The sequence below is a fragment of the Castor canadensis genome, chromosome 7, assembly GCF_047511655.1.
Source record: "Castor canadensis chromosome 7, mCasCan1.hap1v2, whole genome shotgun sequence".
Lineage (NCBI taxonomy): Eukaryota > Metazoa > Chordata > Mammalia > Rodentia > Castoridae > Castor > Castor canadensis.
In genome coordinates this window covers 157,505,220-157,566,167 of record NC_133392.1, presented here as the reverse complement: position 1 = coordinate 157,566,167, position 60,948 = coordinate 157,505,220, and the positions used below count along the sequence as shown (strand labels likewise).

General features: G+C 43.4%; 1 protein-coding gene across 1 annotated transcript; it reads right to left on the bottom strand.

The window, feature by feature from the left end:
* Positions 1–12,933: 12,933 nt before the first annotated feature.
* Positions 12,934–27,263, bottom strand: Errfi1 (ERBB receptor feedback inhibitor 1). Its single transcript, XM_020186608.2, has 4 exons — positions 27,088–27,263; positions 16,662–16,855; positions 16,493–16,569; positions 12,934–15,600 (listed from the first exon to the last, which is right to left on the bottom strand). Exons 2-4 carry the CDS (start codon positions 16,781–16,783, stop codon positions 14,417–14,419), a joined length of 1,383 nt encoding a protein of 460 aa, XP_020042197.1. The 5' UTR covers positions 16,784–16,855; positions 27,088–27,263; the 3' UTR covers positions 12,934–14,416.
* Between the last annotated feature and the right edge of the window lie 33,685 nt (positions 27,264–60,948).

The following is a 60,948-nucleotide window of genomic DNA, read 5'->3' as shown; positions in this document are numbered from 1 at the left end:
GGGGTGACTTTTTGAGGTCTGTGCCTACAGTAGAAGGAGAATAAAAACGTTCTTTCTTCATGCAAAAATCTCCCAAAGATTTGAGCTAAAGAAAACAGATGCAAAATTGTATTATTTTATGATTCCATTTCTATAAAGTTTCAAAGCAGGCAAAATTAATCTAGATCACTGACGTCAGGATGGTGGTTACCTTTCGCGTGGATTTGCTGGGGTGGGACATGAAGAAAGAGGGGATCTGGGGTTCTGTAAGGTTCTTTCTTGATCCAAGTCCTGGTTATAGTCTGTTCGTTTTGTGAAAATTCATCAAGTCATGAAAGTTTGATTCGTGTACTATTCACTATGTATGCTATAGTTCAATAAAAAGCTTTTTAAACAAAAGAATGTGTATTCTTTAATTGCTGGGTGTGACGTGTATTTATTCATTAAATCAAGCTTGTTAATTCTGCTGGCCCAATCATGACTTATTCTACTCTTCTTTCTTTTGGCAGTACTGGGGTTTGAACTCAGGGCCTCATGCTTGGTAGGCAGGCACTCTACCATTTGAACCACGCCTCCAGTCCTGTCCTTGTTTATTTCTTATAAACTGATTTATGGATACTAAACCAGGTGTGCTCAACTTTACTATAACGATGGATTTGTCAGTTTCTTCTCACAGGTCTGTAAATATTTGCTGAATATATTTTAGGCTATATTGCTCTACGCGTACCAATTCGAAAATAATTAGTCTTCGTGGAGATTTTTTTTCCTTTTTCCTGTGCTGAGTGAGGAGCCTGAACTCAGGGTCTCACGTATGACAGGCAAGTAACCTACTGCCGACCCCAGCCCCTGAATGTTTTTAAAAAATCATTTTGTAGTTCTCTTTAATTCGAGTAATGATGTTTGCTTTAATGTGTGTTTAATCTGGCGTTTGTTAAGCTGTCACTTGGCTGTTCCTTTTCAGGCTTTCGGTTTTTTCTGATTTTACGATCTGGAAGCGCTTCTTGTGAATAGCAAGCATTTCCCTGAGTTCCTGTGAAATCTGGCCTGCCAGGGTTTTCACTTAACACCATCTTTCTTCTGCTTCTCATGGAGCAGCTGAGAATTTAGTGGTCCCACTACCATTCCTTTGTAGGATTCCTTTCATTTCTAAAATTTTCCTTTTTCTTTGGTGTTTTGCAGTCTCACTGCAAATCCACAATTTATGGATCTATTTTCTTCCCTCCTGCCTTTCTTTCTTTCTTTTTTTTTTTTCTCTTCCTTTTACTATATTGAGATTCATTAGGGTTTCTGGTGCTGAGTCTTGGTGTGTTTCAACAGCTCCAGAAGATTCTTTCCCTCTAGTCTCTCCTTCCTGAGAAGGTAACTCCCATCTTTTCACCCTGTCGTTCAGATCTCTTGACTTCTTTTTTATACTTCTCATTCCCTGTCTCTTTGTGCTGTGTTCTGTGTCATTTCTTCAGACCTGTCATCTCGTTCATAATTTGTTACCTGTGACCCATCAGGTGCCTGGGCACCCATAGATAAGATAATTTTAATGATACATTACATTTTATTGTGAGAAGTTTTATTCTTTTCAAATCCATTTGATCTATGTGTGTTTAATCATAGTGCATTTCTTTAACATTTGATCTCTGGTAATTCTAAAAGCTGAAGTCTGCCGTGCGGTCACCACGTCTGGTTCTTACTCTTCATATTTATGGTGCTTTGCTTCCTTGTGGGGTTGTGAATTTTGCTTGGGAAGTGCTAGTTTCCTTTCCTTTAGTGTTCATTCTATAGGAATCCTTTGAGGCCTGGACAGAAGCTGAGGTCCTCTAGGGAGGGCTTGCATTTGCCTCTGAAAGTCACCAAGGGCCCTGTCATCCTAAGCCTCCAGAGTGTGGTGGGGGGCGGGTGGTGGACCTGCATTCGTTTCAGAATTCCGTGCAGGAAATAGAAACCACTCAGCGTACCTTAGGCCGAGAGGGGTTTAATACAGGGAGTGAGACCCTTCTACAATCATCAGAGAAACTGGAGGAAGGGGACCTGGGAGGCCTCCCCAGATCTACAGAGTTCAAATGTCCACGCCACAGCCTTGCTTCAGGCCTAAGAGTGAGTCTTGGGAGCTGCTGCTGCTGTTGCAGCAGGAACTGGAATGCTGAGTCTAACCACTGCCACTACTGTCCCTTACACCCACGTCACTTTGGCCTTGGTTGGCAAGAGGAAGCCAGCATCCACCTCCATTTCATGGAACATATCTTGTGCAGGTCATGCAACTGGCTGAACCCAAGTCACACCTGGAATCTTAGCTGCAAAAAATCCTTTTTATTTTACATCCTTTGCTAAGCAGGACGTGGAAATGGGTGCTGAGCGCCACTGATCACGGCCATCCCCAGTCAACAGGGGCCTCACTGCTCTGTGGCTGCACTCTGCTTGCTGGCCGGTCTGCATCCTGGTGGATCTTCTCCAGATTTTCAAAGGTGGGAGACGCTGCTCACCACCTACTGAGCACTCCTTTCCATCCCTTCTTTCTTGTCTATTTGTACTGTAAGTGTCAGGGGTGACCATCTTCTCTTGGCATATGACACAATTTGGTTAATGACATAAAACTCCAATCTATTGAGAGCCATGCGGACTTTATTGCTTTTCCTGAAAAAGGTGGCAATGTGACCAGTGTTGCTTCTTTCCTCCCTTGCCTGCCATGTGCATGCAATGCCTGGAGCCTTGGCAGCCATTCTTTGACCATGAAGAAATAGTCAAGAGAACGGCTGAGATACTATTCAACATCGACAGCTGTATACTCTCAATCCTTTTTATCTATTCTTTGTTCAGCACCAGGGCTTGAACTCAGGGCCTTCATCTTAAGCCACTCCACCAGCCCTTTTTGTGTTGGGTATTTTCGAGATAGGGTCTCACGAACTATTTGCCTAGGCTGGCTTTGAACCGTGATCCTTCTGATCTCTGCCTCCTGAGTAGCTGGGATTACAGACATGAGCTACAGGCACCCAGCTCCATTTTTTTTCTTTTTCAAGACAAGGAATCACTCTGTAGCCCAGGCTGGGCTTGAACTCATGATCCTCCTACCTTAGCCTCCTGAGTGCTGAGATTACAGACCTGAACCACCATGCTTGATACACACTTCTTATGCAAGAAAAATAAATGAGCCGGGTGGTGCACACCTGTAATTCCAGCACTTGAGAGGCTGAGGCAGGAAGATCATAGACTCAAGGCCTGCCTAAGCCACATAGTGAAAACTTGTCTCAAAAAAACTAAAACTAATTAAAAAGATAAGTGCACTTTGTTAGGCCATCAATAGCTGTTTTGCTATTATCGTACTCAGAAGTAGTCCCAACCAAAATACAATTTTCTGGTGATACTGGGGTTTGAACTCAGGGCTAGGCAGGTGCTTTAGTACTTGAGTCACTCCACCGGTCCCCCTTTTGTAATTATTGGTGTTTTGAATTGTTCCTGCTTTCTTATGTGTTCTTCTCATGTTGCTGGACTGATCAGTTTAAAGTTATTTTTTACTCTGATAGTTCAGAGGTTACATACCCAATTCCAGTTGTCCCGACAGACACTTTCCTGTCTCATTTTTGTGCTGTTTTATGTTCTGTCCTGTTTGTGTTAGCCTTCCTTCCTTCCTTTCTTCCTTCCAGACTGGGGTTTGAACTCAAGATTTTGCTCTTGCAAAGCAGGTACTCTACCACTTGAGCCACACCTCCAGTTCATTTTGCTGTGGTTATTTTTATATGGGGGAACTATTTGCTCAGGCTGGCCTTGAAACTTGACCCTCCCAATCTCAGCCTCCCAAGCAGCTAGGATCACAGGTGTGAGCCACCAGCACCTGGCTCTTTGGCAGTGTCTAATGTGTTGTCAAGCCCAGAAGACAATTTTTTTTTCCAATTTTGCGTTTTTTTCAGTTCTAAGATTTTCATTTGGCTCTTTCTTTAGAGTTTTTCTCCTGAAGCTACAACACTCCTGAAAATGCTGTGTTCACACATATTTTATAAAATTGTCAGTGTAGTAATAAGACTTGTTTTGGATTCTTCGGTAATGGAGTTTCCGGAGTATCTGTGGGTCAGTTGCTACTGGCTGCCTTTCCTTCTTGATTATGGGATGCATCGTGTGGCTTCCTAGCTGCCTTGTAAATGCTGGTTATAAAGTGACCACTTTGGGTGACACACTGTACAGTGGCTTTTGCAGTGGCTCAGCTCCAGGCTGAGCTGGGGCAGTTTCTTTCTGCTTTGCTCTCAGATTGGAATGTGGCTCTCAATCCTAACACATGGCTGTTCTGGGATTTTCATAGGAAGCTGAAGATGTTTGCAGAGCACCTCTGACGTGCTGACCTGAGTTCCAACTCTGGCTGTCCAGCCAGCAGCTGCTGAGATGTCTGTCCTCTGGATTCTCTCTCCTAGCGTCTTTGCACTCCGACCTTTGGAGCCTTGACCTCGGTGTGCACAGTTCCAGATTCGGCCAGGCATTTCAGAGCATTTGTCCACAGATTCTGGGGTTCCTGCCTTCCCAGGAGAGCCTCCCTCCATTTCTAGCCCCTCTGCAGTCCTGAAAGGCAGCGTCTACACTCCCAGCCAAAGAAGCCTGCTGTTCTGTTTGAGCTGGAAGTCCCAGCTAGGTGTGGGTCTCCTCATATTTTTTTTTCTTGAATGGCACTGGTTTCTCTCCAGAGCCTTCAGATAGTTGTTGTGTGTTTTGGTTTTTGGTGGAACTGGGGTTTGAACTCAGGGATTTACGCTTGCAAATCATGCTCTACTGCTTGAGCCACACCGCTAGCCCATTTTGCTCTGGTTATTTTTTTGGAGATGGGGTCTCACAAACTATTTATCTGGCTGGGCTTGAACTGTGATCCTCCTGATCTCAGTCTCCCAAGTATCTAGGATTACAGGTGTGAGCCTGTGGTTTTTAAAAATATTTTGTCCTGAGTTTACAATGGTCAGAGACAGGGTCCTTAATCTGACGACGTTTCTGACTATTACTTGTAGAAGAACCTGAATTTTTAATGTATATGTAGCAGTGTCAACAATGTCAAGAGTAAGCAATCCTGACCTCTGTTCAAAGGGACAAGTCTGCTCTCACTTAGCTTTTCATCTTTCTCCCTGAACCGCCCGAGGATCCTGGTTCTCTGCCGTTAATCATTTCTAGTTTGGCATATAAATTACCAGACTGTAAATTACGATCGCTGCCTTGCTCAGCAACATCCCCCCCCACCCCCTAATCTTCCTACGTCTTGGGTTCTTTTCGTTTGCCTTGCTGGGTTGCAATCTGTGTTAGCCTTTCATTACTGTGACACATATGCAAGGTAAATCATCTCACAAACATGCAAGGTTTATTTCGGTTCAGTCTTTGAGGTTTCCGTTCATGGTGGATGGGCCCTGTTGCCTTGTGCCTGTGGGAGCACACTGAGGAGCAGAAAGCCACTGACCTCATGGCTAGAAGCTGGGGGTCCCACAACCCTCTTCAAGAGCACACCCCCAATGACCAGAAGGCCTCCTGCCATGCCCCACCTCTCAAGTCTATGAAGCTGGGGAGCGAGCTTTTAACATACGAGCTTTGGGGGACATTCCAGACCAACTAGGAGCACGATCCTTGAGAGCAAACCTGCGGGTGACGAACTTTAAGGCTTTGTATGCCTCTAAGTCCACCTGAGCACTCATGAGGCCGAGCACAGGACTTTGGGTTCAAAATCGCCTTGTTCTCAGAACCTTGATGATACTGGTCTCTGCCTCCTTCTAGTGTCCTGTGACACTAGGCACATGTAATCCTCATTTGTAGGTACATTTTTGCCTTCATTTTTTTTCTTTCTAACTTTGAAAGGTTTATTCTCTTTATCATTTAATGAAGTTTTAGAAAATGGGTCTGGATAAAGTTCTTTTATCTTTGGAACTGGGAAATTTCTTTTCTATTATGTTTTAATTATTCTGTGTCACTCTAGTCCTTTCTTCTCAGATTCTAAATACTTTTTGTTCTTTGGTCTTTTATGTAACAGCCTGTTCTTGTTTCATGGATGTAATGTTCTGTCTAATCTCTGAGGACTGTTTTAACATCCATTTGTTTTGTGAAATGAGTTTTTTTTTTGAGCGATGGGGATTATGAATCCGAGGGCCTCATGAATGCTAGGTCTGCAATCTCTCTCCAGCCCAGTCTTTGCTTATTGAGTTTTGTGCTTCTTTTGACAGTGACTTTCCTTAAATGCTTGGTGATTTTAATTTTGTACTTGTGTTTTGTCTGAAAACTCCTATTTGCCTATCTGTGGATCAAAGTTCTGCTTACCAGAATTGACCTGTGTAACCATAGCAGAGCAGGGACTGTGCTTCTGCACTGCATGTGGAGGATGAAGGACACTGGAGGCCACCTGGGAATTCCAGGTTTGTTGCTACTCAGTGCCTCTGTCACCAATACCTAGGACACACTGAGTACAAGAGAAGTGGAGGAGGGGCATGCTGGCTGGTTGACATTCTGAAAGTGTCCCCAGATAGTCACCCTGACTGCTGTAGTTCGTTTTGTTGCATGCAGAGCTTTCTTGGGCTCAGAGCTGTCCTCACAGAAGTCACCTCCTGTAGACGTGCCGCCTTCCTTTCCCTTGAGTCTTACTTCTCTCTTTCTTGAGTTCCTGAAGCCTTCCGGTATGCCAGTCAACATAGTCACTGTTCAGTTGTGGATTTGTTCTCACTTTCAGATTTTTCAAATGTCCAGCTGGAGTGGGGCCCATGTGCCAGGGGGTGGGCGAACTCTCCATTGCCCTGTTACATTACACTCACAGCCATGAACTAGAAAACAGTTGCTGTGTACCACTGAAAACACCGTGTACCTTGTCCTGGTTGAAGTTCACCCTCACAGGAAAAGCCCTGTGGACACCAGGATTTATCTTAGGAGGAGCTGCACATGTCTCCTCAAAATTAGGCTACTGAAATGTAGAAGAAAACTTTCCTGTTCAATTCCCAGCTAGACCCGATTATGGAGAGGTGAGCTGATAAACAATTGCAGAAAATAGCAATGAACTTATAAGTCAGCCACGACTTGTTTCAGTCAATACTCGTGTATACATAATACAGCAAAGTTTTATGTGCAGCTGAGGGTGTGGCTTTTATGTATGATTCAGAAAGAATAATATGAGTTTGTGTAGATGGAACTGGGCATGGGGTGGGGACTGAGCAAGGGCGGGGTTGGAATGCATGCGGGTGGGGGGTGGGACCTCTTCCTGCCTCTGCCAAAGCTGTTCACAGAGAACTCTGCATCCACAGAAGTCGTTTTTATGACTGTGGAATACACAGAATGGTTAAGTGTACAACTTCAGGGAAAGAATCACAGCTTCAGAGGGAGAATATTTAAATGAACATTTCAGTTGGGCAAATCAGTTTCTTTATGAAGTTCTTCTCCGTCTTGTCTTGTGAAAGCCTCTGGCTTCTTACAAAAGGAATGAGTGAAGTGATTCAGCATCAACTAGGGATAGAAGGAAAAAGTAGGACTCTGAAACAAAAACAGATCTCGGGCTGTTGTCCTCAAAATCCTCGTACACTTCTGACATTCCTGACAGGATCAACAGACAGTGTTTCCTGGCCCACAGGGTCACCAGCAGTTTTGATGCTAGAGATGGTGACGTTCTTGCTCCATTCTCAGCACACAGTGTCCTCCCCATGCAACCCTGTACCGGGGACTGAATTCAGAGCCTGGTGAGGTGCACCCCCAAACCCCTGTCCTCCCTTTTCAAGGAGGACCCTTGGCTCCTGGCACCATCACGCAGTATTTCAGAGCGTCCAGCGTAGTGCCTGGCAAGCAGCAAGCTCCTGACGACTGGGAGCTGTTTGCCCCGCGACAGACATCTGCCAGCGAGTCACGCCGGCCAGCTCCCCCGCAGGGGACACCTCCCGAGACAAAGCTACATTGTGTGGAGGCAAACATGCCACCCCGTGCCAGGCTGGTTTCTGCCTGTCCTCACAGGGGCCAATGGAAAGCTGGGATGTAAAAATGGCAGAGCCAGGGCTTGAAACATCTACAAAATGGCTACAAAATCGTGGCAGGAGTTTTGAAAAAAGGAGAAGTGCCTGGTTAACCAGACTCGTGTTCTCTGGGGAATGTGGGCAACACAGCTGGGCTGCAGTGGTGCGCTGAGCTCGAGGCGCCTTGGGCTGCCGGTGGAAACTGTCTCCCCGGCCGGTCCTCCCTCCGCTGGCAGGGTGAGCGCGGGCCACCTGGGCTCCTGCAAACAGCAGGCGGTAATTAGAGGCTCCTGGGCCGGATGAGGCTGTGCGCAGGCAAGTCTTGTCCTGCGTCCTGCTGCTGTGGGTGCCGAGTTGCCTCCACGGCCTGCAGCTGGCGTTCCAGCTCCCACTACTCGCCCGGCTGCAGGAACTGTCAACTGGTCTGCTTGGCCAAGAACTCTGATCAGTTACGGAGCAGAAACACTGTGTACAAGGACACAGTTCATCCAAGAACATGAGGACAGCCAGGAATTCAAAACATACAAAGGACGGCTTCCTGCGTGCTGTGCCCGAGGCGGCTCCGGGACTCAGCCAAGGAAGGCTTGGCACTCAGGCCAGAAAGACACGACTCATTCCGATGTACACAAGGGGAGGGACAAGTCTTGCAGTCCCAGGGAAGGCACTGGCCTCAGCCGTCACGACTGGGAAATGAAATAGGTGCACGACATGTGATTCCGGTGTTTACTGATGTGGATCCACAGTGATTCCCATGAACGAAGGCTTTGCCTGGACTGTGGACTGAGGACATTCCTGAGCTCGTTCACTCCTGGATGATGACAGCTGTTCCATTTGGGGTAGGGGAGATCCCCAGGGAAGTCGTGTTAGTGAACTCACTACAGGTGGACTTGCTTGGGGTTTCCCGGTAGGCATCTGGATTCAGGGTGAGGGCTGACAGCAGGAGAGGCACGAGAAGCCAATAGCCTTTCTTTCTAAGACAGGTAGACAGGTGCTGACTAGTGCTGGGAACAGATTCCTTCCTGTCTGCTCCCAACCCCCAACTCCACACCAAAACCCCACCTGGTGCCATGGGGCAGGGACACTGAGACAAATGTACAGGGCTGCTGATGGCTGAGATTTTCTCAGGTACAGAAGAACATACACAAGACATTTGCTACTCTGGGCAGGTAACATGTAAGCAGAGTGGAGCATGTTTAAGCATGCCAGAGTAAGCAGCAGATTCCTAGCGGCTCAGGTTCAAGCATCTTGACACTCAAGCATGCAGCTCAAAAGCCAAGTCGCAGGAGACAATGCCTACATCACATCGTTACGAGGAGTGAAAAGCGAGGCCAGCCAAGTGTGGACAGGTGGGAACTTTTTACCAAATTCACCTCTTCTTTACCCAAATAAAGCCCCCAAACTTCTCTTAAAAGTTGAATGATTCACAGAAAAAGAGCTAAGGGGCCAGACCACTAGGTCGATGACCTTGTCTGCAAAGAAAACAAGTCTTGGAGTGCATTTTAGTCTGAACTTTTTTTTTTTTTTTTCCAGCACTGGGGCTTGAACTCAGGGCCTCCACCTTGAGCCACTCCACCAGCCCTTTTTTGCGAAGGGTTTTTTGAGAGAGGGTCTCAAGAACTATTTGCCCAGGCTGTCTTTGAACTGCGATCCTCCTGATTCTCTTGAGTAACTGGGATTCCAGGCCTGAGCCACCAGCACCTGGCAAAAACTTAATTTCTTAATGCCAAGGATATTTCAAAACTTCAGGACTGGATAAGAAATGAATACTTTGGCCTCCTTGAGTGTTACACATTTCAAATGGAAAATGTGGAAGCCCAGCGCTGTAGAGATGCAGAGACCTTAGAAAAAACCATCCAGGAATCCAAGCTTAAGTCTCCGCGAGCTACAGCAAATTCACCTGCCAGGAAACCTGGGCAAGTGGACCGAAAAAGAGCGTTTTATTTCTCAAGGACAATGTACCATGATTGTGCTACCTTTATAGAACAGCTTTTAAAAGTTTCACTACGTTTTTATAAAATGCCCAAATTACTAAGTTACCTTGAAAAAGTAGGACCGAAGTTCGTTTTGATAGTCACTTTTTCTAAATAAAATATTTGAATATTGTGCCAATGTCCATTTCTTTTTTTTTATTTTTTTGGCAGCACTGAGGCTTGAACTCAGGGCCTCAACGCTTGCTAGGCAGGAACTCTTACTGTTTGAACCACTCCTCCAGCCCCATTTCCTGATCTTGATGGCATGTAAGATGCTATCGTTGGTGAAATATGAGTAATGGGTACAGGGGAACCACTCTTGTTTTTGAAACCTCTTTTGAGTGTATAATTATTTCAAGATAGAAAACTATGTATGAAATAACTAAGATCTTTATTTTTTTTTAAAGTTCCAATATACTCTAAGACTGTTAATTATGTGATAAAATTAAGAACCAAAATAGAAGATAGTTTAATATTTTGATTCTTGGGCTGGAGGTGTTGCTCAGTGGTAGAACAAGTGCTTAGCACACAGGAAGTCTTGGGTTCAATTCGCAGCAAAACACACTAAAATATACATATGAGTTTTGATTCTTGAACTAGTAAACATTGTTCTCTTTTTTTCTAGTCAACTATGAATTGATCTAAAAGACTCTATGGGCCTTTTTTTTTCTTTTGTGGTGCTAGGAAAAGACAGATCCTTTTAAAGATAGTTCTTCTTTCTTTTAACATAGTCAAGACATCCCTTGAAGGTGGGTATGGTGATCATGCCTGTAATCCCAGCTCTGAGGAGGCAGAGGCGGGAGGATCATGAGTTCAGTGCCAGCGTGGGCTACATAGTAAGACCCTGTCTCAAAAAAATAAAAAAAATGACATCCCTTGACACAATCAACATTAGCTTCTAGTAGCATGTTTTGGGAATTAAGTAAGAGCACAAGGAACATGTTTACTGTGATTCAGGAACTGACAGACTATTCAGCCCTGTTTTGAGCTGGCTTACAGAAGTGCCTCTTGACTTGAGCTTCTGCGTCCTGCTGGGAAAGGACCTCCCAGCCCCTTAGGTCTGCAGTATGGTGAAACGGTCTCACAGTCTCACATACACGGGAGAGGAAGGCGAGGCTCAGAGAGGCTCCATGATTTCTTCACAGAGGGTGAGAGGGTCAGACTGAAGTTTGGTTTGCCTAACTACGTCAGGCCAGTAGTTTGCTACCACCTAACATCAGTCTTTGAGAGAGAAACCAAGGATATAGAAGCAGTAGTGTGTTGACACAATTTTCCCATGGGTACCTGTCTTAGCAACCACCAAGGTCTGAAGGGCTCAGTGTGCAAGCTAGAGAGTAAGTGTGCACGTGGGGCTCTGGACTGCTCTAGCAGTGTGCCACCAGCTAGGAACATTTGTTTGGCCAGGACAAGTAATTTTAAAAAGTACATTGTACAATCAAGGAAAACACAACGAGGGAAGCAAAGATGGAACTAATGGAAAGACAGTGTGGTTGGTGGCGGGGTGGGGGGTGGGGGAAGAGGCAAAAGTGATGAGGGTGATGAAGTCAGAGTAGCAGCCATGCTGACATGCAGATGATCAAGCCACAAGTACCGCACCTGTGCCAAGCAGTGCTGGGGCTAGAACAGGGCAGGGGCTCTCAGCGTCCCCGTCCCCGTTTCCCAGAGCTCCAGCCTCTTTCAGAAGGGCCATGCAGCCTACATCTGCCATGTGGAGTCTGCAGTTCTGCTTCACTGTTATCTTTCAAAGCCACGCTTCTCTGTCCCTGCTGCTGACATCCGGCCTGTGTCCTTCAGTGTCCCCACTACACTTCACTTCTCTGCAGTGTTCCCAACACAACAGCTGCTGTCATCATTTCTAAAACAATCACATTGCGTTCCTCTCCCACTGGGGATCTTTAGAGTGACACCCACGACCCTTTTCCATCGCCCAGCCTACTCCTGCAGTGGCTTTCAGCTTCTGGAACATGCCCAGCGTTTTCCTGCCTCTGGGTCTCACATAGGCTTGCTTCCTTTGCTACACACCTCTCAATTCATTTCCCACCTCCTTCAGCATCCACTCCAGCCCTTTAGATCCAGTCTCCCAGAGGTAGGATGTCCTGCGTCACCTGACACCCCCATCGCTCATTACTTCTTTAGCACTGACCCGAAACTGTACTGTTAAATTCCATAAGGGCAGGGGAAAAGTCTCTTCCCAGGATCTAGCATGTGGCCGGTCCTCAATAAACATGTTGCAAGAAGTCCATAAACCTGTCTTCATCTGAGACGCCAGGAACGACCGCAGACTTTTGATGTGCACAGACAGTGCTTGTGCACCGTGCCCTCACTACACACCAGTCACTATGGTTTAAAACCAGATGGCACAGAACGGTTCCCACTCACCCCATTTTGCCAAAGAGAAAACGGGCACAGAGGTTTTATAATCGTCCGTCCAACACAGACCCGGAAACGTAGAGTTCAACTCCTACCCGGGTCATCCGACTTGAGTCCTCACTTTCAACTGAGGTGAGTGTCCTGCACAGTGTAAGCACTCAAGCAAGGTCACGGGGGGCTGCCCCCTTCACCCAGTAACAAAGGAACCTGGGAGTGTCATGCCACAAAGGGTGGCAGCAGGACTGTACCGACGAGGCAAGGGAAGCTGAGCCCCGAGGCAAAGAGCTGCGTGGCTCTGAGGAAGGGTCCTCAGATGGCAAACAGGTCTCCATGAAGCCAGGGCATCAGGGATTCCTTGGATGGCCTCAAGCAAGCAAGAAGCAATGCCTCCCAGAGGCTCAGGGCACTCCAGACTCCATCCTCAAACTTTCTTGATGGGGACCCTACTCCCCCCACTAGTATAGTTGTTTTGACAGTAATACCAGAATCAATAAAGTCCACTAATTAACTGTTACAGGTAAAAACAAATGGCTCACTCCTTTTATAGTATTCAAATAAAGTTATTCAAACTGTCATTTAGATGATGAAAGTTTCAATGTGTATTAAACTTCAATCTTCCATTGTCCTTAAAAATGGTAAGGCTGTCAAACTGCTTGAGACATTTACAAGAGTTTAGACAAGAAGCATTATTAATGGTATCATAAATAAGTATTATAACTTTATTAAAATGAAAAGACAACATTCAAAATAATGCAACAAAATGAATAAAATCCTTTGTCCAATACTGTACACATAATGCAGAAATCAGTGCATTTTTCTAAAGCATGTTTTAACCTTCATTTAGTTCATACTAAAATATAATAAGCTTTAAATAGCTCAAATAATATCATTCAGCAGTTTAAACTGTAAACAGCTTGTTTAACTGTTAAGAGAACATTGCAGTCCTGTCCCTCTGTTAGCGAGCACCTTGTCTTTTGTGCTGTCTATACCAGATAAACGCGGCAGAGGGTGAAAGTGAACACAAGCTATGTGTCTCACGGAATCTAGAGGTTGAAGCAGCAGCTGTGAGAGTTTTCAAAGCAGGAAGATGCTGAAGTGACCTCTGGCATTAAGACGTACTGTGCTATTGGTCAGATGTGTTTTACTTAAAAAGCAAACAATCCCCAGAAAATACTGAATAGGAACCAGCAACACAAGGCCAGCTTGTGTTGTATGTTTATTAATATAGTCTAAAAAAACAAAAAACACACCACACATCCCCACGCAGTAACTCTCAATCTCATGGCTATTGCTTCATTATTCTGTAAAAGTGACATCCTAGCCCTGGTGGCTAGCACCTTTCCATCTGACTCCATTGCCTCCTACTGTCTCTGTGACCCATGCTACCATGGGCCATTTTAGTGGGTGGAAGAAAGCAGGAATTATGAGGAGAAATTATCCACTAATTCTTTTATCTTTTCATTTTCTAAGATGTGAGACGTATATAGGTGACAACACAGTTGTCCAATAAACTGCTATCCTTCCCCTCAATGGGCTAAAAACTGAAAACTCAAGTATTAGGCTTTGAGATGCCTTTGAAAAAGGAGGCACAGACCCGGGAAAGAGTGAGTGCCCTGCCCTTGATGGAGAAGACTGCTTGTAAAAATAAATGAAGCAAACCATAGTAGGCCCCAAAGCCAAAAATCTTCAACTTACTAACAAAAATAATTTTGTAGGATTCCAATCTAAACAATATGGGGTTCTCTTCTTCCATTTGCTCAGTTTTCAGTCTACTGGAAGCTACTCCTCCAGCTTGGGTTTCCAAGATTCTGAATATATATTACTCTAAGATAGTAACTAAGCGGTTACCCTGCAGCTATGGTCTACGGTTATACCACGAGTTTGTACATAGGTGTGTACTATAGGCACATATAAAAGTCTCCCCGCCCATCCCTCCCCACCGTCACGTCTTTCAATTACGGGCTTGGACAGACTTTCTCCAATGCTAGCAGAGCCAAGGGAGATCGGGGTTCTCAGCACAAGGACGCCTTCCCCACTGCTCCAACCCTTCCTAAGACAAAGCTCCACTGCTTCATTTGCAAGCCAACGGAGTGCTCTGCCACCTTCAGCCAAGCTGGCACAGAGAACCACCCGCTCCACGTAACTCCTGCTGAGCCCCGACCCCCAGGTCTAGGGAGAGACCACGTAGGACAGGTGCTTACGCTTCACGTGCCCACCCAGGTCCACTTTTGTCTTGGAGTCCAGCTTTTCTGTGGCAGAAACCATGCCGCAGGCAGCAGGTAATGACTGGATTTGAGTGCTTGGGTTTGCTTCTTCTGCTTCCCTAAAGAACTTTTCATATTTATCTAGGTATGGTGGTCTCTCAGGTAGTAGGTAATAATGCGTTGAACTGACCTTCTTCCCATTTTCAATAATGGGCAGAATGCAAGGAACCTTATTGGCAGACCCCTCACTGTTCTGTCTGTGCAGGGCTTTGCTGCTGACGTATTTGGGGTCAGGAGCAAAGCTCTGTGTTGGGGGCATGACCCCATTGAGGTAAGATGGAAGGCTTTTAGGACTTGGGGTGCGGGAGTTACTCTGGGACAAAGGTTCTCTAGGCGGGACTTTGGGAGGCCTGTCTTCATCGCTGTAGGTGCTGGAAGTAACTTCTGCTGACCACCTTCTGTAGTCTGGCTTCACTGGCCGGGGAGGTATGGGAATCCTGGGGGGGACCTCAGGTTTGTCTTCATCGGAGTTGGGAGAAGCTCTGTGTGTGTAGCTGGAGATGCGTATGGCTGGCTTGTTAAAGGATCCAGCTGGACCTGAATGAGACCTCCTTAATCTGCGGTGGGTTTGAGGTGGAGGAGGATTTACACTCGGGACACCTCCGTTTTGGTCAGATATGTAGCTGAGATCTGCTGCAGACACAGTGGGGGTGTCAAAGTAAGCATAGTTGATCTGTCCACACCCACGGAAGCTTCGCCGGCCAGGAACATCATATTTGAAATCAGAAAGTGCACAGTCTTCTAAAAGGAGGTCTGTATCTGAGCTGGTAAGGAATTCTACCTCACAGTCAGTCTCATCCAGAGAGAGGTCTTCAGAGATGGGCAGTGGTGGGAGGGGCCGAGAGCCCCGTTCACAGAGGGCTGCGCAGGGGAAAAAGGAAGGGCAGTTTTTTATGGGTGTAAGCGGAGGTGTGGATGTGCAGATTCCATTCATTGAGAGCTTCTTAAAGCCACACGTAACTTGATCCTCTTCACGCTGTCCCAAGCTTTCACTCGGGGGAATGATAAGAGGGGGCAAGCTGGATTTTTGAGGTGGACCATTTTCTGCAAAGAAATGGCCATTCACTGGAGCAGATTGTGACATGTGCCCTAGAACGAACAAGGGACATTCACAAAGAGAACAATCCTCTCCCCTCTGCAACAGACACCCAGCTACCTGAGCTCCTCTAGCTCTCTGCCCAAGTTTGGGAACTAGCTGATTGCTGGAACCCTGAGAACACCCAGGCAATCACCACAGATGTAATTAGAGCCAGAAGATGGTGAACACACGTGATCTTGTTCAAAGAACAAATTATCTCTTCCATCTCCCTTGGACATGTGCATGGTACACACCCACACATCTCAGGCAAGTTTTGAGATGTGTGCAGAATGTGCAGAAGATGAACAGCATGTAATTTACATGAGTACTGTGTTACACCAGCCTTGCCATTTAACACACGTGATGATGCAAGGCACGCAGGGCACGCGTGAGATTAAGACAAGGCTCTGACTGCCAGCACATCACAACACTGAGTGTTATGGACTAACTTGCATATGTCCATCTGATAAAAAGTCCTCGAAAAAAATCTAAGGAACATAATGTTGACATTAAAAGAACTATGCACACAGAACTGTCTAGTTCTAGTATGATTCACACTCATACCGCTTTCAAACATGCATCTGATACCGTAACATAGGTGGGAGATCTTGTCCAAGTTTTCTAAAAGCTAAGTAGGCACTATCCCTGAGATGCATACAAAATCAAATTCTTAATTTTAAAAGGACGTATTTCCACAAATAGTTCTCTTCAGGATACAGGGAGTAGAGTTCAATAGTGTGAGGAAAAACACAGTTATCTTGAAAATCTGCTGCCACTAGGGGTCAGACTATTGTTGGAAACAGCTGTGTTTCCTCATTTAGAAAATAATGCTGGCGGACACGGCAAAGGATCGGGCTTGTCCACTTTCTCCTCGTGCTCACTTCAGCCGCTCTGAATACATACCAATAGTTGTTAGGTGCTCCTGAGCAGGGGAGTTCAGACTGTAGGCCATGCTTATCGGATCAATATTTAAAAAGTTACTGAAATGAAAGCAAAGAAAAACTTGTCGGTCATCAGCCAGTAGCTAACACCACATTCTCACACAGGCCAGCGCGCTGTGGTCCCCACTTACCTCTCAAACTCACTGCGGCCGGCCCAGCAGCTCTTCATCTTTCCCATGACCTGGCCATTGTGCAGAAATCCAGTTTTTAAGGGAACTCTAATTTCCTGAGCAGCAACTCCTGCTGTTGACATGGTGCCTTATTCTGGGATGTCTCCAAATTTGTGAAGCCCAAGGATCTTAAGTCAGCCAGTAGCTTTCATTCCCTGGAGGGATCAAGAAAAGATGCAATTCAGAAATGTCTGTTAGGACAGAGTACATCACAGCATCAATAGGTTAACATTAGGGAAAGAGGGGGACACATGTGACAGGACATTTAGTAGTAAACTTTTGCTTCATTCTTACTTCTCATGAGGATACTTAAATGTAGACATTAAAACATTGTTTAAAATGAATACCAATCCAAGACTTGAAACATTTTCACAGAATGAGAAAAGCAAACCTTTTACTTCAGAACTTAACAGTTGCTCAAGTCAGGTTCACCTTCCAAAGTACACAGAACTCCTCTAACCCCTAACAGAGACCTTCCGAGATATGGTTGTAAAAACAAATCTTGCTTATTTTTCCCCCAAGCTAAAAAATTTCAAGCCAAGCCAGAGGTGGTAGTACACACCTGCAATCCCTGCACTCAGGAGGCAGGAGAATGGTAAGGCCAGCCTAGGCTATCCATCAAGATCCTCACTCTCTCTCTCAAAAAAAAAAGTATTTCCACAAAGTATAGTACTTCATACTGCAGAGACAGTACTCACTAGAGCCCAACAATTAAAAGCAGAGCTTCTACGGCATCACCCCTGACTCCTACAGCCTCACCTTTATGCTGACTCAATTTCAGGGTTGGCCTCAGAAGACATATTCTCTAGTCATTACTTACTCGAGAAAGAAATGGTTATAATTGAAGATACTAATTTCCTCTCTTATCCTGTAAAATCAAGTTCTGCAAGATTACTGGCTTTAGTGGTGGCCTGGGACAGCTTCCTCCCTCCCCTTCAAAGACAAACTGAAAGGTACATTCCTGACATTCTTCTCTGTGAAATGCCCAGTAAGTCATGTCTTGCTTCCCTGTAAGGCATGGATTACAAAGACTAAGTACATTTTTTTCTTAAACTAGTAGTTCCTCAACTTTAGGAGCGCCCTCCCTTACCAGATGTTACAGGTCTGGAGTCCCCATAGTTTTTAAGAAGCTACTTTTTTTATTATTTGTGCTCTTAGTGAAGAGTATGCGTCTCTGCTGCCTTCAGATTTTCTTGCATACTTACAGTAGGTTTAGGCCTCTTTTCCTTAGACATTAGGACTTGACTTGTCAACTACCTGTATAACACTGATCCCGCCCCCTTTGGGATACACATGGCAATACTTTCTCACTCTCTCACTAAATATCTGCACACCTACCAAGTGCTGGAGCTATGCTCAAGACTGAAGATGCCATGAGGTGACTATGACACGCGGGGGGAGGGGGAGAGGGATAGTGGTACATTGGGTCTTTAAAAATTATTTATTACAAACTAAAATCTACTACTTATAGCTCATCACCTCCTATGTGGGCCAGAAACAAGAGGCTGTCCTCCAATCACCTTTCAATCATGTAGGTACTTGGAACACGGGTGCTGGAGAAGTGTACGTTGTAAAGGCCTGACTATACAACAGAGTCCAATTGTCATGATCTCAGCACCAACTGAATGCATGCACTGTGTAAGGCATCATTTTGAAAGCTTTGTTTGTTTCTTTGTTTTGGAAGTACTGGGGTTTGAACTCAGGACCTTGTGCTTGCTACGCGGTGATCCACCACTTGAACCATGCCCCCAGTCCATAGGTGTAATTTTTTTAAGCCAAAGATTAAAAAAATACTCTGTAAATGTTTATTATTTGTTCCCCCTCACACGCACACTGAAAAGGGATGTAGAGATAGTACATTCTACCGGTTAAAGATTCCAGTGACAAAGCCAGCCCCAATTGCAGAATCTCTGCATTTAACTCTCCTAAAGCCAGCGGTTTTGATACATAAGTCAGACATTTTGTCATAGTTTTAAAATACTATTGCAAATAGTTGACCATTATTGTTCTTTAAATCAGTCTCTCAAAGATAGCTGTTACAGAAAATGATCAGTCACTTAAGAAATCGCAATTATTGGGAGGTCTTTAGAGGGTTGTTTTTAAAGACTACTGAGATGAAGCAAGTATGTTATTTACTATCAAGTAAAGCTATAAAAAAAATTTAAAAACCAATTAAAAAACTGGCCAGCCTCTGCTCTGTGTACTTAGCCCAGTGGTTTATCATGCCTTTTCTAAGCAGTATACAAGCACTGGCAAGACCATAGGGAAAGTTCTGTGGTAATATAAAAATGAAAGGCAAGATAGGAGAAGAATATGGCATTTCAGCAGTCTGAAAGCGCACGTTTGAAGATTGTTCATCCAGATTACAGGAAAATGCTGCGGGGGATTGTGGAGGCCCAACCCCCACCTGTGGGCAAGCCACCAAGTACTACCAGTGATTACTGTGTCAGCCTCCTAATGCCATCCACAGCCTAGCTTTCAACAGGATGATTGTGCAACCATCGCCTCTGCTGAGGTGGCCTTGGAATTCGAAACTCACATTTCAATGCTCACTTAAAATTATTTATACGCACTAGAAAAAGTTATTTCTTATTCATTGTTCCCATCACCTACTTGTTAGCTTTCTTAAGAAAAAAAATTTTTTTAGTATAAAAAGAATTGTGTTCACTAAGCCAGCTCACTTCTGGCCACAATAGTGTCTTTGTGTATTCATAGAAGGTGACCTGCCTCTCAATTTCAATGGGGAATTGTGAATGGGCTGTCTTATGAAACTGTCCGAACTTCCTACTTGCTTGCATGGGGGAAGAGAGGACGATATAATTGCCATGTTCTCTTCTCTTGGAAAATAACTTCAAACTGTAGAGCAAAAAGAGCCATGTACCATAGGCTTGGAAGAAAATGCTTTAAAAAATGTTCTTCAGATTTTAAACTGAGGTTATGAAACCACCTGAAGTGCTTCCCACCTCTCTAAGAACCTAGGATTCAGCCTATCTTTTCTCTCTCTCCCTGTCTCACTCCTTCCGTGTGTGTGTGTGTGTGTGTGTGTGTGTGTGTGTGTGTGTGTGTGTGTGTGTCAGGGTGGGGGGGGTCAGTCAATTGGCCAACCTCAAGCGAAAAAGCAACACATTCTGCTCAAGTGAAATTTGACTAATGCTGAAGTGGCTCCTTGTAACTGCAGAACCAGTTCTATTTTGCAATTCACTAGAAAACAATTGCAGAAATAAACCTAGGTGGGAAAATCAGCATCTAAAAGTATCAGATGGCATTCTGTTATGACATGGGAAAACACGACTACATGTCCACGCAGCATGACTTTGACCAGGACATAATGGGCACACCAACTTCTCTTACATTCATCAGCTCATCTTTAGCCTTTTTAGTGGGTCAAAATGCAGTTAAATACCAAACCTGTAAAACTACCTTTTTCTGTTAGCATCCTTTGTTTTGTTTTTAATTCAAGGGAATAAAACCTTAAAATCATTTGTTTCTGAGGCTTTCCTTTTATACTCTCTCCTGCTCCTCCATCCCAAGTTTCACCTCACTTGTGTGGCTTCAGCTCCACCAGACAGTTCCTGCACAGCCAACTGCAGGCTGGCTCAAGCTTCAACTCTGCATATCCTACTGTCTGCTGCTCATCTCTCCACTCGGCTGGTCCTCTGGCATCTCGCACTCTACAAACCAAACAACTCCTTTCACTTACTCACCACGCACCCCCCACCAGTTCCTGGGCCAAGAGGATCAGACTTTTAGAGGCTCCTTTTTCAGCCTGAGTTCAGGCATGCACTCAGTTGCCAAGCACCATGGACTATTTCTACATTCTGTCTCAAATCTAGCCTCCTTCCCTCACTGGAAATACCCAACCCACACTGCAAGCCAGTGCCACTCACACCTTCAAGGCTGCTAAGTAAGTCCTCCTTGCCTGGCATACAGGGTCTCCACAACACAGCCTTCACTTGCCCTTTTCTGCTCCAGCTTTCTCTTTTCTCCTAATCTGTTAGAACCCAATTTATACGTTAGGGCCAACTCTTCTTATGTTATGTTCCTCCACAAACCCTCCTTTTATGAAAAGCCAGATCAGTGTCTCCCTATTCCTGGGTTATTCTGGGCTGTACCCAGTTTCCTCTTCCACCTTCAAATTTTCTAGACCCAGACTGACATCTGCCTTATATTTTCTCTCTCTCGATACTGGCATCATTTACTTCTAGTAAATATTTATTAAATGGATACTGAGTTTAAACTCAGGGCCTTGTGCTTGCTAGGCAGGTGCTGGGAGTACTTTATGAAAACAATGAACTTTATCTTTTTTTCACACACTATTCCTCCTGGATTACAATGCACCTAGTGTGATTTTGCTAAATTTAAGGTCATTTTCCTTAAAAAAAAAAATTATTCCAAAAGCATACTGCATACCTGCTTTATTAAGGTGAAATTGCATGCCTTTAGCTTCAGGATAGTCTATTTGAAACTGCTTACACACACACACACACCATCCCCCCCCCCCCCCCCCCCACACACACGGAGAAGGAGGGGGAGGGGGAGGAGGAGGAGAGGGAGGGACAGAGAGAGAGAGAGAGGGAGAGAGGGAGAGAGGGAGAGAGGGAGAGAGAGAGGGGGGAGAGAGAGAGAGAGAGAGAGAGAGAGAGAGAGAGAGAGAGAGAGAGAGAGAGAGAGAGAGAGACCCAGGCTACCTTAAGGCAGTAACCTAGATATGCTTACCTGGCTACCAGATCTCATTAATAAATCTCAGGAGCAATCCACAAGAGGGGGAGGGGCACATTTTTGTCATACAACTCATCCAGCTCTGCCCAGTGCTTCCTTATTTAAGAGTGTGATGTAATTTCCTTCTTTCAGTCTGGTTCTAGAACCTGATTTCTGTTTATTCAGGGTGATAAATGGTCTTTTCAGCTGCATTTAACAATTACTTACCTAACTACTTCCACGACCAGGGACTTACGGTAAGTCCATTTATAGGCGATACTTATAAAAAGAAACTGACCAGAAACATGGCACATTCCATGAGTCTAGATCCTTCTCAAACAAATCAATGTCTAGATCCAGACTGACATCTGCCTTATTTTCTCTCTCTAGATCCTGGCATCATTTACTTCTAGTAAATATTTATTAAATGGATACTGAGTTTAAACTCAGGGCCTGGTTTTGAGGAACCAGGTCACTTGCCACATTAAGCGTTCAGCTTTGCTGTTTCATGGAGTTTTATTAATAATCTGAGAAGGCGTGCTAACTTGACATTCACCTGCATTTTGAGTATTTATGACAGTTACAAGGGAGGATCTAAACTCATGGAATGTGCCATGTTTCTAGTCAGTTTCTTTTTTAGGTTTGGGCATAAAGAGTTACCTTGTAGAAGTAGTTAGGTAAGTTACTATTAAAAGCAACTAAAAAGACAATTTACCATCCTAAACAATAAATAAAATGCAGGTTGTATAACCTGCATTTATTTACTGAAAGCAAAAGGACAACTTGCAGAGTTTTTAAAAAAAAAAGGCCCCAATTCTGAGTTTTTCAAATTTCATTTTAAAGGGCTATCACTTAGGAGTGGGAAAAGAAAGGGGGCAAATTGAGAAAATGTCCTTCTATGGACTGTACTGTTACCATGGAAAAGCAGAAATAACTTTAAACTTAAATGCAATTAAAATACTCATCCATGAATTCAAGCAAAGCTTGAGAAGCTTAGTAAACATTAAACTGCAGTTCACTTTGGTGAAAATGAATGTCTGTGCCTGTCACTTCGTTCCTTAGAGGCCCTTAAACATGCCTGGCACATAATGGCCCATTTGTCGGTGGTGAAAAATGGAGGCGACAAGGAAAATAATTTATCTCCAGACTGTCAAAATCAAAATTAAATGAAATAATTTCTTCGATAATTCAGAAACTTTCCAGCTAAGTATTTTAAGAAACAACAAGTTAACAAAAACCTGATTTGTTCAACTAGCTAATCAACAGCCTTTTCATTCACTTAGTGGCATATGATTTTAGTGACACAGAAAAGTATGGTAGCAGGAATCTCTCTTTCTTATTAGAGCACAACAATCAGGAGCTAAGTGTCGACGTGTGTGTGTGTGTGTGTGTGTGTGTGTGTGTGTGTGTGTGTGTGTATGTATATCTATCTATCAATCTATCTGGACACATACATACAGGTACATAGAGCAGAGCCTGGCTATAATGCAATCATTGGGATCCATGCTGAGTTTATGTGTATTATACGTACAGGTATCTATACCTGCTCCTTTCTGACATACACAGTGAACTCTGTTGCAGTCTTAATGGAAGTGACTCCAATGGTGTAGTGATGGGAAGTGAACAGAGACCAAAGTCACCCAATGGGCGCTCTAGATTGCTACAACTAACATACAAGCAATGACTCTGGCGAACATTCGCAGAACCTGTCTCCGGCAGGCACTGTGTTCAGTGCTTCCTGTGATTGCAGCCTTGTGAGGTAGGAGACCGCTCCTCCTCTCATTCCCAGATGAGAAATGTGAGGCACAGAGTTAAGGAACTTGCTTCAGAGCAAACCTGGGAACATGGTGAGGCAACGACTTCCACTAGGGAGCCTGGCTTCAAGATCCAGGCCCTTGACCACCACACTACTGTCTTTCTTCTGTCTCCTCAGACTCTTCAAACTGGTGGGTAAGACTGGCCTAGCATAACACTCTCATGATACTTTTTTTTTGGTGGGGAGGAGGGGTGCTTAGTAATAGCTTTTCTTGGGTAACCCACAGCCTCAAATTTCAGCTCCCTCAAATTTCCCTATTTAAATAACTAATGGTACATCTGGCCTATGTATCTAAAATGGGTGAGTTAAGGTGTGTATGTGACTATCTGTGACCACCTGCACAATTCTTTTGAAGCTCTCCATCTTTAATGATGCACCAATACCCTACCACAGTGTAATCTGTTACAATGGAGGATTTTACACAGTACAGGTCTGTCTTTCCTACATACACCCAATAGGTCGTCATTAAATACAATCTCACAGAATGGATCCCGGTGATGGCATCACAACCAGGCTCTATTATAAAACCTGGAATTTAACAGTAGATTACCTGGTATCTGTACAGCACTCTACAAATTACAAAGCACTTTCTCATACATTATCTCACTTGATCCCCACAACATCCCTCTAAGAAGAGGCAGGGATTATAATTTCCATTTTGCAAATGAGGAAATGAAGTGAGGTGAAACATCCACTGCCAGCAAAAAGGCTCTCAGGCTCTTGGGCCCATGAGCCAGCACTTTCACTACTTCTTTCTACAATATCTTCATTTTAGGCAACAACAAACCTCACTTCTCCTAATGTCCTGCTTCCATCAAGGGAAAGTGAAGCAAAGGAGGGCTGAGAGAGATGCTCAAGACCTAAGTGCTAGCCAACTGCAGAGACAGGAACTGGAACTCAACTCAAGTGTACAGCTCCAATTCTTAGAGGGCAAGGAGTCATTCTTTTCATAAATACTTGTCAATTGCTCATTCTGGACTAGATACTATGTATACTAGGTGAAAAAGAGACATGGTTGCTGCCTGAAGAAGTATTCCATTTAATGAGGGAGGGAGATGATAAAAAAGCAAGCAAACAATTTTAGCAAATTCACATTGTGATAACTTTCAAGGAAACAAGAAGAATACAGGGAAGGGATAAGGAGGTGGAGAACGTATTTACACAGGTGGTTAGGGAAGGCCCTGCTGCAGGGCAGGTGACTTTTTAAATTGAATGCTAAAGGATAAAAAAGGGCCATGAGATGAGTATAGAGAACTTTCCACATGGACTGAATAGTATTTCTATAAAACAACTGTACTAGGTAAGTTTCTTGTCAGTGGGTCATTAATGAGAGTTTTTGAACAATGCCTTCTAATCCTTACCATCTTACTATTTCCGAGTTAAACAGGACTCATTTCACACGCCTAAGTCCCACATTTTAAAGATATGTTCATTGAGGTCTGGAACACTGGTCTTTTTGTTATCCTGTCTAATTATGGTATAAAGAATTGGACAAAATTATCAATAAAGACTCCAAATTTCATAATCTTTTCTCAAATCACCTTTTGAAGTCTGAATCTCACACTAACTTTCCTCTACCTTAATACTAATTCTATGTTAAGCTAGTAAGTTAAATTTAGGGCTCTAAAACTCATCAGTTTTACACAGCATGTGTTTATCCTGTGCAAATAATGCCAGAATACCACAACTGGATTGTGTTTATCTAGTGAGTTGGCTATTCATTAGCTTTTATAAAGCATGACCAAACACCTGCAAAGGGTGCTAAGTGTACCCTGGTGAGGAGGTATCCATTCATATTTATTTAGGTTAAGAGCAGAGTTGCTTCTCTGGTAGAAGGAGCCAATGACATTCAAATTCCTGGAATTACCGTGGGCACCACCTTTCCCCTCCTCTGCTCACCTTTCTAAAGCAACTTGATGGTATGTTGACAATCAGGTCAGTTTCAAGCATGTTAGATTGTACCTGTAATTTAGGCAACTTGCTTTTAAAAGCTACCATTAGTATGAGCAGAAAGGAAGTATTATCTAGTTCAACTTCTGAGAAGCAGTAATGAAGAGTTATTTTCATACAAAACTCAAGACTGGAACATAATTAAATCTCACAGAAGGGTGGCCAGTATCTATTGTGAATGGAAGTAGGAAAAACAACTTGAGAAACAGTAATTTTACCAGTCAAAAATATGAATAATTTAGACATTTCATAACAGCCATTTAAAAAAAACCAACAGATTTGCTTTCCAACCCTTATCAGTGACTGGTGCAATCCTGCTGAGCCCTGAAATGTAAAATATGCTTCCACACAAGTGGAACATCAACTCCCTGCAAGGCTGTGTAAGATAAAAGCTGTAGGAGGCTGAGTTCCTGCCCTTAAGGAGTTTACCCTCTAATTTATCTGCCAGGTTAGAAATTGGTGGTTCAAGACTTCTCTCACCTATTAACAAGTGTCCATGAGAACACAAAGGTGAAAATAAACCTCTGGCAGAGGTGAGGGGAAGGACAAACTGCCTGGAGTCCATGCTAAAACCTCTACGTATTTCTCTTCAAACCTGCTAATATCCAGAAAAGGATGGGTTATAACATAATTAATCACAGACATCAGGTTAAACAAGATACCATCTTATTTTAGTCTTTGCAAAATTTGGACTTTTGCTAATATAAGTATCTAGACTATCTTTGGTCTCTGTTTAAGTAAAATGCCTCTTAAAACTGTATAATTGCATAGCGTTTAAAAAAAGTTAAAAAAAGCAGGACTATGTACAGTGAACTTGGATGTTTCAGTCTCAACAAATGTATTACAGATTTACAACAGCTTAAAACTTTGCAGAACACTTGTTCTTCAGGAGAAAAAAAAAAAGGGCAATTTATACCTCACCTTTCTTCACCCCTGACAGTTGCCTAGAAACCAGTCCTGCCCTACCTGTGTTGCAGGTGTACCTCAAGTCACCAACACATCTCTTTTAAAGCTACAGTCTCTATTCTGACTGCATTTAAGTTTATGACTAACAATCTATTCACATTTTTATCAGGTAAGAGACTGGTTTCTTTCAAGCAATGATGAAATCCTAATAAAGACCTAGCAAGCACCAAAACAGCACCAATCAGGGTTAAGGAGTCATCTAGTTTGTGCAAGGATGTGATATACATATATAAATACACGAAATTCCGAGGAAGCATTTACGTCTGAACACGTAATTCTGCATTTCCATTTCCTTTGAAGCAGTACTTAAGACACTTCGAGCAAAGCATCACGTTTCTAGAAGAGGAGGAAAAGGACACGGAGCAACTTGGATGAATCAAGAAACACAGACTTAGGAAGTGACCACCGTCGCTGAGACATCAGGCAGAGGGACAGAGGCTGAATGAGAACTGGTACCAATCCCGGAGAGGCAATTAGCGAGCCCGGGCAGCTTCCCACCAACGCTTTTAGGGCAGGATTCTCCGCGGCACTCGGTGTGTCATGGGATCACACAGCCCTGACTGAGACCACGGAGATGGGGGACCCCGCGAGCCTCTCCGCCCCCCAAATCCCCGAGCTGCCAGTCACTGCGCGCGCAGCCCCGCGCTCGCCGCTCGGAGCCGCGGCCCCTCTCGGCAGACGTGTCCCGGGCGCCCCGGCGCATGGCCCCGACCCGCAGCGACCACGGCCGGTCACAGGGGCGCCCCCAGGCCCAGTCGTCCGCACCTCGGAGAGGAGAAGCGCCGCCGGCGCGAGACCGGCCCCTCCCTCCCGCCGTCCGCCTGTCCCCGAGACCCTCGCCCGCGCTCTCCCACGTCCCCGCCTCCGCGTCGGGGAGTCGCCCGAAGCCGGGGGCCGCCAGCAAGCGGAGCGCAACGCCGCCCGCCCCACCCCCTCTCAGCGCGCCAGGCCCCTTACCCCAGGGGAGCGGCGGCAGCCCCACGGCGCCCTCCCGCGCATGTCCGTCCCGGCTGGCTCAGCGCCGCGGGCTCAGGGGCCCAGACATCGCGCAGGCGCCTCTCCGCTTGCTCGCTCGCTCGCTCGCTCGCTCAGCAACCTCGCTCGTCCTCCAACTCGCACTCGCCGCCCGCACTCGGCCGCCGTCGCCGAGGCCGCCGCCGCCTGTATATATAGTGTAAGCGGCAAAACGTGACGTCGACGTTCACTGCCCCGCCTCCCTCACGCAGCCAATGGGGGCGAGGAGTCGCTTAAAGGGGCGATGCCGCGACTGAAGCGTTCGCCTGGGGCCCACCGGGCGTCGCGCGGGCGTTGCGAGCAGGCCGGTTTTGGCTCCTGGAGGAGGTGTGTTTGCGGCCTTCTTCGTCACCTCTGCGGGGCCCCTGACACCAGGTTTTCCTCAGAAGTCTGCGGGCAGCCCAGCCTCGCGCGGAATTTCCCCTCCATCCCAGCCTCAGGGAGGATTTTGCACGTTTTTGTAAACGCTCCGCCGCCTGCCGCCGGGCAGACGGACCCAGGAAACCCGGCGGAGGGAGAGCGGCGCGCGCGACGGGGCCCGCGGGTCGCAGCGGGGGAGGGACAGCGGGGGACCCTGAGGGTCCGTGAGGGCCGGCCAGGGACAGGAGGGACGGCTGGGACAGCGAGGGACAGAGGGCCCAGAGGGGTGGAGAGATGGAGGGAGGAGGCCAGGTCCTGTCCCGCAGACCGGCAGGGCCGGGCCACCCGCGCCTGCGGAAGGAGCTGTCGCTCCAGGGCCGGTGATGCAAGCTGGGCTTACAGTTTAACCGTAAAATAAATAACTGGAATGATAACAAGGCCAGAGCAGCCGAAGTAAGAAAAAGCAAACACAGAAGCCTCCCCTCTGCATCACTGCAAGGACGTCCTGCAGGGGGACAGCTCGGACCCCTTTGTCCCCCAGCAAAGGGGCTGGGCTAGCCCGGCCTAATCGGGGTCGGTTAACATACGGAATGAGCTTCTGGCCTCATTATCAGGTTAACTGTTAACTCTGCGCCCTCGGGATGATTCGCCTCTCTCCCCTATGGCTGACTTACATTCTTTTAAATTTAATTCAGAGGCGGGATTTTGAATTCTAAGCCTTAAGCACCAAATTAAAAAATCGTGGAAGTCTGTCTGCACTCCCTCGGTTGCAACATGCACAACTGTTTAGCAGGGAGAAAGCTGCACCCCTTCTCTCCTGATGGTTCCTTCTGTCCCCCAGGCGCTGCCTATGCTGTTCAGTATCCCATCTTCTTTCGGTTAGTATTATTTAGGGTTATGGAAATCAGTCACAACAAATTGCTGATTTTCTTATCGAATGAGCTACGTTTTTTGATTCACAGAAAATCTACCCCCTTTCTGTTTACAGCTTACCCATGTGAAGACAGAGAGCTTGCCAAAGGACATCTTTTCAGACCTCACAGTGCAGCATTTACTGAATGGGAACCTCGATGAGCTACAGTTTCATCCCAACCCGAGTTACACCAGTCACCACAATACGTTGTAATTTGTGCTTTGGCCTTATTGGCAAGCTTTTACATTCTCCTATTCATAAAACAGTGATAATCACCAGAGCAACCATCCAACACACCCCTCCTTTAGAGAAGGGAGATCAACAGGATACTCACCGTACAGTGTAACCCATATGATGTGCTGATGTGTTGGTAAATTGTCAAAAATCACAACTGACATGAGTAATACTGATTTTACCCCGAGTAAGACATGGCTTTTCTCTTCTGATTACTTTCAACTTGCAAAATAAACATTTGATTTATTCATTTTGGGGGGAAACCAGTACAGCTGCTAGTTTATACTGAATTTAACTCATATTTTTATAATAAGGCTTTCTTGGCTGTGAAGGAATTACATGAGAAGACTCAATGCCCCATAAATCTTTTATCTAATAGCTTACTTGGTGATCCTTTATAATAACTTTGATATGTCGATGATATTGTAGAATATTTTGGGAAGAGTTTAAAATGAAAATGCTAAGCAGTCTTGAAGTAATCCTAGCATGTTTATCAAGTGATCATTCATTGACCTTCAGCAGATTCAAACACTAGATTAGAGATTGAGGGAAAATATTCTCTCTTCCCCAACCCTAACTTGTTCTAAATTATCTCTAATAAGAAAGAAATTTAAAAAGTTAAAAAAAAAAAACCAAAAACCAAACTCCTCTTACCGTCCATTTAATTTTGAGGCCATTTCCCAAGGAATTCATAATATCTAAAACATTAGACTTGCATCACATTGGCCCAAACTGTCATTTTGTACCAACTCTTCTTTCAGCATAGGAAAAGCTGTCCTTGGAGGAGGAACAAACTTGGTTCTGGCTGAGAAACCTGAGAACTACTGACACTTCCTGAGTCATTACTCCTTTTGTCTTCTCAGGGACACTGCATGTATCATGCATAAGTGTAAATGTGCTGGATGGGGCCTTGTCAAATGCATATGCATATTTTGACATGGAATCCTGTAAAAAAGTATACTCATCTTGGTAACTCTTCTTGATCATAGTTATTTTATGTTTCTGCTTTGTTTATAAAGGAATATTTTAAAGCGAGACACTTGTGCATTACCCTGTTAGTCCTAGAATTTTTATTTTGGTCTACGCAGTGTATAAATGTATATTATGTCATTTTTTTAGAAGCCTGCAGATAAGCATGAAATAAAAATGCATGAACAACAGAAGAATTTTAAAAGAGATTAGTGTGCTGCACTGTTTGGAAATAATCAAGCATATGTGTAGAATATATATGTGTGTATACATATATACATATATATATGTATATATATATATATATATATATGTATACACACATATGTAGGTGCAGGATATAGTCTATGAGAAGACTGAGTGGGCTGACTGGAATTTAATAGTCTACTGTTTTAAGTGTTAGGTTCAGGGCTTAAATACTTTTTCCTAGTGTGAGTTTCAGGCAGGCTCTTTATATCATCATTTATTTTTAATTGATCCACCTTTTATGTACCTAATGCTACTTTAACTAAATGCAGTGTTATTGGTGGATATTGTATCTCTAATCCTCTCCTACCTCTAGAGCTTACAACTATTAGAACTTTTTAGTGTACTGTGAATTTATTAACTTAGATACATATTCTAGATGTTTTCAAGACTTTTTTCAAGTTTCTTTTAAGCTTTAATATGACATGTTCAATTTTAAACTTTTAAGCATTTGTCTGAAGTAAGTGCTGTATTTCCTATTAGCTGGCCAGTAGGGTGTGCTGTAGTCCCTTGCCAAATTAATTAATTAAAACAATGTAAATGCTTTATTAAAAGATTTCAGAAATATATTTCACTTCTTCATTGCTACCAGCACATATGAACAAACTACAGATGTGTGCACAGCGTATATGGGAAATGTAATTATATTAAAAAAGAAAGCTTTTATCTGGATGCTTCTTTGGCCTAGTCCTAAGATAATTTGGTATTATTTTACCAAGTCGGTCCTTTGGTCACAGGCATTTTCTTTTATTATGAATAGAGATAGAGAGGGACAAGAATAATGGTGCAGTGGTAAGGAGTACAGGCTCTGTGATCAAGGCTCTGGTTTTGAACTCAACTCTAATACTCTATAGCACTAGCTGTGTGGCTTTGGGCAAGTTATTTAACTTCTAGGTGCTCTGTAACATGGGGAGAAGAGTGACTGCTAAACCATGGGGGTATTGGATAGGTAAGTGTACATGTAAAATCACTTAGATCAGGATCTGGGCGAATCAGGGAGTCAATAAATGTTATCTATTTTATTCTTATTGTTATATAGTCTTTTGAGATATTCTTAAACATCTTTCATTATAAATTCCAAAATTCTCCATTGCTTGTTATTATACCTGATTTAATTTGTCCATCAGGTCAAATTATGTTCCAAAGAACATAAATGACTCATAAAAGTCCTTGACTCTGCAGTGTTTCCTCTTCAGAGGCTATAAACCCTTAAGACAAAGAAAAGAGTCCATATGGGGAAGTTTCAGGCCCCAGCGATCCTTGGGGAGATAAGTGAAGGGCAGGAAGGATCTTCTCAACATCTCTGAAGGCAAGCTAACAAGTAGCTATGAGTCAGTGAGCATTTACTTCTAAATTCATAAACATCCACAGATATGTTTCTTTAAAAAAAAGATTTCTTCTGTACATGAACGTAAAGCACTGCAGAACTTTCTGATGTGAATAACTACAGTTTTCTTTGGAATGCAAAAACAATGATTTGCTGTTGATTTGAAAAAGATAGTGTTTTTTTTTTTTTAACTCATGTCACAGAGCAGTAAAGCTGTGAGTTAGATTTTAAAGTTAATGCAGTTTCCTGTTTGCCTCTGAATTCTCTCATCCTTGTGATGACTGATGACAGGGTTTTCTCTGAGACGTTGGTGGGCTCTCCTCTGCTGAGCTCATTCTAAGGAAGCCTCGAAAGCATCTACCTTCCACGGTCAGAATTGCTGCAACCCAAGAGATTCCTGGGGCAAAATAGGAGTTAAGAACAAGCAGGTGAAGGAGTGGTGGGTGATAGGTCTGTGAACATGAGCACAAAGTAAGTCCCGGATGCTTGTTAGAAAAACTAGGGAGCATTGGAGGGCTTAATCTTTGGTAAGGGGCGTAACAAAGGGCTCATTCATTTATTCAACCAGTATTCAGTAAGATTCCCACTGCCTGCCAGTCTCTGTCCTAGCATTGGCTGTGTACCACTGGACAAAATGGACATAAGTTTTGTCCTCATGAAACTTAACAGTATAGTGGGGAAAAAGATGGTGGATAACTAGCAGGTGTGTAAGTCATAACAGCCAGTGAGTTATCAGTGCTAAGGCAGAGGACAATGGTGGCAAGAGACTGAGTGCCCAGGGAAAGCCACCCCAGGAGAGTGGGCACATGTGCTGAGTTCTGAAGTATGTCACAGCATGGTCCAGGTAAAGAGGCCACAGAAGTATGTTTTGGGTACAGGAACAGCCAAAAGTGGGAGACATTGTGGTCTGTTATGAGGAGGGCTCATTCTGAAACCATCAGGAGGCTATTGGATATCTTTAGTGAGAACTGGTGAGAGGGGGCGATGGCAATTATAAAGGAGCAAAGCAAAATGATTCCAGAAAGACTGACTCTGGGTTTCCGTTTGGATCTGGAATCAATAGAACTTGCATGTGAGAAGTGAAGGGAAGGACAAGTCCAGGATGATTCCAGCTTTCTGGCTTTAAAGAAATGGGTAGGTGGTGGTGCAGTATATGAAGAAGAGGACAGAGTGAGGAACAGAGTAGTTTAGAGGTTGGAGCATAGAAGAAGGGGTGACTGATAAACACAAGGGCTTAGAACTTAGGTCAAGACTAAGGACAGAGAGACATGAAGTGTAGTCTGTTTTCTTATTTGGCAGTGCCATGTAGCTTGTGAGTAAAGACTGACAACCAAGTTACTCAAGAGAGTTTGTGCAGAGACCCCAACTGTTGGTGACCTGGATCCTAGGGACAGGGGTTAGCTCAGCCAGAGGCTCAGTTCCTCACTCTTTAGCCACTTGGTGTAACGGAAATGGTGCCACCCTGGTGGCCTCTTTTCTGCAATAAGTCCCTTGGTGTCTGGAATACTGTAAAAGCTAATTATCTAGTGGAGACATCCCTACAACTCAGGGCTTTGGGTCTGAGACTATAAGAAAAGACATGAATTTCAAACCAATTGTAAAGGTCAGAGGAATATTGATTGGTAACTTGAGTTACATTGTGCATCCATCTGTAACCATAATTTCTTTTAAGTTGTTTTTGACATCTTCCTTAGACAATCTAAGACCATGAGATTAAATTCATCTTTTTCAAAGGTAACACTTGTTTTTAAAAAAATAAAGACTGTTGATGCCTGATAGCTTAAGTGGAGCAGTTTTTTTTTCTTAAAAAAGGCATGATTGTGAAATTAAGAATAACATTGTTTTGTTGAGTTTCTTCTTTCTAAAACAATAATAATTAAGTCACTAACCTTAGAGCATGTGAATAGTGACAGCTATTGGGGAAAATGTATGACGAAAACTTAGTATAACTGACTTAGAAATACAGCAAAATCAACTCTTACTGCATACAATCCTGATGCATCAGAAGGCACTCAAATCAGCTCAGTAAACAAATATTCAGAGTATCTAGATTTTTTCATAGTTTTTACCTTTTCAAAATAAAATTCAGAAAAATTTCTAATAATTTGAGCTTTCTGGTTGTTTTTACTTTAAGTTTTCCTTAATACTCTTATGTGCATTAGCCCTATCTCATTAATCAGAGTATAGGATCCCATTAAAGTCTATTATTTCTTTTATATCTCTTAGAGTACTTAGCACCATCTTGGCCACACATACAAGTTTAAATTATAGGACAGGAAATTTGGGTGAACGCAAACAGCCTAACTGATAATAAAAATACAAAGGGAGATTCATCAGGGCAAAGCCTGAGAAGCACCAGGCGTGGTGGTGCACACCTGTGATCCTCAGCTACTCAGAAGGCAAAGGTAGGCGGATTGCGGTCTGAGGCCAGCCCGGGCACAGTTAGCACGAGACTGTATCTGAAAAGCAGACTCTAAGGAAGCCACTGGGGTGTGGCATGAGGCCTTGGGTTCAATCCCCAGTACTGGGAAAAAAAAAAAAGAGAAAGAAAAAAATTTGTGAATCAAATAGACTCTTTACACCCAAAGACCTTCAATGCAGTGTTACTCAGGATCGTGAAAGGCTGGCCTGTTGGTAGACCTGCCTAAGTAGAACATGGAGAGTGAACTTTTTCCTGTGTTGTAAATAGGAATAATGTGCTTATGAAGTCTTTGTAATTAGGAATAATAACTAATAGCTAACACTTTTGTAGCATTTATTAAGACTCGGGCACCATGTAAAACTTCACATGAATTAATTTAACTTCACAACAACCCTATGAGGTACATGCTAATATCATGCCCTGTGTCTGAGGAGAGCCAGACTAAAATGTGCTCAAGGTTGCACAGCTAGACACTGAGGATTCAACTCTGGGAAGCTGTAGTTTACTTTTCACCACTACAAATTCTTCCCTTATTATGTTTTGTTTAAAAAAATAGAATTCATAATTGAATATGGAGCATCTATCGTCATATTATCACTTAGGGTTTTTTTGTTTTGTGTGTGCTTGGCAGAAACCAAACTCAAAGTTACAAATAGCAAAAGAAATCCAGTAGTTTGGCACCAGAGAAGTCTAGTGGTATATGCAGGTGTTCAGATGAGGCCATCCAGGCTAGGACTTCCTCTTACTTTTGGCTTTTTCCTCTTTTGTGTTGACTTTATTTTGAGGTTCCTCTGTAGCATGCTGGCTGCCAGCAGACCCACCTTAGCACCTTCCAACTAAAATAAAAAAGAGCTTATTTAATGGTTTGAATAAAACCCTGTGTCTGACTCTCACTAGCCCAAACTGAAGACTAGGGGGATGCAGTGCCCTGATTGGCCAAGCCTGAGCAGGAGCCTGCCTCGGGGACCACAGGTGGAGCCAGCTCCATCTGAAGGAAGGGTGTAGGAGTGGGGGAGGCGGTCTTGCTTGGAGTAAACAGTGCTAGACTAAGCAGAGAGCAAACCATACTGTTTGGAGACATCAAGTGTCCGTCTGCACAGCCGTTCACTCACCTACAGCACTTAGCACTGTTCACTTAGTTTCTTAAGGCCTCACACATTTTTGATGCCTGTCAGTCTTCTAGTCATCTGCTGTTTGTGGGCTTAGATGTTGGCACCCTTGAGGTTCTTGATTTGTTCTGTAATTTAGCTGTCTTTTTCCATTTCTGACTTTTAATTACAACTTCTGTATGAATGGCACCAAGATCAAATAGTGGTTTTATGTTCTTTCCTGACCTGTAGCCCACATTGCCAGTGCCTCTAGGCTGGACACTTGTAGATTGGCTGCCTTGGGAAGCGGCCTTTGAGATAAAGGTTAGCACAGTAGACATTTATTAGAGTGTTGAAGGGAGGGTGAGGAAGAAGAGTTGGGCAGAGAGAGAAGTTGAGTTGGGGCAGAGAGAGAAGTTGAGTTGTGGCACAGGTCCAACAAAGGCCTTCCTGACTCCATGGACAGCTCTGGAACAGGATGGGCTCCTCACAGCCTTTATTCCTTCAACTCCCATTGGTCAGACACTGGTGGTGGCCTGCTGGTGACAGGAAGAGTAACCTTGGACAAGGCAGTATTCCTCACTGAGGCACTCTCCAAAGCCCAGAGCTGTTTCCTGGCAGCAATCCTAGAAGCTTGATGGATAAGGCTTTCATTCCTCACGGTGGAATCTGTGCCCATCATGGCAGCTTTCTTTTGTCCCCTGTGTGGTTAGCTTATCCCCCTGCATTTGTTGTTGTTATTTTTGTTTTCATTACTGGGTTTGGACTCAGGGCCTTATTACAAGAGCTCTGCCACTTAAGCCATGTCTCCAGCCTTTTTTGTTTTAGTTTAGTTTTCAGAGACAGCCTCTCACTTTTGCCTGGGGCTGACTGTGGTCCTTCTGTCTCTTCCTCCTGTGTAGCTAGGATTATGGATATGACCCTCTAAATCCAACTTGTTTTGGAGATAGGATCTCCTTTACTTTTGCCCAAGGTGACCTCAAACCAAGATCCTCTCATTACTACCTCCCTCATAGCTGCCTCCTGGGAGTTTTGTTAATGGTTTTACTTAGATATTTTGAAGCTGTATTTTTGGATGCATACAAGTTTAAAATTATTAGATCTTTAGGGGCTGGGAGTGCAGCTCAGTGGTAGAGTGTTTACCTAGCATGCATGAGGCCCTGGGTTTGATCCCCAGGGCCACAAAATAATAATAATAATAAACTGTTAAATCTTTTGATAAATCTAGGATTTTGATAATATGTAGTACCTTTGCCTCTGATAATAACTTTTACTCTCAAGTCTGTTTGCTTGATTTTTCAGAAGCCACACTGGCGTTTCTTTTGGTTAGCACTTTGGTGTGTCTTTTTCTAAAATTTTCCTTTTACTGTTTGGGTTCCCTTAAGGTTCAGGTCTCTCTTGTAAAAAGTACAGAAGTGGAATTTTGAAAAAAAAGTACTGATTGATAATTTGAGCTCATTTCTATAGTGTTATTCGGCGCCTTCTATTGGTCTTGATTTTAGGAGTATCTTTTTTCTTCTTTCCTCCTTTTTGAATTTTTTCTCATCTAATGTCTCCCTATTCAGAAATTATATTCTCTGCCAGTGGTTATCTAGACATTGTAAAATGCTTAGCAGAGCAAAGTCAAGAGGTAATATCTTTGCTCTCCCCAAAAAAAAAATACAAAGAATGTCTGAGGACATGTTGGTTCGTGTAACTGCCTCCAGTTTCCACACTCTGATCTAGAATTGAAGCCTCTCTTTCTTTAGCACCACTAATTGGGCTTTGTCATTGTTTTCTATAGCTAATGTCTATTTAGAGTGAGCCAACTTGTTCACTCTTCCTTCTTGCCTTTCAGTACTTTAGGGTTAAGTTTCTAGCTTTCTGCAATATATTTATTTTGAAAGTTCCTGCAGAGATGATACTTTGGTTGAAAACTCTATCAGTTTTTATTTGTTTTAAATTTCTTTTTTTCACCTTAATTCTTGCAAAAATAGTTTTATGTGTATACAACATTTAAGTTGACAAGTTTTTCCTTGGAACTTTAAAAGTACTATCCCACCATCTTCCAATCTTAGATATATAGGTGAAAAATTACTCATAAATCTAATTGTCCTTTCTTTTTCTTTTTTCTTTCCTTTCTTTTTTTTTTTTTTTTTTTTTGGTGGTACTGGAGTTTGAACTCAGGGCCTCCCACTTGAGCCACACCCCCAGCCTAACGGTCATCTCTTGTGGATGTTCTTTTCCCTCTGTCTTTAATGCCTTTCTTACTTTTTTTTTTTTTTTTTTTAGCATCTATTAGTTGTACGGAAGGTTTCATTGTGACATTTACATGTGTGCTTACAATATATCTTAATTAGATTCACTCCCTCAATCACTTTCCCACATCCCCCTCCCCACTTCTTAGAACATTTTCAGCAGGTTTCATTGTTCTATTTCCATACATGTGTACAAAGTACATCCACCATTTTCACCCCCCTTCACCCTCTCTGTTTACTGTCTCATGGTCCACTCCCAGACAGGACCTGTTTCACCTTCCTGTCCTTCATTTTTTAAAGTGTATATTGATTGCTCAAGGGGGTGTCACCCTGGCATTTCACACATGTACATTTTGTTCTTTAATCAGAGTTTAATGCCTTTTTGATGGTGCATTGCAGTTTATTTACAGTGTGGCAAACTAAATAAAAATAATGCAAGTTATTTTTACTCAGAATATTGTTGTCTTTTATGAATTTTTAGCAATTACTGCCACTGCCTCTGTTTCCTCTTCCTGTTCTGCTCTCTCCTATAAATTTGATTAGAAGAGTATAAGAGCTTCTTTCTCTGTCTTTTATATCTCTTAACTCATTTGGATTTTCTACTTCTTTCTCTCTGTGTTGGAGTTTGTATAATTTCTTCACATCTGTCTTTGAGTTTGCTAATGCTCTTTTCAGCTATAACTACTAATTTAATTGATTTATAAGGTCAATTATATGTTTGAAAATTTTAGATCTTGTATTTGGTTTTGTTTCAAGTGTAGCCGATTATTTTTGGTAATCTTTTTTTCCTTGTCTGCTTTTGTTTATTAACTTGTAGTTCAATATTGTGTTTTGTATTTGGTACCTAGTAATTTCAATATCTATAACCTTTGTGGTTTAATTATGCAGCTGTTTTTCTTTCTAGTTTTAATTTAGTTATTTGTTGGTATTTTCTTGTGACTCCTGTGCCGTTTTTCAATGTGGATCTTCAGTTTTTCCTGAGGTCTGTCAGCCGCTCGACACAGCTGTGGTATTCCTTCAGGTGTACAGCACAGCTGTGCTGTGCCCTACAACCTATAAAGAATCTCTTTGCATGGTGCCGGGAGGTTAATGCCAGCAAAACAGTAACAGTACTCAAAGTAGTTACATTACCTTTTCTCAATGTCAGTAAACACTTCCACAGTAGAATTTTTTTTTTTTTTGTGACTACTGAGTAAACCATCATACGGATATAGCATAACTTACATCTGGCTGATCCCAATTCTTAGACTTTTAATACAATATTTTTGTTAAATTTGTTACAATGAACTACTTTGTACATAATTTTCTACTTTTCTATGTCTTTAGAATAAGTTCTTCTAAGTAAAAGACAATTCAGGAGGGAAAGGACTGATCATGTTTACAAACTTCTTCTGTGAATTGTAACCATGTCTTTGGACCACTGGGAGCACCCAGCAGCAGGACAGTGCCACTTACTGAAGAACCTTCTGACTTCGGAGTTTTGGGTCCATTTCAGATTTTGTTCCTAACTTGTAGCTTTACTTTCAGAGGGACAATTTATTGGGAAAAAAATTGGGGGAGGTGGTATTGAAGTTGAACTCAGGGCTTCATGCTTGCTAGGCAGGTGCTCTGTTGCTTGAGCCACACCTCCAGCCCTTTTTTCTCCCCCCTCTGGTTATTTTTGAGATAGGTTCTTGCTTTTTGCCTTGCCAGCCTGGACTGTGATTCTCCTATTTTATGCTTTTCACCATAGCTGGGGTGACAGACACTTGCCACCATGCCCAGTGTTTTCCTCCTTTGAAAGGATGAGGTCTTGGGAAGTTTTTGCCCAGGGTGGCCTTGAACCAAAATCTTCTGATCTCAGCCTCATAAGTAGCTAGGATGTGAGCCACTGGTGCCCAGCTTGGGAAAATTTGTAATCACAGTTTTTAAAAAGTTTACATTTCTCTTTTGATGTAAACATTGAGTGTATGTGTGTATATTCACACATTTGTACATAAGTACGCACACACTTACGTACACATGTTGATTATCCCTTATACTTTCTTTTGTGACTTACTCATCATTCCTCTCTCCTATTGTGGCATTTGTCTTTTTCTTAGGATTTGTATGCTGAGGGTGAGCTTGTTGTCTGTTACGTATAAATACTTTCCTCCTTTTAGTAGACATCTCATTTTTGTTTATGGTAATTTTTTTACCTCAAAAAATTTTAATTTGGCCATAATTTCAGCTTCCAGAAATGTTACAGAATTAGTACAGAATTCTCAGCTGGCATCATTATTTTATTCTTTTCCTTCTTTCTTTCTCTCTGTATATAATTTTTATTTAAGCCATTTGCAATAAGCCATAGACATGAAGCAATACCATTTAAAAATAGCTATATAGATTTTAAGATGGACTTTGTTTTTCAGAACAGTTTAGATTCGCAGGAAACTCGAGGTGACAATTCACAGTCCCACACCCGTTTCCCCATTATCAAGCTCTTGCGTTACTGTGCCACACTTGTGGCAGTTAGGAAGCGAACACTGATGAATTGCTATTAGCCAAGTCCGTGATTTAGTCATACTTCTTCATTTTTGCCGAATGTCCTTTTTCTGTTCCAGGACCCTGTCATGCCTTCTTCTGCCCCTCTGGCTGTGACAGTTTCTCAGACTTCTGTTGCTTTTGATGACCTTGGGGAGTACTTGCCAGGTATATTGCAGAATGTCCCTGCTATTGTTTGAGTGCTTGTGTCTCCCAAAATCAAATCCCAAGGTGATGGCATTAGGAGGCAGGACCTTTGGGAGGGGAGGAGGTCATGAGAGGGGAGCCCTGGCTAATGGGATTAGTGACCTTCTAAGGGGCTGAAGATGCTAGAGTGCTCTCCTTCCCTCCATACCAGGACACAGAGAGAAGGAGCCATCTGTGAACCAGGAAATAGGCCATCAGCAGACCCCAACTCCACTGGCACCTTGATCTTGGACTTCTCAGCCTCCAGAACTGAGGCATAAAATTTCTGTTGTATATTTATTTTTTCCTTATCACCTACCCAGTTTGTGGTATTCTGTTTTATAGACGCCCAAATGGACTAAGACAGACCCTCTGCTGGAATTGTCTGATGTTCTTCTCATGATGTGACTGGAGTTGCTGGTAGGGAGAAGGCAGCTGCAGAGGAAAGGTGCCATTTCATGACATTGCATGGAGGGTTTGTGTTAGTGACATGATCATTCCTGTTGACCGTGACCTTGATCACCTTGCTGAGAAACACACAGCCTCCTGGAGTCCAAATAAACACAAGCAGTGGCATTCTGGGGAGAGATTCAACACAGTGTGGAGGTTCAGATTATCTTTGAATCATCATGGAGACTGCTGTGTTCCTTGCATGTCATAGATCTGAGTAAGTATTTTATAGGATTCTCTAAAGGTAAGGGTAATTAACACAGTGTGTTTTGAGTGACGTTGCAAACTAGGAATTAACGTTAGAACAGAAAGACTTAAGATTTGTCCTTTAAAACTTCTAGCATAGTTATTGAACTGCAAAATTTTTGTACATGTATCCATACAGAGGTGATAACATCTGTATATGTCCAAATGAGAGATGTAGCTTTTGATTTTCTAGAACTGTTTAGCAGGAGTGTGTTTTAACCAGCAATGATTTTGTTGTTGGATGTTGTGCATCTTTTTTTAACCTTTTTGTTAGCATATAATAACTGTACAAGGGGCTTCCATTATTCCATTATCCTCTTTCCTCCCAATGTAATCTCTGTTTCTCCTTTTCATGGCACTAGAGTTTGAACTCAGGGCCTCATGCTTACTAGGCAGGCGCTCTACTACTTGAGCCACTCTGCCAGCCCACAAATTCTTGTTTTTATTCAGTGAATTAAACCTTTTAAATGTTTGATCAGTTAAATTTCCCACATCCTACATTTGATCTTTTCCAGGAACCAATAAGAAGGTTTAGTAAAATGCATCTGAATGATTTGTTTGTACAGAAACAAAGAATTTCCTCTTAGTCGTACATCCGACACCCACACAGTGCCTCATCTGTGGATCTGGGAAGGGAGATTTTCAGGAGAAATTCGATGCCCAATCAGTGTGGTTTAATTTAGTCAGTGGATTTTCCATCTGGCTTGCATGTGTGTTCCAGAGGGTGGACTAGAATAGTGTTGAAAGCTTTGTCAGGTTGTGACAGTCAGTGGGCACCAGGATTTTATAGATCGTCAGTGCATTCTTCCCCTCCCCCCTTTTTTGGTTAGTTACAGGATGAATAGGACAAGAAAGTCACTTGCTACTTATTTTGTGATTATTCATCTTAATGTTAGTAATTTAAAACAAGGAAGAACTTCTCAACATAGAAGATAGAGCAAACTGTCTTCTGTCTAAAGAAATTGCAAATTTATAAATATGTAGGTATTTGGCCAATCAATAAATGTTTACTTGTTCTAAGACATAAGACAGACTTGACTTTAAATAAATACATTTTAAATAAGTGCATGCTAACAAGTATGCTTGTACACACGGGAGAGACAGAGAGAGAGAATCCTTTCAGCTTTTAAAAGTCGCCTGTGGTAGTTTATTCATGTACTAATATTGAAATTAGTAACTAATCTTAACATCACAGGAAAATCCAAGAGAAAATGAGACTATCCCAAAAGCGAGAAAAGTTTTCTTATGGTACCGAAAAACAGAGGGGCTCCAGAAACAAAGGATCCTGATCAAAAAGTCTGTTTCTGGGGCTGGGGGCATGGCTCAAGCTGTAGAGCACCTCCCTAGCAAGTGCAAACCCCAGGACTGCAAAAAAATAATAATAATAATATGTTTTCCATTTTATGGAATCTTGTCTTTCTCCATTTCAAGCAAGCACATCCTATGTGTTCACATTATGTTTTCTGGCCTTCTGTGTTTTGTTTTCGCATACTGGAATATGAGCCTAGATAGCCAGCATTGTTCCTGTTCTTTTTTTGTTCTTTCTTTCTTTTCTTTTCTTTTCTTTCTTTCTTTTTCTTTTTGACAGAGGGTGTCGCTATGTAGCCCCCCATGATACTTCTCAGCCTCCCAAGTTCTGTGATTATAGGCATGAACTACTATGCCAAACTTGTTTTTGAGATAGAGCCTCACTAACTTTTTCCCAGGCCAGCCTTGAACTGTGATCCTCCTTTCCTTGCCTCCTGTGTAGCTGGGATTACAGGGGTGTACTGCCATGCTCTGGCCCTACATTTTCTTCATTCTGTGCAGTATAGTTTGGATCGTGAATGTCCCTCAAGGGCCTATGTTGAAGGTTTGGTCACCAGCCCATGGTGCTTGTGGGAGGTGGTAGAACCTTTAAGAGGCGAGGCCTAGTGGAAGGAACTTAGGTCACTGGGGGTGTGCCCTCACAGGGAACATTGGAACCCTAGCTCCTATCCTCTTTCTTTTTGCTTTCACATCTGCCACCATGTGAACAGGCCCTTTCTACCATGTGTCCCCACCACGATGTCTTGTGTTGCCATAGGCCCAAAGTTGCAAGCTCACAAGATTATAGACTGAGAATCTGTGAGCCAAAATAAACCTTTCCTCCTTTTAAATTACTTCACGCATCTTGTCGCAGTGTCAGAGAACTGACTAGCACCACATATCCAGACGGCATTGGCAGTCCTTAATTTGGTCTTCTGTTTTCCATGAAAGCATCGTACAAGTCTGAAAGACTGTGGGGTGTTAAATTTGACTCAGAAGGTCTGGATATGTTTGTTTTGACAGTTCATGATTTCAGATGGTTAGGAATTCATTGTTTTTATGAGAGAAAGGTGATGCCTCTAAAACTTTTAAACTTTGACCTTCGCTAACACACAATTCCAATTGTGTTTAATCATGACTACTCAAATATAATTGAACAAGCCTGGGGCATAGAAGTTTACAACTCAAACATTCAGTCCTTCCAGGAACTGAACCAGGAATGTCTCCATGTGTCTGTGGACAAGGAACCTCAGGCCATCTGCGAACATGTTACTGTGCTCCACTGTACTCTCAAGTTAGTTTCCCAGCCGTGGAAAATGCCCATGAGAAAAAAGTTGTGCAATTGCTAACTGTTAGTCACTTTATATTTCCTGTATCCCTGTTTAATTTCCCTGGTAGCTGGCAGTGACATCTAAGATTTAAGTTGCTGAGGGGAATTCAGGAAAACCCACATAAATGCCTGGGATGAGGTTTGGCAAGCTGTGCATCTTGGGGACCCAGCAATGTTATAACTAGAGATTTCATCCAACCGAGGAGGCAGGAAATCCCTAACACCGCCAAACACCCACTTGAACTCACTGGATTCCGAGGACCATCATTTGTTAAAAATGGATTCTCCACAGTTTTTAATTTGGTGAAGCCACTGGAAAAAAAATTGGGGACTGAACTTTTGATGCAAAAATATTTCTTTAAATGTGGGCATCTTAAGGGACTTATTAGTCAAAGGAAAGAAAACCAAGCAAAATCCCAGGCATGGAGCTTGCCTAAGAAGCTCATCTCCCCGCAGGGCGGGATGGGGCCTGAGTTTTGCAAGGGAAGCCCTGGAGCCTGACCATCACACACCCACCCCAGGGCTGTCTGGGGGAGGGTGGTGTCCCCACCTTGCTTTGCCCACACCCAGGGCCTGACAGACATCACTTTTCATTTAAAACAGCATTATTGAAATCGAGATGTTATATTTATCTTTATCACTATAAAAATGGCCTGACATATTCTGCATTTTATCCCATACTGGATGTTGTTTGATAGCCTGTAAGTTTTGTGGGGTTTTTTTGCAGTACTAGGGTTCGACCTCAGGGCCTCACACTAGCTAAGCAGGCACGCTACCACTTGAGCCAAGCTCCTGCTCCTTTCTGCTTTGATTATTTTATACCTAGGCTGGCCTGTTCTACTATCCTATTTATGCTTCCTGCATAGCTGGGATGAAAGGCACTGACACTGCACCCAGCCATTGGTTGAGATGGGGTCTTGCTAACTTTTTGCTGGGGCTGACTTGGAACTGAGACCCTCCCAATCTCCATCTCCCAAATAGCTAGGATTACAAGTATGACCTACTGTACCAGGTCTAATAGCCTGTAAGTTTTCATTACTTCAAGGTACTCATACCTTTTGTTCACATTTCACCATTATTTTTGCTATTTATTTTTCTCCATGTGTACCAGATAATTCTGTCATACTTATCAACTCATGCTGTCTTTGTCACACTCTTTGATGTTTGTTTTGGTAAGTATTGAAGTCACCAGTCACTATCATATAGCCACGTGCTACTCAACGATGGAGAGGTGGACTGAGAAGTAGCTGTTAGGCAGTTTCATCTTTGTGTGAACGTCATAGAGTGACTTTCACAGACCTGGATGGTGTAGCAAATCCTTGCTCGTGGCCCTCTGATCAATCAGGAGATGTAATAAACACTGTACTACAGTCGGCTTTGTAAATAGACAGGAACACACTCTAAAAGAATGATAGGAAGTATAGCGTGCTAACTACACAAGCAGCAGCACACAGACCGCACGCGACTGCATGTCTCTGCTCTCACACTACTGGCAGTGCAGTAGGTTTGTTTACAGCAATGTCACCACCAGCATGTGAGGAATGCATTGTGCTGTGACATTAGGATGGTTGTGTTATCACCAGATGACAGGAATGTGTCAAGTCCACTATAATCTTATGGACCACAGTTGTGTACGTGGTCTGTTGTTGACCAGATCATCCTTACGTGGAGAATGGCTGTGTATGGCCGTTTGCTGTATTTGCATCATTTAAGGAGTCTTTGTTACATGAAGTGGGTCATGAACTGGGTGTCATGTTTTGAATGGTGTGGTGATTTTATCTGCTGATGCTTCCAGCAAAGGTGCTGATTTAATCTGATGCTAGTGATCGGCTCTGCTCTCACATTGACGCAGACATCTTGGAATGTAGACCATCTCATGACTTGAAGGTTGGCACCTGCTGTGTTTGTGTGGCTCCTCCAGACAGCAGGTGATGGGCTCACTGCACAGCGAAGTCCAGTCTGACTGCCCATAGCATTCTAACTCTCAATTCCATCTTTGGACGCAAATGCTCTCTGGAGCTGGACCTCGGATGTCAGCCTTCACCACCTAGGGCTGCTGAAACCATGTGCCCCAAACTCAGTGGCTTACAACAGTAGCCATCATTGTTTCACAGCTCTGGTGGCCAGAAGTCCAAACTCAAGGTGTCCGCAGGGCTGTGCTGCTTCTGGGACTCTGAGCAGCACCTTTCCTTGCCACTTCTAGGCCCCTGACTGGGCTGTCCGTCTTTCACCTTCCTTGACCTGCAGCTGCCTCACTCCAGCCTCCCTCTACCTCCACATGGTCTTTTGCAAGGGTACCAGTCATGTTGGATTAAGGGCCACCATGCTTCTGCATGATATCCTCTTAACTAATTGCAGCCACAACAACTCTATTTCCAAATAAGGTCCTGTTTGAGACACAGGGATTAGAACTTCAGCATCTCTTTTTGTGGGACACAATTGAACCCATACAGCATTGCAAACTAACGTATCAAAACAGGAGTTTCAATTCCTGCCCTATCAACCTCCTCCTTCCTCAGCGTTTCCCCGTTTCTGCAAACAGTAACACCCTTCACACAATGGATCCAGACACCGCCATCATGAGAGTCACTGTTGGCTCCTCTCTCCGGCTTGCACTCCACAGTCCACCCACTGGGGAGCCCTGCAGCCCCCTCAGAAGTCATCCCAGCCTTGCTGCTTTTCTCCTCCCTCCAGCCTCCCCTTCTCAGGCTTGAAACACTTAGGGCTCCAGTGTGGTCTCCTTACTTCTCTCCAGACTTGCTTACCTTGTCCAAGGGCAGTCAGTGCCTTCAGGAGGGTGACATTGCCTACAAAACTCTGCCCCTGGCACCCTATAGCCACCAGAACTGGATCCAGGCTGCCTCCAGGGCCTCCACATGTCACATGGCCTGCCCCCCATTCTGTCGCCTGAGCTGTCTCCTCTTCACTTCACTGAGAGTGCTCCTGGCTTCCAGTGTGTATGATTAAAAAAAAAAAAAGGTTTAAATAGCTTCTACCTGTTTTAAATACACAACACGATGATTTTTAGTAAATTTGCAGAGATGTGCAGGTTTCATCACAGTTCAGTGTAGAGAATGTCCTTCTCCTCCAGTCAACTCCTAGAGCCACTGGCAGTACAAATGTCTCTGTGAACAGCTTTGTGGCGCTAACTTCTTGTGGGATTTTTGCTCAGTTGTTTGAGGCAGAGTCTTTATGTAGCTCCCGCTGGCCTCGACTCACAATCCTCCTGGCTCATCTTCCTGAATGCTAGGATTATATGTATGAGTCACCATGCTTGGTTCTGACCTATCTTTTAAAAGGTACCTTGGGAACCTTCATGTTTGCTGTGTCTCTGCCTTAATCTCTGTTCCCCCGTCCTCTGTGGCTTACTTGCATCACTCAGCATTCTACTTAAAACTGACTTCTTTGAAGAGGACTCTTTTGACTGCTGTGTTAAATATTAAAGCAGAAATTCTCCTCCTGTCACACTCATCCCCATCTCATGCTTTCTGTTTGCTCCTTCCTTGTCTGATTCGAGCTCCGCCAACAAGAATTTGTCTGTCTTGCATCCGACCATTATGTCCTCAGTAACTGGAACAAGGCCTGGTATGCAGTAGGTGCCCAATAAATAGGTGTTGAATTAATGCCAGAGTGAACATAAGCTGAGCACGGTGGCTCATGCGTGTCATCCCTACTACACAGGAGGTGGAAGTAGTAGGATTGTGGTCCAGACCTGCCCAAGCATAAATGGACGATCCTATTCAAAAACTACATAAAGCAAAAAGGACTGGGGATTTGGCTCAAGGGGTAGAGCACCTGCTTAGCAAGTGCAAGGTCATAAGTTCAAACCCCAGTGCCACCAAAAACAGGAGAAAGTGAAGTTGTAGTGCTGTCCATTTCCCTCTCACTTTATTGCCAGACTTGTTTTCTTTTCATTTACAATGTTTCTGAGTGTCATTTTACTTGCAGCCAGGTTTTCAATATTTTGACTCATAAATTATCTCAGCTGCATAAACTTTGACCTTGTTTCCGGGGAGGGTAAGTGACGTTTGCTGTCATTTTCCTTCTCACATATCATCTTTTTTATTGGGTTTTACCATTGAAATTACCATCCTTGTAAGCAAATAATGGTCCAATAGTGGCAATTTCTTCTTTTTTTTCCTCTAGTTGTTCTTTAGTATCCTAACATGCTTTGTTTTTTTTGAAATTTGCTGTGTGTTTTACGGCTTTTACATGCTGTTCACTATTACTTCTTGTTAGTGGCTTTGCCCCTGATTGATTCAATCTGCTTAGCTCCTTGCAAGGCACAGGCTTTAAGCTGCCTATTTTATTCTGACTGGGATCTTGGCTGTCACTGGTCTGTATTGATTGTAAACTTTGCTGGTTCTAAGAATATCTTCCAAGCGTCTTTGAAGAGAAGTGTCAGCCTGGCGCCTGTTCAGGTGAGACTTGGAACCTTTCAGTTCTGAGGTGGAAGTCATTTTTCATTTTTCGTTTGTGCATGTTTTCTGTTCCTTTTTTTTTTAAGTTTCAGTTTGAAAACTTAAGAATAGACATATGGACATTTAGAGACTTGGTTTATTTTGTTGTGTTTTCCAGAGTGCTTTTTAGAAACACCCTATACATCTTAGTAGGGTTTAGTTTTATTTAGAAAGTATGTGTGGGGCATTTCTAGTGTCCTTGGTACATTTGTTGCTCACAGATTTCTGTGATTCATTCTCTCAGTCTTCCCAGGTCTCTTGCCTTGCTGTGATCTGTTTGTTTAATTTGGACAAAATCGGAGTTGCTATATAGGCAGCATAGCTGCCCCTTCGCCCTTGACATCTTCACCTTGTACTGGGGTACAATTTTTAAAACTGTTTACAACTTTAGCAGGGCTTTCCCCCTATATTAAAAGACATCACTTTTAAAGTGGTACATTTTCTTTTAGACCCTAAAGTAATCTGTAACCCATCCTTGAGGGTTCCTGAGTCTAGAGAAGACACTGGCACTTTCACTGTAGTACATATCTTCGGATTCTTTCTGACTTGCTCTTACTTGGCAACTATTCATTCATCACACAAGTATTTATTAGAAACCTGTTTCGTTCCAGGTACTTTGCAAGGTGGTGGAAATCTATCCATGAGCCAACAAAATGCTGCTCTTTGGGCAGGAGCTCTCCAGAGACAGGTAGTAAATCTATTTGTATGCGAGATAATAAGTGATAAAGTGGGGAAAGGGCAATACAGTTAAGAGACAGAGTGGGACTGAAGGGCTGTTTCAGGTGGGATGGTCAAAGTGACATTGAACAGTGGTCTAAATCAGAGTGAGCAATGAAAAGGTACAAGGAAAGCACGTTGAAGTGTGTGCGAAGGGCCTGGGGCAAGAGCGTGCTTAGCTGCTTAAGTAACAGGTCAGTGAGAATAAGTGGCAGGAGATGCAATCAGAAAGGTGGACTAACTCAAACCACTGTCTTCTTGTCACCTGTGGCATTGTAGCCACCTGCCCTATCACAGTCCTAGGACACACTTGTCTTTGTCACCTCATGCCCTTCCTTCTTTCTGTTCTCTATACCTTCATTGTACTTTCCATGGCTGTTCTCACAGTTGTCTTAAATGTCACCTCCCATTATTTGATGTCACAGCACCCCATAGTGCTTATTACAGCAGTAAATTTGTTTACTTCTCTATTGACTTGCCCCACGACCCCACCTGCCACCTCACACCTCCTGGGTCAAAACCATGTTAGCTTGAGTACGTGTGCTTCTGGTACCTAACACAGCACGCTCCAACAGTGAGCAAACAAAGATAACCTTCAGTCAGTCAACGAGTTCCCTGAGTAGTTTGATTCAATTTGTAAAAACATATCCTCCTTTAACCTGGAGGAGAGAAAGAAAAAAGCAGCCCTGACCCAGTATGTCCCTACCTTTCATTTTCACCTCCATGCTTGCCAACAAAAAATAGAGTTGGTGGTCCTGGGATTGCCCTGTCTGCCATCTCTCTATTCCCATGACCTTGGGATATATCCCTAGGGCTCTGTTATTTCTGTTCCCACAAGGATCAAGTTCCTAACAGGTATGTCTTCCCGCTACTGCTTAATGCTTTTTTAGCACATTCTTAATCACATTAATGTAATAAGGCATAGGAATACTTTTAGTCTGTGTTTAAATAAGGAGAAACTGAAATCAATTGTTTACTGCTAACAAGTATATCAATAAGCTTTTATCCAGTAGTTCATTCATCAAGTCTGCATATATTTATGGTGTGCTTACTGTGTACAAGGCACTGGGCACTGGGCCAGGCCTAGGGGTCTTGGGGAGAGCTGAGCAGGATAGACACAGTCCCCTTCCAAGCTCATGGTCTGTAGTGAAGCATCTTAAAAATTATTTACAAAAAAGTGGAGATGTAAGCTGGGCCTGGTGGCTCATGCCTATAATCCTAACTACTCAAAAGTAGAGACTGAGAAGATCAAGGTTTCAGGCTAGCCTGGGCATGGCTCAAAGTGTGATGTCTAGTAAGTGTGAGGCCCTGAGTTCAAAACCCAGTATCATACACACAAAAAGAGGACATGTAGTCTTTGGTAGAGTGACAGGCCCAGCATGTGACAGGTGACAGACCTGGGTTTGATCCTCAGCATCCCAAAAAATTTACATAAAAATGATTGTAGTACAAGTTTCATACAATTGATACACAAAGAATGAGCTCACGCTAGGAAAGTACACCATGGCACAGCTGGAGCTAGCGTTGGGGCTCGGGAATCTTTGCTGCTGTCTGCCCCCTAACCACACTTCCTTCGTGTGATTAACAGAACCTGGTTTTTAGTGGGATTGGCAATGTACCCAGCTTCAAAGACTCTATTTTTGTCCCACCCTTGTAACTAGGGATGTCCACCTGGCCAGAGAGCAGGTGGGCGTTAACTTGGGGGTCCTGATATGAGCGCCACCTCTGGTCATTGATAATAGCTGGGACCTGTGGCAGCAGCCTTGACTGACTCCCCAAGAGGTGATAACAGACCCAGCCACCTCCCCCAAGTTGGTTTCACCATCACAGATGACTTTCTTTCATGCAGTTGGATACCATTCCTCAGTGATACGGCTTCCTTCTGGAGGGGACGTGAGGATGCGAGCAACTAATTGGGGTGAAGGGTCAGGGAAAGAGTAGGTCCTACATGCCCTGCTCAGAAGTGGAGCATCACCTGAGATCAAGAGTACTGGACTACACCTTCTCAAATACTTCTGAACTTGGCCTTGGGGTTGAACCCACAGAAGGAAAAAACCCTAATAGAATAGCAGTGGTAACAGTAGTAACAGCAGTTATCCTTTGAGGATGGTGCAATGGTTATTCCTAAACTGAAGCAAAGAGAGGGAATGACTTGCCTAAGATTTCGGAGCTAGTGGATGGATGAACTGGGCTAGGAGCTCAGACGGTGCAGCCGGAGAGCTGAGCCTGGCAGCTCATGCGGAACAGAGCTTGCTCAGAACCTTGGTATCCCTCTACCACCTCCTTGCCTTCATGCCTCAGAGTATTCCTGAGGGGAGAGCACAAACATGTTGACCACAGAGCAGTCCTTCTGGACTCTGTTCCTCCAGCACTGATGAGCCAACAGGGCTGGCTGGGCTTTGGGGACATGTGCACGGGGGACCTCTTCTTTTCTTTTTTTTTCTTTTAATTATTTTTGGGACCTCTACTGCATCAGTTTCCCTCTCACATCATGAGATCTAGGAGTTCTTGCTCCACCTTTTTAGTTGGTTTTTGTTATTTGTTTTTGAGATAGGGCCTTCCTATGTAGCGCAGACTGGCTTCAAACTCACTCCTCGTGCCTCAGCCTCCTGAGTGCTGGTGATACAGGCCTGGCCTGCTATATGTTTTTATACCTCGCCCACTGTGCTACTGATTTATACCAAATTGTGATAAAAATAACAACCCCAAGTGCACACAAAGCTGATTCGAGCCTCTAGACTGGCTCATTCCTCCTCTTCTGTTTTCAGGGGATGCCCCTGTTCCAACCAAGGTGCTACCCTACAAGTCTAACTCAGGACCAGTCAGATAGCAGTATATTAGGTTTAGGGTTTTTTGTTTGGTTTTTGTTTTATTTTATTTTATGTATGTATTTATGCTTGGGATGCAGCTCAAAGCCTTGTGTATGCTAGGTACTTGCTCTAACCACTGACTACAACCCCAGCCTCACTAGTTCAAAACTAATTCCTCACCTGTTTGTCACTGTCATCAACAAAGTGAGCACATAAATTGAGAGGAAGCATTTAGAGACTGTTTAGCACCTTAGCATTTTCCCACCATCCAAGTATGTGACCAGTGAATTAGTCTGGTTGACAGGTACAGACCCTCTGGGTGCCATGAACTCATGTGCTCAGTTCCCTGTACTGTGGGCTGTCATGAGCAGAACTGTCATCAGTTCCTGATGCACTGGAAATTGAAGCAAAATGAAACGGAAGTGGCCCTTCTCTACAGTCTGAGAACCACTGCTCCCGATGTTAGTCACTCCGTGTGTCTTGTCACTTACTGCGGGACCCCGCGCTTGTTCAGCTCATCTGTGGAGGGCTCGCCTCCTCTTTTGTATTGCGGGACCTGTGAGTAGGGACTCAAGACTTTTTGTTTTGGCCATGATTCAAATCAAGAGATGAGGTAGGAGGCGGGCAGGAAGGAGGAAAGTCAGCTTTGCCTCACTTGGTGCTGTACTAAAGGGGGAGGGAAATCTTGTATCACTTACTTTTTGAAGGACGTGAGGTCAAGGGAGAAATTTCAGGTAACTCCTGTGAGCCTATTGGAGGCTGTTGGAGCCTATTGTGCAGCAGGAGCTGTGCTTTTACACCTGTTACTTCACTTGATCTTGATACCGTCTCTGAAAGTACATATGATTATCACCATTTTTTCAGAGAGGTTAAGCAACTGGACCAAGACACACAGCTACTAACTGGGGGTGATTTGTCCATTTTGAAGCCTGTGCATGTTTACTTGTTCCCATAACTACTTAGTAACAGCCTTTATTGCTGAAAGGGAATGTTACTGGATTTAGGAGAGACTTTCAGTGCAATCTGCCATTTTCTGAAGTAGCCTTCTTGGTCATGGTTTTAATGTCTTAGGATTTTGTTTGATTGTTTGATAGTACTGGGATTTGAACTCAGCACTTGTTTTAATGTTTTAGGATTTTGTTTGATTGTTTGGCAGTACTGGGATTTAAACTCAGGGCCTCTCACTTGCTAGGCAGGCCTCTACCACTTTAGCCACAACCTCAACACTTGTTGCTTTGGTTATTTGTGGGATAGGGTCTCTCAGTTTTATCTCAGGGCCAACCTGGACCACAATCCTCCTACCTACACCTCCCTCATGACTGGGATGACAGGACTCGATCTCTGCATCCCAAGTAGCTAGGATTATGGGGTGAGCTATTGTGCCCCACTAAATTGTTTTGTTTTTTGAGGCAGGGTCTCACTATGTTCCCCAGACCAGCCTCAGACTCATTCTGGAGCCCAGACTGGCCTTGAACTGTTGATCCTCCTGCCTCTGCCTTCCAAGTGCTGGGATTGCAGGCCTGAACACTGAGCCTGGCCTGTTTGAATATCTTTATTCCTACCAAGGGTTCCACGTAGATGCTTAGAGCCTTCCTCTGGCCAGGCTGTCCCACAAATTACAATTGCAACTTCACCTTGGGGTGTCTTGGGAGAAGACAGACAAAGGGGATGTAATTCTGTCTGCTCTGGTGAGGTCGGCTTCACGGCTTTGGTGGAGGTCAGCGTTCTGCCTTTGAGAACAGTAGGTTTGGTACATGACTCTTTGGTGTGTCATTGTGCTGTTTCTAATATGGGGTTTTTAGATGCTGCTTTCTACTGCTTTCAAGATAATTGTTTTTTAGTAGTTTTAATAATTTTCAAAGGCTTTTTGTTATTCAGGTATACATACATTAGTTCATAATTTAATCAGCTTTTGAAAATTAGTTTTAATTTTGTAACTCCCTAAACTGAGTTAGAACTAAGTTGCAGTTTAGACCAGGCATAGATGTATCCACTAATGACAGATATTTGACCTGGTGGCTATGGTATCCTCCAGAATATAAATTATCTCTTTAGATGGATTTTTAAAAAACTGAACGATTTACAGGCTGCAAACCACAGCTAAAGAGTTGTTTCTAAGCACAGTGTTTATTAGTAAAACATACACAACTGAATTTTCTCCTTACCTTCAAGGAAAAACTAGGATAAAGTTTGGAAGAGGTAGAATGGAGATTTTTTTTCCTTATGAAATTTGAAATTTGGCATCAGAATCAGATCTATTCTTGAGAAACCTTTTTTTTAATTTAAAAAACCAAGATTCCAGAGTTGCGTGTGTTGAATGTGAGTTCCAGAGTTGGGGAGTGGGCCACTGAAAGGTAGTTTCCTTATGCATGGGTATTGAAGTTGCTTTAATCCCTCATAGCTGTTCACCTCTTACTGTCCCCTTCCTCTCTATCTCACCTGCATGCAGCTACTCCACTCTTTGCCTTTTCTTCTTCTTCTTCTTCTTCTTCTTCTTCTTCTTCTTCTTCTTCTTTTTGGTTTTACTGGGACTTGAACTCAGTAGACAGGGTCTACCACTTGAGCCACTCCACCAGCCCTGTTTTTGTGTTGAGTATTTTCAAGATATGGTCTTGTGAACTATTTGCCTGGGCTGGCCTCAAACCTCGATCCTCCTGATCTCTGTCAGGGTTACAGGTGTGAGCCACCAACACTGAGTCATCCCTTACCTCTTGACTGGCCTTCTTGATCCCAGGATCTCCCTTTCTTGAATCCACCTTTTGTACTGCTGCCAGTGATGGCTCTCTTGAAAAGAGAATATTTCTTGAAAGAGAGAATATCACTCTGCCACTCCAAATTCTTCCATCTTCATTTCTCACAGGAAAAAAAGAGAAAAAGACAAAATAAACTATAGCAGCAAATAAAGACAGCATCTACACCAAGCCCTTGTTGTGGGTCCTGGCTTAAGCTTCCTTCTTCCCCATTGGCATCCTAGCCTCAGGAACAAACCCTAGGTCTGTCTGAAACCAGAGTTTTGGACCCCAGACCCAAACTCCTGAGTTTCCATGAGTCAGGTCCAGCCACTCGCCCCCTACACCAAATAAGGAGACAGTAATGGTGAAGGTAGAGAAAGGAGATTTATCACACAGCCCGGAATTTGCCATGGGAAGAGGCAGCCCATCGTCAGCCATCTTCAAGATAAAGACATGAGCTTTAGCTTTAGACAGACAAAGAATTAGAAGCAGGGGACAAATGGTATGCGAAGTTAAACAGTCCTGTCACAGGTGTGTTCCAGTGGTTGAGTGGGGTCTGGTTGACCATTGTATCAGTCTTTGCTCTCCAAGGGTTCTGGAGAAGTTTTTATGGCTGCCACCACTTGAAGGCAGTCATCTGGTTCCCAAGGCATATTATTCCAGCTCCAAGGTGCAGCTTCATCCATTATAGGTAATTGTCCTCATTTTGAGGGGTGGTCTGTCTGGCAAGCCTCCACTGTTCCTTAGGGGATGTTTCAGTCCCTTGTCACATAGGGACTGATCATACCTGGCCTTCCTTGATTCTAAGGTGGCTTCAGAAGAGAATGGCTCAGAGCAAAGTAGAACAGGTACAAAATGGAGACCGAGATGCAAAGCTTTTCTCCTGTTTTTAGTTAATTTGTGGGCCTAAGGAGTCAGTCCTTTTCAAAAGCGGTTTAAGGACCTCTGCCTCACTGGACTCTTGGCCTAGGACATTCTTCACCAGCCTCTCCCCATGAATGTTTTGCTGCCATGGACCCCTCGATTAGCCCCTTTTTGTTTTAATTCCTAAGATTATATCTAATTGTTGCATTTTAATAACAATCATAAAGACTTCTGATGCCTAATTCCTCACTGGGCTGGTGTTAATAAGAGTTACATTTTATTTTCTCGGTCCCCATGTGTGATTCAGTCTAACTTTGGCCATTATAAATGATGCTGAAATGAACAACTTTTGATGGAAAACTTCTGATGCATCTTTAATCACTTCCTTAGAATAGACTCAAGGTAGAGTTATCAGATCAAAGGAAATGATGAAATCTTTGGACACTAGTTGACAGCTTATCTTCCAAATAAATCGTACCAATTTACACTCTTACACAGCATTTGTGTTCATTTCCTCAATATCTTCTTGTCAATGAGTGTCTTGTTTTCTTGTAAGTCTTTTCTAACTTCACAGGCCAAAAAGAGAGGGAAAAAAATGAAGAAGGCTTATTTTTCTCTCATTTGCATTTCTCTAAATTATTAGTCCTTTAATAAAAATTTATGTTTCGGATTCCACTATTTTTCTTTTTTTTTTTGGTTTTTAACTTTATTTTTGAATTAGCATACATTAATAATGAGAAGGAATTTCTTTGTGATGATTCTACACGTTTCCACTATTTTTCTGATCACAGGAATGTAATAACCAAAGTTCTTGTCTAATAAGTTTTAATTGCATGCAACAAGCATGATTAAGTATCATAAGACCTTAAACCTCAGAATCTAAAATCAATTTCTGAAAACAACAGCAATAAAAGTAAATAAACAATGTCAATTGTCATCAAAGGAGCTCAGTCTGGAAGGTAAAGACTCATTTACAGGCCGGAAATGTGTACCTTCAGTAGTGCTATCAGGACCTTCAGTAAGACACTAAGACACATGTGACATGCATTGCCACCCAAGTTGGAGGTTTACAGTGATGGACAGGTCAATTATTACAACTATTAATTTAGTTCCCCTTTTATCTAGAAAGACATATAAATTAGGAAGGTTAATAAATCCCTTTGTAATGATTGATAGTACTATTTACTACATTATGCAGTTTTCCTATTTGATACTCTTGGGAATGATTGTGCATGTCTTTTACGCGTACTTATCGCTAAAAAAGTAGTACACATGAGGATTTCCATCGTGTCTTCTTAAAGAAATTCAAGTAACCTTCCAGGCATTGAAGGTAGAGTCCTGAAGCCCTGAGGAAGGAAGGGGTTAAACTTGGAGCAGAGCAGAACTCAGCAAAGTGGAGCCAGGAGGACTTCTGGGCCCCACTCATTAGGAAATCTGGTATTTCAGGTCCGACAGGGCTTTGGGAATGGCTGCTCCTTTGTTCAAGAGCAAAAGCACCTTAGATCTGGCTGCAGTCTCAAAGAAGCCATGTAGAAAAGTTCTAGACTTTTCTAGGGTCAGGGAGTGAGGCTGGGTGTCTGCAGTGACTTCGCCTCTGGAACCCAAGTCAGCAGCACCCAGACACCCTAGGGTTACAATAAGGACCCTAGGAGGGCCATGTGGTGGACACAGAGGACATTGAAAAGGCAAAATCTTTGGATGTTCCATTCTTTTCTGCACAGTTATTCAATTCCTTTCCCATTTACTTAGCTTAATTCTGAAGTTAAAATTATGCCACTGCTGCCATTTTTACTATCAGATACCTTCCCACTTCCATACTTTAGGATTCATCTATTTAGAGTTCTGCAAGTGTGAATTCACACAAGTGTGAATGCCTTCATTTCACCTGTGACTAATGGTTAAGTACAAACAACCTGTGCCCTGCTCCTCAGAGGACATGTTGTCCCAGGTCAGATGAAAAGCAGTGGGTAGCATGATTCATTCCCATCCCTCTTTATCCCTCCCTTCCTTCAAAATTATAAACAATTCTTATCTGGAAGCTCCTAATCCATGGTGTGGGTTGATTTTGAATTGCATGGACTGGGAGTTTTCTGATGTGCCTGAGTGCACAGCTTTGGATCCTCTGTGTACTAGTGTGGACATAGTCTCACATTCTCTCCCCCTATGCATGTTTGGCAATTGAGCCTCTGGAATAAACAGATAATAGAAGAATGGGAAAATTACAAATTTTATTAGGTCCTTGAGCACAAAAACTCAAGGGAGAAGCAGACAACTGAAGCTTCTACAAAAATAAACAAAGGAAGAGGAAGGGCAGCAGGTTTATGGAGGCTGGGGGCTGAAGGGCCCAGCCTGCCAGTGTTGTCCATGATGCAGGTGGTCCCCCAGGTGTCAGCCTCCTGGGGTCCTCTCTGTCTGGGTCAGGCAGAGACTACCATCTCATTTTCCTGCGGGCAGTTGGAAATGCCTCTGCTGTGTCCATGTTTATTTTATTCCTGTAGATAGATGTAGATTTCTTTTTACAAAAGGACAGCTTTTCAGAGTCACTTCTGTGTGTTTAGAAGTCTGCAGCTTCTCTGAATAGCCAACCCGAAATATGCTGAAGAAATGTGTTGGGCTGGGAAACTTTGATCTCTCAAGCCCTCCAGCCTGCCTTCACCCAACGCAGCAGAGGCAGAAAGCAGGTAAGAGAAGGAACCGACCAGGAAGGAGAGAAAGAGCAGTGAGACTGATCAACCTGGAATGTCAATTTCAGGGAAGGATAGTAGACTGGAAGTGTAAAAAGCCTGGGTTCTGGGCGTAGCTCTCTGCTTGTTGGCTGAGTGAAATTGCGTGGTGATTACTTGCCATAATCTTGAGTCTGTCTTCTTCACGTATGATGAAGTGGAATAAGAAGGTCTGTTTCTGTAAGGTTACTGTGAGACTCAACTGAGATGCTTCACACAGAATCGATGGCAAATGCGAAAGGTCTTTGTAAATGCAACATCCAGCTATGGTTTTGGAAAGAAAATAGGACACATGTGGAAAGGGGCAGGCAAATGGGGCATCACCCTGGAGCAGGCTCCTGGCAGTCATGGGGTGATTGTGGTAATTAGACTACATTCCTCCTGGAAACTTCCTGATCCTTCCCTGTGCTCCTGAGATGAGCCTTTGGCTTTGCAGATGGGGTTGTCATTGCATGTTTCCCAGAGTTCAAGGCCTTCATGCACCGTGGATCCACAGAGCTGGCATCGTACACACATCGTGAAGTATTTTTTCATTAGGGAACTCTTGAGTGAGGAATTCAGACAGGGCCACACCTCAGAGGATTCCACTTGTCCCTTAACGCTGCACTGGGAAGTCAGTGGACAGAAAGTAAGTTTGGCATACGAAGGAGTAGGTTTTAGCTGTGTTGCTTTGGAGAAGTTACTTAATCTCTCTAGGCGTCAATTTTCCTCATTTATAAAATGGAATAAAAGCACCTCCATAGGCTTTCTCTTCTTCAGCAACTTTAAGAAGTCATTTTTGTTATTTTGTTATGTTCACATCTGATTTGGTAGATGATCTATGATAACATTTTGTCTCTATTATGCCTACAAAATAAGTAATACTAGAATATTTTATAGTACTTCTGAAATCATAAAAATTTTCAGAACCATTTTTGTTTTAACTCCTATACAACTATCCTCTTTTTTGTTTAAGTTGTTGGATGACATAATTGTGAAGGTTTGAGGAAAACAGGGTCTCTGAATAAGGATAATTATTGTATGTTAAACACACCTAGTACATACCTCCTGCTGCCCTGTCTGAGTCCAGCCACACCGCCATAAGCTCTAGCCTCCTGATTTATCTCGCTGCTTGCTCTTTTACCTACCACCTACCTTCAGTTCACTTTTCACTATAAAGAGCAAATGCTAAACAATGCAGACCTGGGGCCTGCATGGAGGGTGTAGCTCAGTAGTGGAGGAAGCGCTTAGCATGTATGAGACCCTGGGATTCATCCCCAGCACCACCTCACCCCCAGAAAATCCATTCAGTAATGATTAAGTTGTCCATGTCTGATGCTTGCTTCATTATAATAATGAAATAAGAAACTTATTTTTGCTGGGTACTGGTGGCTCACACCTGATATCTTAGCTACTCAGGAGGCAGAGATCAGGAGGATTGAGGTTCGAAGCCAGCCCGGGCAAATAGTTCATAAGACCCTATCCCACACAAAACCCATCACAAAAAAGGGCTGATGGAGTGGCTCAAATGGAGGCCCTGAGTTCAAATCCCAGTACTGCAAGAAAAAAAAATTTATTTTTATATGAAGCTTTTTGAGAAAAATAGCAAAATGTGAACTGGGGGAATGGCTCAAGTGGTAGAACACCAAGCAAACCAGAGGTCCTGAGTTCAACCCCTAGTATCACACTAAAGTAAAGTTATATTAAATGCAGCTTATCTTTTTACGGAGAAATTCCTGTCCATCGTTTACCTATGAACACAGATTGAGGACTAGTGGCTTTTCTAGCCTGGTACAGAATTAGGTCCTCGCTGAGTTTTGAGTTTGCTAGAAATACTGTCTCCACACAGGCTTGCTTTACCTTAACAGGCTTTCTGAGTTCATCTCTGATTTTTTATTAAGCCTTTCTTTCCTAGGTAATGATGACTTGCTTTTTTTTTTTTTAGTGCATTAGCTTTGTCACTTGCATTTTGACAGGTGAAATATCTTTGTTTTTCTTTTCTTGTGTATCTGATGGAGGTAGCCAGATACACAATTCTTGGCTAAGTGAGATACTATTAACTTTTCATTTCTCCTCCTGGAAGCTTAAACTCTTATCTAGCGTACCTACAGGCAAGACAGGGCCTAGCTCCAAGCAGTTCAGACCTGACTGGAAAGGCATTCCCAAGAGCATGTGCTCACTACATATGGGTTCTTATGCAACTGTCGTTTGTATATTTTTCTTTAACGTGGTGATCAGTTTTGCATCTTCCCCCCTGGAGCTGACTCCCCCAATACTGATAGTTAGTTAACTTCTCCCAGGAAGAATCAGACTGGGCAAAAGTGTTGCTGAAATTAAGTCTGTATTCTACAGAAAATAATGCTAGTAAAGTGACATATGTTGCTAGATATTGTATCTAGGAGATGGACTTATCATTTACTTAAACTTACGTAGGGATTAGAGGCTTGGCTTGTGGAAGACCGCACATGTAGCATGCCTGAGGTCCTGAGGTCCATCCCCAGCACACACACACACACACACACACACACACACACACACAACCCACCAAGTATTAGATGATAAACTGTAGGTCATAAGCTGCTTGCCTACTTCCGAAGGAAACTGAAATCAAGGTGCTTTCCTAAGAGAACTATGGCTTCCAGGGTGAAGCTCTTCATGGCTCTTGAAATCAACAAAATTCTTGGCTTTTAGAATTCTCGCTCAGTTGAGTAGTGTTTGTGTGGTTGGTTATTTCAGCCACACAGATGACAAGATTGGTGGGACTGGGGAAAGTCAGGCCCTCACACAAGCAAACCTGAACCTCACAAGTGCTGATATGCGGGATTCAAAGGGTAAAAGAAAGGTGCTAACATGGCTTGTTATAGTTGCTGGTCCAGCCATATATTTGGTGAAGCTTCATGTTACAAAGCAGAGCCAAAACTCAGTGTTATTTTTAGTGGGGGTGGGGAGGCTGGAGGTGACAAGTGAGGCTGGAGGAAAGGCAGGAAGAATGAACTTGTAAGGACAGAAGAGCCCAGGTCCTTCCTAGACCCCCTGTCTGGAGGATGGAAAATGACTTGCCAGGAGCTCTTTTTGTCCTGCCAGAGGGAATTTGTTTCGCAGCTGTTCTGCTGTATTTTCCTTGTTAGTCTTTGCTCCCACGGTCTGAAAGCAAATACCGGATCTCTGCGCCTACAGTACTGGTCAGGAGCTGCCGCTGCAGTCCTAGGTGACTCAGCCAAGCGTGAACCAGTTACTGTAACCGCCACCGGCAGAGCCGTGCCTGCGGCCAGTGGTGCCTTCTTCACTTTCCCTTGCTGGCTTTCCTCTTAACCAGGCATTGTCATCCCCTTGATGGGAGAGTAAGGTGGGGCTTACAGATGCTTACATTCATTTTTCTTACTTTGTGCTTCTCCATTGCCACTAAAAAGATCTTGTCAGACATGCTTAATCTTAGCTTCAAACTTGGGATTCTACAAGGCAAGGCAATTAAACTTGTCACTGTTTAAAATGCCACTACCTACAGTCATCTCTTCCGTGTCCTTTTGGGGGAGGGGATGGGTGCTCATGTCCCTTATACAAAAGAAGCTCTGAGCATCCATCAGGATACTTTAAACCTCTGGATGGCTTGCTCCCCCATAGGTTGCAAATGCTATGTGAACAACAGTTGTTACGCTGTATTGTTCAGGGAGTGATGACAAGAAAAAGGTCTGTGCATGTTCAATACAGAGTAAAAATTTTTT

What these genes read in the sequence shown, in the direction of transcription:
- Errfi1 (XM_020186608.2), bottom strand. Translation starts at nt 16,783, where the DNA reads ATGTCAACAGCAGGAGTTGCTGCTCAGGAAATTAGAGTTCCCTTAAAA. An exon ending in GGCCGCAGTGAGTTTGAGAG is followed by an intron (nt 16,570 to 16,661) that starts GTAAGTGGGGAC and finishes CTTTCATTTCAG; the next exon opens with TAACTTTTTAAATATTGATC. An exon ending in GGAGCACCTAACAACTATTG is followed by an intron (nt 15,601 to 16,492) that starts GTATGTATTCAG and finishes TGTTCGTTCTAG; the next exon opens with GGCACATGTCACAATCTGCT.